Source organism: Oncorhynchus tshawytscha, linkage group LG19 (assembly GCF_018296145.1).
Source record: "Oncorhynchus tshawytscha isolate Ot180627B linkage group LG19, Otsh_v2.0, whole genome shotgun sequence".
Classification (NCBI taxonomy): Eukaryota; Metazoa; Chordata; class Actinopteri; order Salmoniformes; family Salmonidae; genus Oncorhynchus; species Oncorhynchus tshawytscha.
Genome location: NC_056447.1, coordinates 47492236 through 47553183, shown reverse-complemented (window position 1 = coordinate 47553183; position 60948 = coordinate 47492236). Strand labels below are relative to the sequence as shown.

General features: G+C 43.0%; 3 protein-coding genes and 1 long non-coding RNA gene across 7 annotated transcripts; 1 reads left to right on the top strand and 3 right to left on the bottom strand.

Annotated features, from left to right (window-relative positions):
* Positions 1-2505: 2505 nt before the first annotated feature.
* On the bottom strand, positions 2506-9898 carry LOC112218877 (BLOC-1-related complex subunit 5). The gene is made up of 5 exons (XM_024380104.2): positions 9694-9898; positions 9472-9572; positions 3944-4087; positions 3604-3761; positions 2506-3363 (listed from the first exon to the last, which is right to left on the bottom strand). Exons 2-5 carry the CDS (start codon positions 9527-9529, stop codon positions 3130-3132), a joined length of 594 nt encoding a protein of 197 aa, XP_024235872.1. The 5' UTR covers positions 9530-9572; positions 9694-9898; the 3' UTR covers positions 2506-3129.
* A 1034-nt stretch (positions 9899-10932) lies between these two features.
* On the bottom strand, positions 10933-20506 carry LOC112219027. 4 transcript variants are annotated; one of them, XR_006079385.1, is made up of 7 exons: positions 20128-20506; positions 15023-15182; positions 14243-14314; positions 14012-14144; positions 12515-12596; positions 12201-12287; positions 10933-12088 (listed from the first exon to the last, which is right to left on the bottom strand). It is a non-coding gene; the product is annotated as an uncharacterized LOC112219027 (long non-coding RNA). The 4 variants fall into 4 exon arrangements; XR_006079383.1 differs by having other exon boundaries at positions 12515-14144; XR_006079384.1 differs by having other exon boundaries at positions 10933-12596.
* Positions 20507-23157: 2651 nt separating this feature from the next.
* On the bottom strand, positions 23158-41365 carry smc1b (structural maintenance of chromosomes 1B). The gene is made up of 25 exons (XM_024380252.2): positions 41175-41365; positions 40776-40964; positions 38565-38677; positions 38214-38417; positions 37512-37750; positions 37173-37431; positions 36207-36347; positions 36047-36129; positions 33476-33683; positions 32979-33164; positions 32586-32771; positions 32239-32385; positions 31900-32037; positions 31511-31627; positions 30640-30746; positions 28421-28562; positions 28096-28241; positions 27724-27877; positions 27219-27323; positions 26895-27048; positions 26265-26419; positions 24392-24543; positions 23954-24023; positions 23756-23866; positions 23158-23563 (listed from the first exon to the last, which is right to left on the bottom strand). The coding sequence occupies exons 1-25, from the start codon at positions 41281-41283 to the stop codon at positions 23468-23470; spliced, it is 3711 nt and encodes a 1236-aa protein (XP_024236020.1). The 5' UTR covers positions 41284-41365; the 3' UTR covers positions 23158-23467.
* A 628-nt stretch (positions 41366-41993) lies between these two features.
* On the top strand, positions 41994-49442 carry LOC112218875 (carboxypeptidase A2-like). The gene is made up of 11 exons (XM_042301768.1): positions 41994-42146; positions 42503-42584; positions 42713-42847; positions 45384-45482; positions 45965-46066; positions 46357-46458; positions 46590-46700; positions 48257-48347; positions 48630-48829; positions 48940-49024; positions 49176-49442. The coding sequence occupies exons 1-11, from the start codon at positions 42007-42009 to the stop codon at positions 49361-49363; spliced, it is 1335 nt and encodes a 444-aa protein (XP_042157702.1). The 5' UTR covers positions 41994-42006; the 3' UTR covers positions 49364-49442.
* The last annotated feature ends 11506 nt before the right edge of the window (positions 49443-60948 follow it).

Genomic DNA, 60948 nt, shown 5'->3' with positions numbered 1-60948 from the left:
TTTTTTTTTACCCCTTTTTCTCCCCAATTTCAGGGTATCCAATTGTTTAGTAGCTACTATCTTGTCTCATCGCTACAACTCCCGTACGGGCTCGGGAGAGACGAAGGTTGAAAGTCATGCGTCCTCCGATACACAACCCAACCAAGCCGCACTGCTTCTTAACACAGCGCGCATCCAACCCGGCCCGCCACAGGAGTCGCTGGTGCGCTCTAACCCGGACAACGCTAGGCCAATTGTGCGTCGCCCCACGGACCTCCCGGTCGTGGCCGGTTACGACAGAGCCTGGTCGCGAACCCAGAGTCTCTGGTGGCCACTGCGCCACCCGGGAGGCCCTCCTTTTATTTCTTACTCCTATCTTTTAAACTGCATTGTTGGTTAAGTAAGCATTTCACTGTTGTATTCTGCGCATGTGACTAATACAATTTCATTTGAATATAATACTGCCTGAAGACTGAGGCTACTGAGGGCTAAATAAAGGGGAAGTAATCAAGATCAATTATGAACTCCAGGAGTGCATAATGATGGGGAGCAGGTGTGCAAAATGATGGTTGCCAGGTGTGTGTGTAATGTGGGTTGCCAGGACCGGTGGTTAGTAGGCCGGCGACGTTGAGCGCCGGAGAGAGAGAACGGGAGTAGGCGTGACAGTGATGATGTCATATTCCTGAGTCTCTTGGCTGCTTCCTAGTGGGTTGTGTCGCAGCTGTATCAAACACTCCAGGATGAAGTTTCCCCTCGGTACAGAGCTAGAATCAGCTTCCTCTCCCCCAATCCTAACTATAACCATTTGTCCCAAAATATACAAAACTTACGCAAGATCAGCATGTAGGGGCAACCTTACCCTATAACATATCAAACAATTGAGGTGACTATGTCAAATAGCAGAAAGTGCTGAATCATATTCCAACTGAAACCCTGACCGTCAATACATGCAATTCGGCTGATCTCCATTCCTCTTCTGGCAATATATTAAAAGTTACAACCCAATAAATAATTCAAACAAAGGTATAATAGCCTGTTCAGAGAAACATTGAATATTTATCCAATTTGAAATTATAATCATATAACTACAAGGTACTTGACGTAAAAGGGTTCTCTACAACAGCAGAGTTTTCAGGCAGCTAATAGCGCTGCTCATTAGTATGCACCCAGTCCAGCCTCAGACAAAGAGAGAACCATGGTTCTGCACACTTTTACAGCAGGCCATTTCAATCTTCTCTCACTCATATTCCTAGCTGTGGATCGATTCGGAATACAGAAACAAAAAAGTAGAAAAACTGTCCCTTTTATATTCAAATGAGAAGTAAGCCTATATGGGGAAATTGGATTTCTCAGAAATGCAGTTCCTGATGGCAAATTGTTTTGGATTATCTTGGTGTATTAATATTCAGGCTATGAAGATCAGTTGGCTAGGCCCATTCTTCACTTCACAGCACAAAGGCAGGTATAGTAGAACACTCAGTCCACAAAGGAACTGCACTAAAATGATGTTCTCTGTTCAGACTGACTCGCATTTCCATTCCAGTTTCAATGTTCAAACAATTCCGTTAAGGGATATCCTCCTTGTTAACTCCTTGTTAATTTACATATGAAAAGGCGCTGACGGATCACTAGAATTAGATGGTGATTTTGGACATTAGAAAAGGTCCCAAGAACATTGATATGCCTTCCTCTGCCAGACAGACAGACAGAGGCAATCATAATTCAGATGAGGATACACTGAACATTACAGAGAAGAGAGAACTTTGCTCGACAATTTTAAGTATTTCAGCTCCTACCAAAATTCAATGGCCACATCCTCACAGAACAAGGGGAACATAGAACAAGGGGAACATAGAACAAGGGGAACCTATACAAAGTGTACAAAACGTTAGGAACACCTTAATATTGATTTGCACCCACTTTGCCCCCAGAACAGCCACACTTTTTTGGGCATGGTTTCTATAAGGTGTCAAAAACGTTCCACAGGGATGCTGGCCCATGTTGACTCCAATGCTTCCCATAGTTGTGTCAAGTTGGTTGGATGTCCATTGGGTAGTGGAAACTATTGAGAGTGAAAAACCCAGCAGCGTTGCAGTTATCGACACACTTAAACCGGTGCGCCTGGCACCTATTACAATACCCCATCAAAGGCACTTTTTGTCTTGCCCATTCACCCTCTGAATGACACATACACAATCCATGTCTCAATTGTCTCAACGCTTAAAAATCCTTCTTTAACCCGTCTCCTCTCCTTCATCTATAATGATTGAAGTGGATTTAACAAGTGACATCAATAAGGGATCATAGCTTTAACCTCGATTCACCTGGTCAGTCTAGGTCACAGAAAAAGCAGGTGTTCATAATGTTTGGTACACTAAGTGTATATACTATGTTATAACACCAAATGGCAATAACCTATAACCAATCATCATATCCAAGTGAGAGGGTCAGTATCTGATTATTTAACTGATTCTTTAAACGGAACAGTATAAGAACCTTTATACACTTTGCAAGAAATTGAAATGATTCAAATTTCTCAAGTATTAATTTATTTCCCAAATAAACATTTGCATTTGTTGTTATGTAAGCCATTTAAAACACTCAGAGAATCCAACATATTCAGTCACCTAACACTCAAAATAATTTAGCGTAATAAAAATGTCCCCACCCCCAAAACAAAAATACTGCCAGTTGAAGCTCCAGGGGTTTTTCTTCAGAGTTCATCTTTGACTAATATTACTTCTGGAGATTCAGTCATTTTTGGAAGTCATTTTGCCAAGCAGGTTCCCTTCAGTGAATCATCATGTAAACTTCCTGTTTTACAGTCTTCCAATTCACTCAGCGACATGCAAACCCCTGATGTAGCTGTCCCAGAAACCCACTACATCTGGTGCATGGGGACGGGACTGCTTATGCTGAGTGGCTGAGCTAAATGTCCAGGGCCGGTAAGTTGTGGATGTGAAGGGTTTAGGATGGATTGGGGAGCAAGCTGGGCAGAGTCTTTCTTTCTTTCCCTCCCTCCCTCCCTCCCTCCCTCTTCTGTTCAACATGAATGGTTCAATAAAGAGCTTTTGAAATGGCAGAGGCAGTGAAGGCTAGACTAGAGGGCCATGACAGTGAGTGTATCAGCATACCCAGGCAGAGATATTTCTACTTGGCTGCAACGTCCCCGTCCGGCCTCATGCTGAAGGGCTCCAGGCGTTCGCACTCCGGCAGCAGGTTGTTGAGCCTCTCCATCAGGGGGACGGTCTGGTCAATGCCCATCTGGATACGTCTCAGGATCATGGACATCTCGTTCACCTTCTGGATCTGCTCAGCGTACTTAGCATAGCGCTTCTGACGCTGCTGCATGATGCTGAACAACGTCTCCACAGACAGGTCCATCTGGGAGGGAGGGAGAGAAAGTGTGAGATCATTCTAACAACTTCACATTGTCTTTATTTCAATAGACGTAGCGTGGCTTCTTCCCCTCCCTTATCTATGCGCATATGAAACCCAAAGACAAATGAAATAAGATAGAGGCCTATTGGGGAAGCTGTTTTCACCAGACTCCGGTCTGTCAGACTAGTGCAGATGAAGGAAAGGAGAGGTGCCTGCAAACAGGCAGGGGGAGGTGATTTTAACCTCTTTGATCCTCTTGACCAGGGCGTTCTGGTCGAAGGCCACGGCCTCGGCACACTGGTGCAGGTGGTCCTGGTAGCGGATGCAGAGCTGCAGCACCTGGGCAGAGTCTAGCCTCTCTAGACACAAACTGCTGGGGGACATCTGTCCGCTCAGCACACCTAGAGACATGGACAGACTGACCCTCAAAGCATAATCTATGATCACTCTTTCTGTCAACTTCATGGTCATTAAGGAATGTCTAGGTCTATCCATAATTGTACACATTCTCATATTGAACATTATTACAATACTGTAGAGACAGAGGACAGGTCTAGATCCTAATTAGAGGCCCTTAGCTTACCTTTCAACAAGGGCTGAAAAGTGGGGATTTCCTGAAGCTTGATGACATCAGGGTCATTTTGGATGTTGCGCAATGACTGTGTCCCCTGAGCCACCACCACAATGTCGTCCATTTTAGCCTTCTGCTTCGCTGGAGAGGGCACCACTGCGACAACAAAGCATTTCAATACATTTTTCCATCAATTAGTAATTGTTTTTGCGTTGAAAGATAGCTAACCGCTAGAGAGGCTCCTAAAAAAATGACATGAGACTATGGGCCCTGGTCAGCAATAGTGAACTAAATAGGGAATAGGGTATCATTTGAAACATCCTGCAAATATGAAACAATGCACTTTCAACCAATGTTCCCTCAAAAAATGTTCAGCACATTTCAGGTCTGCTGAGCTCAAATTGAACGTTGTGAAAACTCTGTACAACTTCCAACGCATGTTTACTGTGAACACTGAGGCTGTAAACTTTCTAAATTACAGCTATAAAAGGTGGCCAAGAAGGCTACTGTGCCTATTTGATCATAATGTAGGCTTACCAGAGAGGACTACCATCAAAAATAATTGCGAAAACATTTTAACATGGAAATAGTTGTTCTATCATTCAAATCAAATGTTATTAGTCACATGCACCGAATACAACAGGTGTAGACCTTACAGCGAAATGCTTACTTACGGGCCCCTAACCAACAATGCAGTTTAAAAAGTATGGATAAGAATTAGAAATAAAAGTAACAAGTAATTAAAGAACAGCAGTAAAATAACATTAGCGAGACTATATACAGGGGGGTACCGGTACAGAGTCAATGTTCGGGGGCACCTGTTAGTTGAGGTAATATGTACATGTAGGTGGAGTTATTAAAGTGACTATGCATAGATGATAACAACAGAGAGTAGCAGCGGTGTAAGAGAGAGGGGGCAATGCAAATAGTCTGGGTAGCAACTTAGGTGTTCAGAAGTCTTATGGCTTTGGGGTAGAAGCTGTTTAGCTGGACCTAGACTTGGCGCTCCGGTACCGCTTGCCGTGTGGTAGCAGAGAGAACAGTCTATGACTAGGGTGGCTGGAGTCATTGACAATTTTTTGGGCCTTCCTCTGACACTGCCTGGTATAGAGTTCCTGGATGGCAGGAAGCTTGGTCCCAGTGATGTATTGCCAAGCAGTTGCCATACCAGGCAGTGATGCAACCAGTCAGGATGCTCTCGATGGTACAGCTATAGAACCTTTTGAGGATCCGAGGACCCATTCAGCCTACAGTAGCAACCAATGTGTGGTGTTTAATGTAGCCCTACATTCTATAGCACTTTTGGAGAAGAACAAAACATGCAGGGCTTGACATTAACCTGTTTATCCACTTGTCCTTCAGACAAGGAGGTGACTGAAAATGTTGTGTTTGACGCAAGAAACCACTTTACAAAATAAAATGCATTATTATCCCGATACCATTATTACTGGTAATCTGACAAATTATGCTACCCTCTGTCTATCTGCTACTTAGCTTATTATAGCCGGGCTGAAAATACAACACTTTAAGACAAAGACATGTAGCTCTAGCTTTGATCTCAAACCAAGCGCATCTACTAACAACAAGGGCTGTTGTGGTGCCCGTATTACCGCCACACCGGCGAACGAGACATGAAGGCAGTCAAATTCCACATGACCGTTTAGTATGGTAACGGTAAGTAGGCTTCTCCAAGCGCTGATGCTGCTGATCATTAGTAGCCTACTAAACTTGCTAACTGCCTGGTACTCAGCACTAGCACTCAGTAGCCTAGGGGTTAAAGCATTGGGCTAGTAACTGAAAGGTTGCTGGACCAAGTCCCCAAGTTGACAAGGTAAAAATATGTTGCCTGCCCCTGAGCAAGGCAGTTAACCCACTGTTCCCCGGGAGCCGAAGACGTGGATGTTGATTAAGGCAGCCCTCCGCAACTCTCTGATTCAGAGGGGTTGGGTTAAATGCGGAAGACACATTTCAGTTGAATGCATTCAGTTGTACAACTGACCGGGTATCCACCTTTCCCTATACAACTGACCGGGTATCCACCTTTCCCTATACAACTGACCGGGTATCCACCTTTCCCTATACAACTGACCGGGTATCCACCTTTCCCTATACAACTGACCGGGTATCCACCTTTCTCTATACAACTGACCGGGTATCCACCTTTCCCTATACAACTGACCGGGTATCCACCCCCTATACAACTTCCCTATACAACTGACCGGGTATCCACCTTCCCTATACAACTGTATCCCCCTTCCCTATACAACTGACCGGGTAATACAACTGACCGGGTATCCCCCTTCCCTATACAACTGACCGGGTATACCCCCTTCCCTATACAACTGACCGGGTATTCCCCTTCCCTATACAACTGACCGGGTATCCCCCTTCCCTATACAACTGACCGGGTATCCCCCTTTCTCTATACAACTGACCGGGTATCCACCCCCTATACAACTGACCGGGTATCCAACTGACCGGGTATCCACGTTTCCCTATACAACTGACCGGGTATCCCCTTCCCTATACAACTGACCGGGTATCCCCCTTTCCCTATACAACTGACCGGGTATCCCCCTTTCCCTATACAACTGACCGGGTATCCCCCTTCCCTATACAACTGACCGGGTATCCCCCTTCCCTATACAACTGACCGGGTATCCCCCTTCCCTATACAACTGACCAGGTATCCCCCTTCCCTATACAACTGACCAGGTATCCACCTTTCCCTATACAACTGACCGGGTATCCACCTTTCCCTATACAACTGACCAGGTATCCACCTTTCCCTATACAACTGACCGGGTATCCACCTTTCCCTATACAACTGACCGGGTATCCACCTTTCCCTATACAACTGACTAGGTATTCCCTTTCCCTATACAACTGACTAGGTATCCCCCTTTCTCTATGCAACTGACTAGGTATCCCCATTTCCCACTCTTATTGTCCCTTTAAATCACTCTGACATAAAATGATAAAAAGACTATTTATTATCACTTGTGAATGATGCCCAGCATAAGAAACAATGCCTTTTTGTTTGCAACTTTTTAGAATCATAGTCGCACACCTCATGTGGCCTAGACCATAGGCCTTTATTTGTTAATCAAGTTTGTATCACAACTAAAAGTGGCCAAATAACTTCTTAAAATTAAGCACATTAATCCGCTTTACAAGGGGTGTAGAGCCTAACTGGCATATAAGGAGCACGTGAGTTTCACTTTTGGAGAAGATCATTTTCACCCTAAAAATGCACCTTTTATAATAAAAGCATTACATGCACAATTGCATTTGCGGTCACTTTTGATAATGGTGTTTTCCATTAATGGAACATTCGGGCTTATAGCCTACTACCATGAGTGCATTGCTGCGCTTATAATGTGAATAAATAGCCTAATAGTTTATCAACATATTTCAAGCTAAACGTTCTGATCTGTTGCATCAGCCACATTGCATAAAACATGTTTTTTTGATGCTAGTGGTTGTATTAATTTGGGATCTATCGCATCCCACAACTGCCCCAGACTATGTTTGGAATATTTATTTCTCGCACAGAATAGGTAGACTTTTGTACTATGGGGGATAGTAGATTGACATAGGCTAGTGCTTTTGCTGTTCGTTAGGCCTACTCATCTTGTAGGCTGACGAAAAGTAAATGTGGACAGTTCTTCCAATATCTTCAAGATGCGCCTCGGAATTGGATAAGGACGAGCGCAGTTGCGTCCCTGATGTGCCCGTCTTCACTTGTAGCCTTGTGAGAAAGACCTAATCAGGTGACGGAGAGTCATGTGAGTGAGAGAAGCTTTGGATTGCGCAGTACACTCTGGGAGAAGGGCACAACGCAGCACTCAGGGCCGCAAAAAGCATGTATTTTTTAGGGTGCATTAAGGCCCCAAAGGGGATGCTGCTGTGAAATTCGAGCCATTATCAAGTACTTGTCAAATTGTGAATGAGAGACTATTGAAGTGTGTACAGCCTGCGCAAAAAAACTAAGCAGAGCTCATGCCTTTCAAGCAACTTTTTTCAAATCATCATTAGTCGCATCATGCAGCCTTACAATGTATTAAATCAAAGCATATAGCCCAACATTTGTAGAACAACTAAAGTTAAATGAATAACTCTAAAATGAATAACTCTTTTCTGCTAAATGAACTAGTGTAGCCCATATCTACTTGGGCATCAGGACCTAACATAAGGACAACTCAGAATATGCTATTGTAACGGATGTGAAACGGCTAGCTTAGTTAGCGGTGGTTTGCGCTAAATAGCGTTTCAATCGGAGACGTCACTTGCTCTGAGACCTTGAAGTAGTGGTTCCCCTTGCTCTGCAAGGGCCGCGGCTTTTGTGGAGCGATGGGTAACGATGCTTCGTGGGTGACTGTTGTTGATGTGTGCAGAGGGTCCCTGGTTCGCGCCCGAGTATGGGCGAGGGGACGGTCTAAAGTTATACTGTTACACTATTCTTTTCTTCCGAAATAGACTACATTTTCTTCATACCGTGCTTCTTTAGACCTGTCTAAAATAAATAATGGATTTATTGTGACGGTATAGACTATATTACATGGATTTATTCAACTTTTTAAAATGGCTTGTAGGCTGTGTGTGGAAGCCTGGAGATGCTAAATGTATTTATGTTAATTAACGGTCAATTACCGTGAGAATGACAGTTATTTTTTTGACAATCACCAGCTGACGAAATTGTGACCACCACAGCCCTACTCACAACCACAGCTGTAAACACAATCTAGTTCAAAGTGAATGGCACAGATCCATATATTGTAATTGTCTATTTGCATATAGGCCTACTGCAGCTCTGATTGATTATGCCACACCGGTCTGTGTAGAGTACAGGCTGAGTTGTGGGCACAATAGAATCCTTCTCTGATGTGTTCTGCCTACAACAAAATATCTTTCATAGTTTGTTTTGATTCAGGATGTTGCATTGAAAGTGGCTAATAGTGGGTTGATTCGATCACAATTCCCACAATAAAAGGAAACATTGACAGTGTTAACAGGGAAAACTCTAGAAAAATGAGTGAAGTTCAATCTTGTGCTTCTCTCAGTGGGCTGATAGAAAAAAATAATGTCAAGTACACATTTGAGTATCCTATGTGCAAGAGTTGAGGGAATAATATGGCATTAGAACTGTGTGTGTCAACGGCTACGTCTCCTTCCTCCCAAAGTATGCACTTGTTCACCTCCTTTCACTGACTTGAAAGGAAATGGCTGGTATAAGGAATATGGTTTCGAGTTGTGGAAAGTAGGGAACGTGTACACTTCAGGAGAAATAACATTACTGGGACGCACACACAGACAACCAGTGATGTAAAGTACTCAAGTAAAAATACTTAAAAGTAACGTTACTACTTAAGTCGTTTTTTAGCAATTACATTTACTTTTGATTCTTAAGTATATTTCAAGTCAAATACTTTAACATTTTTACTCAGGTAGTATTTTACTGGGTGACTTCCACTCGAGTCATTTTCTATTAAGGTATCTTTCCCAACACTGCAGACAACCTGCCAGTCCTCCCTTCTTACCCGAAGAACTGTAGTCGGTGTGTTTGTGCTCAGAATCACCGCTCTGCTCGGCCCCCATGGTGTCAGTTATGTTATGGCTTCAATTCACCACCTCAGGAGACCTACATCCAAACATAGATAAGTTAGTTTTCAAGCGAACGTTAGCTGTACCACGCAGACATTGGACTGATAAACAAGCCACGTTAGCTAAGTTGCTGTTAGCTAGCTTAGCACATCTCTTACCTTCGTTGTGTTTATCTTGTTCTGTTAGACCACGCCTGTTTTGATTTCTATTATATTTTTACCATCATTATAGTTTCATGATGTAGCAAACTATAATTAATTTAAGTAAATATGTTAACAAGCTGAAAGATATCGAACTAGCTAGCTACTTCCGTAAACACACAACCACCCCTCTTCTTCTTCTTCTTCTTCTTCTTCTTCTTCTATGCTATCATTGCGGTCAGCAAACAATCGTTCAAGTGCATGCTGCCATCTACTGTGCTGGAATGTACGATCAATCATGATCAATTCTGTACTACCATGAAAATAAAATTAATATAAATCCCCACTACTACTAATGTAGTGATCACAATATAGTAGCCATATCTAGGAAAACCAAAGTTCCAAAGGCTGGGCCTAATATAGTGTATTCTGACTGAAATTATTGCAACAATTAACAAAGAGCTGCAGTTAGTTTCATCAATCTACACACAATACCCCATAACGATAAAGTGAAAACAGGTTTTTCGAGATTTTGGCGATATATATATATATATATAATATATATATAAAACAGAAATACCTTATTTACATAAGTTCAGACCCTTTGCTATGAGACTCGAAATTGAGCTCAGGTGCATCCGGTTTCCATTGATCATCCTTGAGATGTTTCTTCAACTTGATTGGATTCCACCTGTGGTAAATTCAATTGATTAGACATGATTTGGAAAGGCACACACCTATCTATATAAAGGTCCCACAGTTGACAGTGCATGTCAGAATAAAAACCAAGCCATGAAGTTGATGGAATTGTCTATAGAGCCACGAGACAGGATTGTGTTGAGGCACAGATCTGGGGAAGGGTACCAACAAATGTCTAAAGTATTGAAGGTCCCCAAGAACACAGTGGCCTCCATAATTCTTAAATGGAAGAAGCTTGGAACCATCAAGACGCTTCCTAGAGCTGGATGCCCAGCCAAACTGAGCAACAGGGGGAGGGAGGAGGGCCTTGGTCAGGGAGGCGATGCTCCCCATCCAACCTGACAAAGCTTGAGAGGATCTGCAGAGAAGAATCGGAGGGAGAAACTTCCCAAATACAGGTGTGCCAAGCTTTTAGTGTCATACCCAAGAAGACTCAAGACTGTAATTGCTACCAAAGGTGCTTCAACAAAGTACTGAGTAAAGGGTCTGACTACTTATGTTAATGTGATATTTCAGTTTTCAATTTTTAATACATTTGAAAAAAATTGAAGATGGAAAAAAAATGATTTAATAAAGTTAGAATAAGGCTGTAATGTAACAAAATGTGGAAAAAAATCAAGGGGTCTAAATACTTGCCGAATGCACTGTATGTAGTGTATGTAAATGTATGTGGGGTTTTAGTGGGAGTGTCAATGTAGTGTGTGTGAATGTACGTGGGTTTTTAGTGGGAGTGTCAATGTAGTGTGAGTGTGTATATCACAGGAGGCTGCTGAGGGGTGGACAGCTAATAATAATGTCTGGAATGGAGTGCCACCAGCTGCCGTCTAGTGAGTGTGCGTAGGGTCAGTGCAAGATAGTTTGGGTACCATTAATTTACTATTTAGCAGTGTAATGGCTTGGGGGTGGAAGCTGACTCAGATCCTGGTGGTCCGAGAGCCAATGGTCCGGTACCGTTTGCCGGACAGTAGCAGAGTGGACAGTCTATGGCTTGGGTGGCTGGAGTCAGGCAATTTTTCGGCCCTTCCTCTGACACCACCTGACATAGAGGTCCTGGATGGCAGGGAGATTGGCCCCAGTGATGTACTGTGCTGTCTGCAAGGGCGATGCATTTTCTATACCAAGCTGTGATGCAGCCAGTCAAGATACTCGATGGTGCAGCTGTAGAACGTTTGGAAGATCCGAGGGCCCATGCCAAATCTTTTCAGCCTCCTGAAGGGGGAAGAGGCGCTATATTGGTGCATTGGAACGTGTTCAACGTGATTATTTTGCGGTCCATCTTATGGCTCAGCAACGGTTTCAGATGGAAGACCGACCACAATAAGCAACTCCGTAGATTTACTGAGTGAGAATGTTTGTTTTATTCTCACAAATACTAATCTGTGTTCATTAAATATTTAGTGTTAAATTAGCTATGAGACAATGAAATGAGAACAACAGTGACAATAACAATCTTTGAGAATCTTAAATTATAGGCCAGGCTATATAAATGTTTTCTGCAACATGTTATGCATACAATTTATGTACTATATTGTTCTTGTGATTATAATGAATATAAATAATTCAATATGATTGACAGCACAGGGGAGGGCCCTCCATCCATATTAAGATTAGGTAGAATGTGATCTGTAATGGAGTGAAGCTGGAGACTTCAATGGCGGGTATACGTGCCTCTTCAAATTCATCACTGAAGGGGTAGTCTTTGTGCTTCAGCCCCCTATGGGAAACAAACAGCGGAGGACAGTCACCCAGAGATACCGAAGATCAGTTGAGGCTTTAAAAACGGATGTATGATCACGTTTGACAAAGGTGATTGGCACTATAATTACGTATGAGGGCAGAGGAAAGACTCTGTAGTTCCTGTTCAGTAATAACATGGTCCTTATGTCCTCTTTGCTCAGTTCAAAGTCAAACACCTGGAATGAAAACCAACATCTACAGTCTTTGAAAACAGAGGGAAAACTGCATCAACAACAAAAAGTTCCAGAACATTACTGTAAACATCATCTTTCATGTCTTTGCATCCTCTCACAATGGGCGAGTTCCTTTTGCATCATCCTGTGCCGTGGGTAGGTGGAGACCCTTTACCCATTTTCTCTATGTAGCTAACAGTTAGACTAAGTTACTGTGGCTCTCACTTTACCTGAGATATAGTCCTCTGGTGCTTCTCAGTTATGTCCTTGATGTTTGGGTCTTGAAATAAACAGGGGTTGTCTGGTTTGACCCTAATACAAGAACATCAGATCAGACAGTTACCGTAGAAACTTACGAATAATGTGTGTGTGTGCAACATTTCCCTCCATGTGTCTGTACTGTGTCTATCCGTGTGTCGTTTACCATGGCCTGGTAGGTAACCCCAGGGGGCTGTATGCTGTGACAGTAATGCCTTGGGAGTGACAATAGTTGATCAGCTTTTGCTGGGACAGATATGGGTGGCCCTCAATCTGGTCAGAGCAGACAGGATGTAACGATGTGCACTGAGAGTCGGGAAGCAAGTTCAGGGAGTGATGTAATCAAAAAACTAAACAACAATGACGCCTCAGGAAGGAACCAAAGTGGGTGACATATATAGGGCAGGTAATCAAGGAGGTGATGGAGTCCATGTGAGTGTCATGATGCGCGTAACGATGGTGACAGGTGTAACTCCCATATTGACCTGGGAGAGGCGAAGGTCGAGAGCCATGCGTCCTTACGAAACACGACCCTGCCAAACTGTACTGCTTCTTGAAACACTGCTCGCTTAAGCCGGAAGCCAGCTGCACCAATGTGTCGGAGGAAACACTGTACAACTGGCCACCTAAGTCAGCGTGCATGCGTCCGCCACAAGGAGTCGCTAGAGCGCGATGGCCAAACCCTCCCCTAACCTGGACGACGTTGGGCCAATTGTGCGCCTCCTCATGGGTTTCTCGAATTCCAGGCGACAGAGCCAGAGATCGAACCCGGGTCTGTAGTGACGCTGCGCCATTCGGGAGGCAGCCTACTACATAAGTTATAGTATGGTTACATGCACACACTAATGCGATTATTGTGGATAATCAGATTAATATAATAGATGGATTGAAAAGTTTACATTCTTTGCAAGGAGACATATTTCCCTAATAATCCTGAAACATCTGAAAATTAGGCTACTCTGATAAATGCAGAAAATCGCCAATCAAAATATAATTGTTCTACCACAACAACCCTGTTATTTTTGGGAAGAATATTGGATTCTAAGTTTGTATGTGAAAACTAATTCTAAGGTGCATACATTCAGTTGTTCCGAACCCTCACTTCACTCCTGCTAAAGAGTGAGGCTTGCTTGGGTTGTTGCTAGCACATGCGTAGATCAAATACACAGCTGAAACGCTGATGAAGGTGTTTACATGTCCTAGTAATTTGAAAGATTGCTCAGAAAACCAGGTGTTTTAATCGCCGTATGCTTACTTTTGATTTTGACCTTTCTGACAATTAAGATAAGCAGCAGTGTTTACATGACTTTTGCATAATCTGCATACTGCCATAATCAGTTTAATATTGAATTATTGCTGCGCATGTAAACGTACTCAATGACACTGTGATTAACTCTGAATACCTGTTATGCTCTAAAGATCACAAATGCAAAGTGCTATTTTGGGCTGGGAGAGAGGGCAAAGAGCACCTGGTTGTTGGCAGGTTTGTTCTTGAGGCCTGGTGTGTTCAGAATGGATTCAGTTGGATGGCTGTTGAAATTGGAGATTCCAATGGCTTTTACCAACCCTGCATCCACAAGCTCTGCCATGCCCCGAGAGGCGCTGAACAGACAGAACACCCAAATGGAAAAGGGTGTGAGTGATGATGTAAAAAAAAATTACCCAGAAATTGTCTTAATTTAACTTCCTGTCATTCTCACCTCCCAGGTATCCAGGAATCTGGTTTCCACGGCAACAGTGAATCCCTCGCTGTCCACGAGCTCATCCCTAATCTACAACAAAACAAGTAATGATTGAGTGATGATCCGTGCATATCACGCCCCCAACATTTCATCAAAGTGTGAAAATGTTTTTCTAAATTATGCATGACAAAAAGGGCCGAAGAAATTAAATAAGTGTGAGCAAAATGCATTTGTAAAGGCAAGCCATGCACTATAAGCTTTAAATACAAGCATTTCATCAGAACAAAAATAATAATAATTTATGCAGTTCAAGTGTTTATTACAATATTTTACAAGAGACAAGTGGTGAGGATATTTCAAATACATATTGAAACAGTATGCATGTCAAGAAAATTCATTCCCATTGGTTTTCGTGGGTGAGGTCGAGGTCTAGATAGTCCAGTTTAAGGTTACTCAAGGTATTCTGACAAGCTGCTCTAGCCAGAGACTTCCTATGGAAGGTACACCACAGCTGGTGGAGAGAGAAGCACAGGAATGGCAATCTGGATTGATTGGGGCTGCATCCACAACGGCCCAGGCCCCCCATGTAAGCCACTACTTGTGGCCAGATCAGACAGTAGTGCACTATGGGTTATAGGGAATAGAGTGCCATTCGGTGACATAGCCTGGGAAACACTCAAGTAGGCTACATCACCTGAAAGATTCTATGGAATAACAGTATTCACAATTTGACAATCACTTCTATCAATTCTCACACACACAGTATGCTATGAATGAGTGTGACATTTGAGGCAGCACCTTGCTGATGACGAACAGCTCCTCTCTCTTTACAGTACCCTCCTGGATCATAGCCTGGATGCCCTTTCCCACCTCATTCTGGTAGAGGAAAGCCCCGTCAATGAGTCTGTAGCCAGCAGATGGAAGCCTTTACTGCCTCTCCTACTTTAGCTGGAGGAGACTAAGACACGGAAGGACTGGTAAAAAGCTTAGTTTGGGTGAAGTACATTTTTGATTCAATGCATAATTAAGGAGATTATCATCCATTATTTCCTATGATGACTGAGTTTACTGATGGAATTTGACCCCTATTTAACCTGCCAGTAAGCATGTAAGTCCAAGGGGGTTCACACTGAAAAAGGAATGTATTCAAGCACAATGATTCATGATATTTAATTACATGGTATACATACATCATTTTCATTGTATTAAAGTACATTAATAATATCTCAATGTTGTTGAGAGATTCTGCATGTCATTGCATTTCCCATGTGGAAAGGTGAGTGGGCAAGGAAGCGCACAAGGCTTTTTCGAGCGTTTAAAACATTGTATCAAGTATTTACATACTTGCAAACCTGTACATATCAAGGCACATTGTCATTGACATTACCGAGGTAAAAACAGATTCAGGTTGGATATTCGAATGATATTCACCTGTAGTTTTCCTTACATCCACCAACAGCAGTTAGGGACTGTCAACATAGTGACAATCAAATGTTTCACATTTCAATAGCTCTTTAACCATTACTCCTAACACTTTCAAAACTGCTTCTAGCTAACCCGATGGCATAGACACACTTTGCACACACTTTTCTTTTGTCGGTTTACATCTCACACTATTTTAAATGACTTATTTAAATTTCTGAAATTCAAAAGCACCTTGGTCATGTGACCCACACACCTCAAAAACGTTTAATAATGTACACTCAGTGGGCCTACCCATTGCACACCCTTTTGTTTGCCCATTTGCATCTTATGAGATTTTATGATCATTTTTAAAATATAAAAATTTCAAAAGCTCCTTAAGTTTTACGACCTACAACCCTCAAACTGCTGTCAGAATATCCACTGAGTAGCCTTATATGCCATTTTAATCTCACACGATTTTACATTCATTTTCAATGTTTTTAATTTCAATAGCACCTTGGACATGTGACCTACTGGACTCAAACAAGGTTCAGAATTGCACACCCTTTAGTTTGTCAATTTTCATCTCACACATTTTTACATACATTTTTCTAACTTTCTAATTTCATTAGTTCCTTGGCCATGTGACCTAATGACCTTTGAAAAGGTTCAGAATGTCCACCGAGTACCCTTCTATATTGCACATCCTTAAGTTTGTCCATTTTCATCTCACACGGTTTTCATTTCAATAGTTCCCTGGTCATGTGACCTACAACCCTCAAACTACTTTCAGAATATCCATTGACTAGCCTTATACATGGCACACCCTTTTGTTTGTCCATTTTCATCTCACACAATTTTACATTAATTGCCTGCTCTGCTCCCCTGAAGGACAGTGTCACTCACACACCTATTCACTTGGGCCTTCTCCCTGGGGCCTTCCTGACCACCAGACAGCCCCCCATTGACCTGCAGACCTCTGACTCCAGGCCTCCATGCCCACACTCCCTGCCCACCTGCTTGCCCTCTCCCTGGGCTTGAGTGTATAGCTTACTCCCTGGAACTACAGACCCCCAGGCCTCCACACCTACTCTCCCTACCTGGTCAACACCCCTCTCACTGGGCATCATTGCGTCTCGGCAGGGGCTCAGCCATCTCCATAACTTTGCCCACCAGGCGAACCTGGGGTACCCACACTTAAGCAATCCTCCCCGGACACAAAGACATCTATATTCAAGCTGTCAGGAACCATGTGCATCTGGTAACCCAAAACAGGCTCTGTGCACCTGGTGACCCGCCTGCTTTTTTTCCACTCAGAGACTAAGTCCCCACATCCCCTGCTTGGACTCTGAGTTTCCCCCGCCTTGATAGAGGCCTCCTCGTGCACCTGGTGACCCTTTGACTTCCACAGCGAATCCCAACCTTACTCACAGTCCCACCAGAGGATGAGCCCCGGCAGATGGGCGACCACCACCTAGCCCCCTACCTGGTGGAGGAAGAGGAAGACGCCTTCCGTCCCCAACAAAAGCTTGGATCGAGGGCTGACTTTCAATAGATTGCAGCGAGTGAGCTGCTCTGCTACGTACGAAACCCTGACCCAGAATCTAGTCGTCTACAAGTGATTTAGCACCAGGTTCCCCACAAAACGCAGTGTGCATCAGGAGAGGGGCTGCAACTCATCCAGGTGCACCCCAACCCCGTCACAAACGGCTCTACTCATCTGCCAAAAGAGGCAGGTTATCTCGGGCCAACCGAAGATCCGTGGTGCTACGGTATCGTTACGTTTAGGGGGGATTCTGACTGAGAGGCATTCAGTCATAATATAATCCCACAGATGGTAGCTTCGCACCATTGGCTCCTCAGCCATGCACATACACCAAATGTGCTTGGGTGATTTGAGTGCGACCACAACAGGTGGGTACGCTCCTTTGAATTTCATCAAGTTGATATTCAGTGATCCGTGCCCAGAACCTAGGCCTCTTCCGTCCGTTTTATGGGTCCGCAGCAAATCAATGGGCATGGATAGTACTACCCACATCAGATGTAGGCCTCCCTCCCCAGACAAGCTGGAGATACCTCTCCCCCCTTCGTAGGGCATGATCCAGATCCATGCAATGCCCTATCAAAATGGGTTTAGTCTCCGCCTCGAGTCTAGTGAGCGTAGAGAAGACCTCCCCACCTACAATGTGTGATGTTCCGAACTCAGGCAAGCCTGAGGCCTGGTAGTGTCAGCTAATGGTAAGGCACATGCCATCTCCACTACATGTTCCAAGGAGCGTGGAGGAGAGCTCCCACATAGAATGGGTAGAGTCCTGCAACCAGGCGGACCTGAGACCTGGCAGTGTTCATAACCGCTAAGCATATTCCATCTCCATTTAGTGCTCCACTGTTAGCAGGTCCAGTCGAAGCCAGCGTTCGATTCAAACCTTTGCGGTTTAGAGTTAGCTAAATATACGGGAGACGAGTCTTTAAAAATGTCACCACAGTTGCTCTGTAGTACACTTTCATCAGCCATCTCCCAGGACTAAACTCCCCACTTCCAGCCAAAGCTGGGATGCGTTCGAGCCATCTTAAAAGTCAGGTAACAGCGTTTAATTCAAGAGAGTACTGCCTTCATACACATTTTACCACAGGTTATAAACTGAAAATGACATCAGCGTTTTCTAAATGTTCTCTCTCTTCTTGACACTGGTAGAGAGGCCCTATAGTTCTCGAGCCTTCCCTCCTTGCCTAAAGCCAAGGTCAGTCAGTGTAGATAAGTCTGGAGATAGTTCATTCATTTGTACCAAGGCATTGTTCTAAACTCCTGACTATATTATATACAATTGGGAATGGGAGCAAGAGAGAAATTTCATACATGTACAGTACATAATAGCATTTGGACTAGTCAGTCCTGATTGAAATGTATACATAATTAGTCATTATGGATAAAAATTCCCTTAACAGTCCTCCGATACACAACCCAACCAAGCTGCACTGCTTCTTAACACAGCGCGCATCCAACCCGGAAGTCAGCCGCACCAATGTGTCGGAGGAAACACCGTGCACCTGGCAACCTTGGTTGGATATCCCTCCCGGCCAACCCCTCCCTAACCCGGACGACGCTAGGCCAATTGTGCGTCGCCCCACGGACCTCCCGGTCGCGGCCGGTTACGACAGAGCCTGTGCGCGAACCCATAGTCTTTGGTGGCACAGCTGGCGCTGCAGTACAGCGCCCTTAACCACTGCGCCACCCGGGAGGCTATCCCAGGATTTTCAAGGGCCAGCGAGAACTCACAGGAAGCCGCTGGAATTAAGACGCTTTCCAGGGCTTGAGCCCCTCTCTTGGGGCGAACCCATTCCAGTGCGCCCTGCCCTTCACAAAGAAAAGAGAACTCTCCCCGGAAGCTTCCCTCAAGTCCTTAGGAAACTGTGCAGTATTTAGTTTTTTATGTATTATTTCTTACATTGTTAATAATTCAGAAAACCTTAAGTGTTATTACATACAGCCGAGAAGAACTATTGGATATCAGAGAGACATCAACTTACCAGGATAACCAGCACTACGACCAAGAATACGACTTTCCCAAAGTCAATCCTTCGGAGAGAGTGCCGGAGCGGTCTTCTAGTGGGGCTAGTCCCTAGTTAACAGAGTCGACAAAATTAGGGCAAGAGTTTCCAAAGAGATATTCGGGATCGTAACATACTCTGTTTCACAGAGACATGGCTAGCTGGGGACATGCTGTCGGAATCCGTACAGCCAACGGGATTTTCAGTGCATCGCGCCAACAGTAACAAACATCTCTCTAGTAAGAAGAACATACAAGAACTCAAGTCCTTTTGTTCACCTGACCTAGAATTCCACACAATCAAATGCCCACCGTATTATCTCCCAAGAGAACTCTCCTCGGTTATTGTCACAGCCATGTATATTCCCCCGCAAGCGGATACCAAGACAGCCATCGAGGAACTTCACTGCAATCTGGAAACCATATATCCTGAGGCTGAATTTATTGTAGCTGGGGATTTTAACAAAGCTAATCTGAGGACAAGGCTACCTTCTATCAGTATATTGATTGCAGGGTCGTCAAAGACGGTACAGTATGAAACTCTCTGGGATGACTTCACTAGTTACCACCACCACAAAGTGATAAACACGCCTATTTATACAATTCATCTTCTCAGTGATATGACGTAGATGCATAAAGTAAACAGCATAGTGGGTACAATTTTCACAACTAAGAGCGTTGAAGTGTGAGGCTCAACTTATCTGCTGTTTTGGTGCTCTGGCTACCACGTTGTGAACAGTTTGAAGCGAACCCATGCACATGCGCAGATATTGTGTGTGATTGTGTGAGAGCAAAAGTCTTGCATCTTGCTCATCTCAATATCTCCAGTGCTGCTTGGGGCAACCTGATTTTGCTAAGTCTATGGCAGCAGCCCAAACGCAAAGTAGACAGCCCTCGGCCCTAAACCCTCAGCACTCGAATTATGTTAGACATCATCTCATCCAAGTGTACCTTAAATGTCCTTTGCCCAAGCGAGGGAGAGTGATGATCGGATGCAACGTCCTTGATGGAAATCTTGAAGTTGAGCTTAAAAAACACCAACCTAAAGCTATTAATGTAGCAAGCTAACGTAGTTAGCTAGCATTTTGTCAGGTAGATAGCTAGAGTTACAATACTTAGCTGGCTAGCTAATTTTATAACTTGGTCATTTATTCCAATACATTTCAGAATTCCCCAAAATATGTTTATGAAGCTAGCTACGTTGTATAGTCTCGTAGTGAGGAGCCTAAGCCAATTTGAGCGGCACTCCCATTTGCCAACGCTAAAATAAATGTCATCTATATATTTGTTTTGCAAGTCAGTATCATAATTGTGTCTCACATGCCGAATATGCTGCCATGTTGATCAAATTTGACACTTCGCGGCAACCGGAGTTTGACACGTGACTACAGTTTGCATTGAATTGGGGGTCATATCAGCCCCACAAGTAATCAAAGTTCTTCACTCGCTCCCTCGAGCTAAATTGAGGGCCGAGGGGGTAATAATGTTTGTGAATTGCCATTTTAAGTGTAGGTCCAATCAAACTGCATCCTGTTTCGAGAGAGAGGTATTGAGCTCATGGGTTCCGGAGTTCTTCTGCAAAAAGATAGAATTAGAGTTGGATAAATGTAGATCAACTTGAATATTTTTTGCAAGGACTTATAGAGGATACTAACCTCAACATCAAAACCTTCAATCCAAATCAAAATTCCATAGCTAAAAGCGTGATTTTGGACAAAACTACCTAAATGTACTAATATTAGTAAGGACTATCAAGAAAACACTTCTAACAAACCTGCAGAAGAAACACAGTGGAACCTGTAAATACTATCCAACACAAAACGGAGTGAGTAATGTTAAGTCTGAACCTACACTACTTCTGAAGCCAATAAGTAAAATACAATAATCTCTAGGTAATTTTGTTATATAAAGCTTAATAAATAAGGCTACTAAGCTACCAAGCTGCTAGGACAGAACTGACCTGGCTGCAACGTCAATTAGCACTGAAGTGTGAAGTGAGAAGTGTGAACTCTTGAGCCTAACAATGGCAGGAGAGAATGGCTTATCCCTGTGCAGAGGTCATTACAATACAGTACCACATGGATATTGAAAATAACACTGCACGGAATAAGTACAAAAGGAAGCTCTTCAAGGACAATCCGGAGACACTATTTGCTGATGGCAACAAAGAGGGGAACATAAGCAACTACACTTTCCACACAGACCATCCCCTGGCATAGCACAGTGCTATGAGAGCACACTACACCTATGTCAAGAGAGAGGATTTTGGCCCAGGGCGGAAACTCAGAATACTAGACATTGAGGAAATTGAAACATCCTCTATAAACGTGTACAAATCTGGGACAGTAATGGTGCAGGGTCTCCTCATGCAGTTCCAGCGGAACTTTTACTGGATCAAAGAGAGAGCAGAGCAGGAAGAGCTCTCCCTCTGTGATGACTCCCCATCCTGAGTGAGTCTGATCACACCTCTTCAAACTGTTCTGCAGTTTGCAGGGCAAGGGAAGAATAAATTCATTTTAAATGGACCACTTTTGCCCCGGAAATGTATCACTCATTCATCCTACGGTTGTGTTTTCAGTCATCGTGGAACCACAGGTAGCTGTTGTGTGTGTTTATATGCGCTAGTCAATTATGATTGCATTTCATATCTTGGCTAGAAGACGACGCCTCTGCAGACATCGAATGTTAGCCAATCCGAATATATCAGGTAAATAGAAAATTGCAATGCATAAGTGTGATGTCAGGGTATATGTGCAAGACAATGTTTCCAAATGCTAACCAAACAAAAACATAATTACTTTTACAATTTCTAACTTATTTACATTTGTTTTTACTTACACTTGTATGTTGACTTCTCCATATTAATGTTGGTTTTGAGTTTTGTCTGACTTTTCTTAGCGGATGTACAATCATTGCAAATTGAATTATGGGGCATTTCAGGACCCGGATTTAACATAATTGTACACTCACTGCTTGTTAGCAAGATGGCTGCGCGGTGACTTAATTACAGTTAGTCATCCTGGGTTTATACACATCACTGGTTTAAAATCACATTTTAAACCAGTGAAAATAAACTCCTAAAAGACACACCCTCCATTTACCCTCACCTTATGCCCTTGGGGAATCCCTGCGGCCATCTTTGTCGTCGGTCCAAATTATGAGCCAAGGGAAGTTAGCAACCGTACTCGTCCATTGTAAAAAATATGTTGGAAGGTATAGAAATGCATACATTCATGTCTAGATTATATTTTGACATGTTTGATTTATTACAGACACCTTAATGCATACTTTTAAATTATTATGTGAGCTAAACATACAAATGAAAAAATATATAAATATATTCGCCTTCGAGTATTTAAAAAAAAAAGAGTACTAATGTTACTTTCCCCACTACAAAAAAAAAACAACCTTTTAAATACAAGTAATTTTGTCCTTTGAACATTCCTATGGAGGACTGCTTCTACTGGGGATTGCCAGTATGGGTGAACGTTGGCTTCAGATTCTCAGTGGCCTATACATTGCATCAGCAATCCAGGGTTAGTATACATAATTGTTTTAAACCTAACCTTAGCCACACTGCTAACCTTATGCCTAACCCTAAATTAATACCAAAAAGCACATTTTTGTTTTCATGAATTATTACCATCTAGCCAATTTTGACTGTGGATGTGGTATATAGTGGAAACCCAAATGCAGCTGAAAACAGCAGTCAGGGCATAGGAAGGTTCAGCCAAACCACTTCTGCATATTTAAAGTAGGCTGGTTTTTACATTAAAAAAAGGGTGTAATCAGAAGTCCTCATTGACCTGTAATAACATGGTATATTTGAAAAGCCTTTGTTACAGCTCATAAACTGGCACACTGCTGCCACCTGTTATCCACTATTCACATTGCACAATGCCATTTGATCTGTGTGATTACAGGGATTTTGGGTTGTAATGATGAATAGATAATTCAGTCCAAAAGAACACAAAGACAATATAAAGAGGAAACGATTTATATTAAATATAAAGTAAAACAGTGAAATCGAACCCTGGTATATTAAAATGCTTCAAGCTAAACAATGATAGAAAAGTATTGAGAGGGAGTACAACATCCTCAAACCTCCGGAATAAAAATCAACATAACAAGCAATATATTAACATTAATAAACAAACATTTTAGGTGAATGCTTTTGGCAATCAATTGAAGATTGGTTTAGTACTATCCCAAGAGAAACAGGAAATCAGCTGTCAGGGTCTATCACATCAGGCCAATAAAGTATATCTTTGATTGTTCGTTCTTTCTTTCTTTACATCTCCTTCTCTCTCTCTGTTCCGTTCTCTTCGTTCAGGGGATAGGGACTTAGGTCCAGCGTCAGCATGCGGCTGAACATGCACTCGTTAAACTGAGAGAAAAAGAAAGACAGTTAAGTCACAGGGATTGATATCCTCGCCTCCTTCTCAAGACACATTGGAGGAAAGCAACCTAGGTTCTTCTTTGGTGTTTTGGGAAGAAGGCAAGGAGAGACGAGAAAGAGGCAGCAGAACCAGGCCGCGAGAGAAAGATGGTCTGGAATAAAGGTGTTTTGGTACTGTACCTCAGGGTAGACCCCCAGCAGAGCGTCAGCTCTAGAGTAGAACTCCTCCTTCAGAGAGATGACGATGATCTGGAGGCTCTCTCTCGACTGCTCCCTGATAAAGCTGGTCACCTGCATCCACAGAGACAGACAGGTCAGCTATATTGCCATATTCGTAGCTACAGCCCATATTTAATCACAATTAAAATGTCAACTTGCTTTGCCAATATTGGTGTTGTCCAGGGCTGCATCAACCTCATCCAGGACAAAGAACGGAGCTGGACGGAAGCTGATTGAGAAAACACAAACATCAGACAGTGGTTCAGCGCTGTAGGGTACCCTAGTGGTTAGAGCGTTGGACTGGTAACCGAAAGGTTGCAAGTTCATATCCACGAGCTGACAAAGTACAAATTTGTCATTCTGCCCCTGAACAGGCAGTTAACCCACTGTTCCTAGGCTGTCAAATTAAGAATTTGTTCTTAACTGACTTGCCTAGTTAAATAAAGTTAAAATAAAGTTAAAATAAAAATACTGATGGGCATATCTCATGTCTGCTGTGTGTGTTAGCTGTGTAAAGCCAACACGAGAGCAGCGAAGGCCTTCTCTCCTCCAGACAGGTTGTCCACAGCCATGAACTTCTCTCTCTCTCTCTCTCACCTGTGTATTGCGAACACCAGAGCCAGGGCAGCGATGGCCTTCTCTCCTCCAGACAGGTTGTCCATGGCCATGAAGCGTTTCCCAGGAGCAATACAGTTGTAATTGATGCCATCCAGGTAGGGCTCATCTGGGTTCTCAGCACTCAGAATGGCCTGGAGGGAGCAGCACACATTCAGGCATATACACACCCGTACATTACACCAGGGTTCGTACAGACAGTGGTAAGTAAAATTCAAGGACTTTTTCAAGCACTAATATTTATTTTCAAGGACCATCAATTTGTAATACTTCCTATTATGCAATTGTTTCTAGTCACCAGCAGATGGCTGTAATATCGCCACAACCTCATGAAAACAACGAACTAACTTTCTAGTCATCACTACCTTACAAGTTCCTCTCAATAATACGTGTTTCGCTACTTATTTATTACATACAGGAGTCAGTAATGATGGTGTTGTAATTTGAGTAGTGATGAGCAGACACACCTACTGGTGAACACATGTCCTATTCACATTACTACACAATTCCAACTTAATGACTGTATTTATTGGCCATTTGGGAATCTACTACTTAATATCTACAAAAAAGCATCTTGCTTCCAACTGGCAGCTTTATTGTCGCCAGTCGGGGGAAGGGCGAGTGGGCAGTGAGGAAAACGGCATGTGATCAGCCACCAGAATGGCAGGAGCATGGCTGCCGCTTGAATATCGCAGGCACCCTGTGAATGAGGCAATTGCCAAAAAACCTCCATAATGTAGAAGTGGCGCCAGCGCAGGAAGCAGTGTTGTCTTTCCCCCTTCATGTGGTGCTTCAGGGCCGATTCACCCATGCTCGCAACGTCAAACTTGGACGCATTTTTTGCACATTACACGGTGCGGATTGCTTGGTTTCAGTGATGTAGTGGTAAACAAAGGTGGGAAAACTACAGGACCTGTCAACATTTTGGACACACTTACTCAGGTTTTTCTATATTTGTATTATTTTATACATTGTAGAATAATAGGGACGACGTCAAAACTATGAAATAACACATATGGAATCATGTAGTAACCAAAAAAGTGTTAAAAAAATACAAATATATTTAAAATTCTTCAAAGTAGCCACCCTTTGGCATGATGACAGCTTTGCACACGATTGGTATTCTCTCAACCGGCTTCACCTGGAATGTTTTTTCAACAGTCTTTAAGGAGTTCCCACATATGCTGAGCACTTGTTGGCTGCTTTTCCTTCATTCTGCGGTCCAACTCATCCCAAACCATCTCAGTTGGGTTGAGGTCTGGTGATTGTGGAGGCCAGGCCATCTGATGCAGCACTCCATCACTCTCCTTCTTGGTTAAATAGCCCTTACACAGCCTGGAGGTGTGTTGGGTCATTGTCCTCTTGAAAAACAAATGATAGCTAAAATGCCGGGCAATTGTAGACTATCAATGTGACGTTTGGCTGTGCCTAATCAGTCAGTTCTGTCACTGCCTCGCTCAGTGGCAGTGTGGGTGGAATGAGTGAGCTCACCTGGCAACCACAGCGCGAAACACGTGAAGAAATAAAACTTCGTAGTCTACCTGGAAATTAATTTGCAAGACCAATACATTTTTCTGATATTTTTCAGAAATGTATTTGCTCATGTTCTCCTCTCATTTGAATTGAAGTACTTTTGTACCTACTTGAGAAAATGTCCGATTTTCAAGGTACTCCAAATGGAAGTACTTTAAGCACCTCAAGCACCTTTTGCAGACCCTGTTACACACACACATTACAAACACGACACATACTACACACCACAAACCTGATAAGTGTGTCTATTACACAGTAGTATGAAGATTGCTTTCAGGTGTGTGTGTGTACAAGTGTTTCTGTATGAGTAAAGCCTTCACACCTGAGCGCTGGTGTTCCTGCACAGTTGTTTGTAGATCTGGTCGATGACGACAGAGACGTGTTCAAAGCACTGACTGAAGAGTCTGAAGCGTTTGGCTTTAACCTGCTCAAACTCCTGGTTACTCCTTCTGGCTGCCTTGGTGCTGGCATCAAACGCTGGAGCACACAGAGGGAGACAAAGGCAATCAGATGAACATCATTGAGCCATACACACACAGATATGTATTGCACCATGAACTTTAATTAAGGGACCACAACAGAAAAAAGTTATTAACTTTATTGTGTTATCCCTGTCAAGTTTTTTTAAATGTATGGAACCTCACTGAATATGGCTTTTTTTTAACTGGCTATTTAACATGTATAAGTCGATCAAAGATCTGTAGGCACTAAAAAGTTAGTTCCCACCGTGGTATTGGGAGAACAAATGCTGCAATGCATTTGAAATATGCCACTCTAGCATCTTAAAAGTTTGTCACTAAAACCTGTTTCCTCTGGGTTTTAACTTTTTAGGGCCCTCAATGGGTTCCCACAATACACTCGCCAAGACAAGTTAAGCGATAGCGTTTGTGTATTGAGGTGTGTGTCGCCACTATACAGTTGGTGTATTGAGGTGTGTTTCTGCACTTTGTACCGTCCACCACCCCCTGGAATTTGTCCTTGACCACCCTCATTTTCTCCAGGGCTTTAAGGTTGGGGGCTGTGGAGCGCTGTAGGACCCCCTCTAGAGAGGACACTGTCTCCTTAAGACGCTCTACCTGGGGGTCCACCTCCTCCCCTGCAAGATCCTGTTGGACATAAAGACACACACACACACGTTTGGACAGCATAACGTTAGATACATAACTGTCCTCTGGGGTGAATACAGTACATTAACTGTATGATATTGATCAGTTCTTAAAGCTAAGAGACTGAGAAGGGATACTGTATTGATTGATGATTGATTAATGAGGTCTACCTTCAGCTCAGCTCCCAGGCCAGAGTAGTCGATGACCATCAGCGCCTCTCTCTCGTAGATGTCCATAGTGGTGCAGGTGCTCTCTGTGAGTGACTCTGAGTCCAGCTGACAAGGCCAGATCAGTCAATCAGACATAAGAGAGAGAGAGAACTTCATTCTCCCCCGATAGTGAATTTGAATTACACATATGAGAGGTAAACAACTGTACATCCAAGTACACAATACACATTCAGTACAAGGAGAACGTGAACACAGCCCGTCATCTGGGCAGGTCCTGCATTTTACAGCCCTACTGCACACTACCCTGGTCTATGCCCCCCCCTCACTCTGTCTCTGATAGTGGAGGCTACTGAGGGGAGGAAGGCTCATAATAATGGCTGGAACGGAGCAAATGGAACTGCATCAAACATATAAAAAACATTTATTTCGCTCCAGCCATTACGACGAGCCCGTAATTCCCCAATTAACATGCTACCAACCTCCTGTGGTCTCTAGTCTGTCCTACCTGCACCTCACTGATCTCGTCCAAGCTGCCAGACAGCAGCGTGATGGGCAGGCCCTGGATCTTACAACCTAGCAGCAGGTTGTGTTTCCAGATCCTCAACTGCTCCAGGGCTGTCTCAGCTGAGATAACCTCCCTTTGCAGCTTCACCTGCTCTCTGGTGGGGAGAAGGGTTAGACACGGAGAGGGGACAGAGAAAGGAAGAAGAGAAGGGGGAGGGAGATAAAGAGAAAACAGAAAAGGAAGAGGGATCGGGCGGAGAGAGGAGAAGATCAGCTTTTAGAGAGGGTGATGAGACCAGTGAAGTGACCTGCAATCGATTTGATACACTGGACAAAAATAACTTGACAGCAGAACAGCCACAGTCAGTAGTACCTGGAGCTCTCCTGAAGGCTCTTCATCGTTTGGTCCACCTGGGCCTTAGACTCAGAAGCCTGGGTCTTCTTCCCCAGCAGATGATTCTTCAGATCCAACACTTTAGATTGACTCTCTTCCATCACCACCAGCAGCTTCTCTTCCTCCTAGCGGAAACACAAGAGAACAACACAACACTGGGATTACATTCTGTGTGATTTTAGAGGAGGATTTGAGAAGCTGATGGGAAAAGGGAAGGAAGGGAGGTATGAAGGGACAAGAAAGGAGATAACATGAAAGGGAAGTTGAGAAAAGGAGAGAACGGAGGAGAGGAGGTATGTTTTGCCTGCTTCTGTTCTTCCACTCTGCACTGCTCCTTGGCGATGGTCTCCTCTAGTTTCTTCATCTTCTTCCTCTGCTGCTCCAGTTGACCCTGTTCATACTCCAACTGGGCCTTCAGACAGGTCCGCTGAGACTCAAACTCCAACCTGGGAGAGGGGTGGGAAAAGAGAGGGGGGTTGATTACACTCAGGCAGTGACAGAAAAGAGATGTGGGAGAGGAGATGGCCAGAAAAAAATATAATAATATTTGCGAACAATACACAGTGCATTCGGAAAGTATTCAGACCCCTTGACTTTTGCCACATTTAGTTACGAGGCACAGAACTGGAGAAGGGTACCAAAACATTTAAGAACGAAGTCTCCTCCGTTCTTAAATGGAAGAAGTTTGGAACCACCAAGACTCTTCCTAGAGCTGGCCGCCTGGCCAAACTGAGCAATTGGGGCAGAAGTGCGTTGGTCAAGGAGGTGACCAAGAACCCGATGGTCACTCTGACAGAGCTCCAGAGTTCCTCTGTGGAGATAGAAGAACCTTCCAGAAGAACAACCATCTCTGCAGCACTCCATCAATCAGGCCGTTATGGTAAAATGGCTAGACAGAAGTCACTCCTCAGTAAAAGGCACATGACAGCCCAGAGTTTGCCAAAAGGCATCTGAAGGATTCTCAGACTATGAGAAACAAGATTCTCTGATTTGATAAAACCAAGATTGAACTCTTTGGCCTGAATGCCAAGTGTCATGTATGGAACCTGGCTACATCCATACGGTGAAGCATGGTGGTGGTACTATCATGCTCTGGGGCTGTTTTTCAGCGACAGGGACTGGGCGACTAGTCAAGACTGAGGGGAAGATGAATGGGGTACAGTACAGAGATATCCTTGATGACAACCTGCTCCAGAGTGCCAGGGACCTCAAACTGGGTTGAAGGTTCACCTTCCAACAGGACAATGCCAACAGGACAATGACCCTAAGCACACAGCTAACACGGAACCCAAACCGGCTGCGCGCATGCTCCATCGTACATTTATTTTGTCCCCCTACACCAAACGCGATCACGGCACGCAGGTTAAAATATCAAAACAAACTCTGAACCAATGACATTAATTTGGGGACAGGTCGAAAAGCATTAAACATGTTTGGCAATTTAGCTAGTTAGCTTACACTTGCTCGCTAATTTGTCCTTGGATATTAACATTGAGTTATTTTACCTGAAATGCACAAGGTCCTCTACTCCGACAATTAATCCACACATAAAACGGCCAACTGAATCGTTTCTAGTCATCTCTCCTCCTTCCAGGCCTTTTCATCTTTGAATTTACATGGTGATTGGCATCTACACTTTCATAGTATTACCACAACGATAGGCAAAACATTTTGTCTTTCAATCACCCACGTGGGTATAACCAATGAGGAGATGGCAGGTGGGTACCTGCTTCTATAAACTAATGAGGAGAGGCAGGACTTGCAGCGCGATCTACGTCAGAAATAGGAATTACTTCTATTTTAGCCATTGGCATCGCAGACGCTCATTGGCGCGCTCGAGCAGTGTGGGTGCAATAATTGAATAACATGGATTTGCGACGCTCGCGCACGCGACGTGTCTGTTCAGCATGTAAGACAACACAGGAGTGGCTTCGGGACATTTCTCTGAATGCCCTTGAGTGGCCCAGCCACAGCCCGGACTTCAATTCGATCAAACATCTCTGGAGAGACCTGAAAATAGCTGTGCAGCGACGCTCCCCGTGCAACCTGACAGAGCTTGAGAGGATCTGCAGAGAATAATGGGAGAAACTCTCCAAATACAGGTGTGCCAAGCTTGTAGCATCATACCCAAGAAGACTCAAGGCTGTAATTGCTGCTAAAGGTGCTTTAACAAAGTACTGAGTAAAGGGTCTGAATACTTATGTAAATGTAATTTTTTCCCATTTTTTATCTTTAATACATTTGCTAAAAATTTTAAAAACCTGTTTTTGTTTTGTCATTATGAGGTATTGTGTGTAGATTGATGTGGGGATTTTTTTACATTTATTTTTTAAAATACATTTTAGAATAAGGTTGTAATGTAACAAAATGTGGAAAAAGTCAAGGGGTCTGAACACTTTCCGAATGCACTGTACACCGTATAAGAACAAGCATACTGTACAATCAGTCCATATAAACTTGTTAGCATCATCGTTCCATAGACCATATGTACTGTATGTAATGTGGGGAGGTCCAGTCCAATACCGTTTCCTGTCTACATCCTGCTGCTGTTTGAGATGCTCCTGTTCATACTCCCTGATGTTGGCCACTCCTATCTCAGCACAGAAGTCTGAGAACACCACGTCCTCCATCTGAACACAGAACAATAACAACAACATGACCACGAACCTGGTCCCCCTAGACATAGTAGGCAGAACGTTCCTACTCTATGGCAGTGACATACTACAAATATTTGGTAGTGCGGCAGGTAGCCTAGTGGTTAGAGTGTTTGGCCGGGAATCAAAAGGTCACTGGTTTGAATCCCCAAGCCGACAACGTTTAAAATCTGTTAATGTGATCTTGATCCAGGGCACGTTGTTCCTGTAAATCTCTCTGGATAAGAGTGTCTACTAAATTATGTGAAAGTATAGTCCCATGTGGCTCAGTTGGTAGAGCATGGCACTTCCCACTTTGAAGTGTTGGGTTCAATTCCCACTTGAATTCAACATGTGTCTACTTTCTTCTTTTCCAACAAGAGCATAGTAGGCCATCAACAGTTTTTCAGTCTTGGGCGATGTTTTTGAGTTTTGAAAATATATGCACTCACGACTGTAAGTCTCTCTGGATAAGAGCGTCTGCTAATTGATGTAAAACCTTGGTGTTGTTTGTGTTAGCTATGACACGCCACTAATAACAGGTGTCTGCTATTTAGCGGATGCTCTTATCCAAAGCGACTTACGATAGAAATTAGAGTTAAGTGCCTTGCTCAAGGGCATATCGACAGTTTTTTCTCCCTTAGCTGTCTCAGGGATTCAAACCAACAACCTTTTGGTTACCAGCCCAATGCTTTTAACCGCTAGGCTACCTGCCAATTTAGACATTATTCTAAATAGTCTTGGTAGCAGTGCGTCCTGACCTGGTTGATCCTGTCTTGGAGCTTCTTCATCTCCAGCTCCTTGATCTCCATGTTCTCTTTCTGCATCTCCAGCTGAGACTCCACGTTGGCCAGCTCAGCCTCCAGGCGAGACATCTCCTGAAGGGAGAGACATGCAAGTTATCAAGACATGAGATGTGCGCGACATGGGCCACAGATTGAGAAAACTCTTACAGTATTGAGACCTACTGTAGAGCGCATGCATACATTTTCAAAACTCAAAAACATCACCCAAGACTGAAAAACGGTCGATGGCTTACTATGCTCTTTTTGGAGTAAAAATAAGTAGACATGTTGAATTCAAGTAGAAGTGGTGGTTTGCAGATGGTGTAGTCAGAGTAAGTTACAGTAACAGTGTTAGTGTAGTTTACCGCGTGGCAGTTGGGAATGCTCTTCTTGCGGAGGGTGTCCAGTTCAGTGTGGGAGTACTTCAGACGGGTCTGAACCCCCTGAGCCTGAGACTGGATCTGTTTCAGCTCAGGCTCCTTACGCTTCAGCTTCACCAGACCCTGTCACATGACACAGGAAGTGGAAATAAAGGACTGTCTCAGATAATTGGTCAGAAAAACTACACTCCTTGAGCCAGAGAGAATAAGTTTGCGGTTTTGCAATGCATACCATAGAATCAAGACTTACAATAATAAAAAAATTATTAGATTCCCAGACTTTCAAAATCTAGATTCTGAACGTGTGCAAAGACCCAGACTCACACGTAGCTCTGCAGTCAGCTGTTCTTTGAGCTCCTTCAGCTTGGTCATGTCCTTCTCGTCCCAGCGCCTGGCCTTGCTCCGCAGGTGGCTGGAGCCCCCAGAGATCACCCCTGACTTGGAGAACATGGTACCGTCCAGAGCCACCGTCTGGGGGAAAATATCGAGGTGGGTGCTACCACAGTAAAGTGGATGGGGGGGAACTCTGACTGGCTGGCTGGTTGACTGACTAATTGTGCATGTTTGAGATTGTCTACTGTACATTGCAGTCGGACTGCGCAGAATTACTGATCTATATATCTCCATGAAACCCATAGCCCTCAAACAAGCTGAATGACTGACTAACTCACCTTGAGTCGCTCAGGTCCGTCGAAGGCGATGGCTCTGGCCTCTTTGAGTGTCTCACAGACCAGAGCGTTGCCACACACAAACTGGATGACTTTCTTCAGCTGAGGAGCGGTAGGGGAACACTGCACCACGTCCACCATCATCTTAGCTCCACGCACCCCGCGCAGCCGCTCATTCAGAGGGCTCACCTGGGAAGGGACAGGGAGGTGGGACAGCCTCAGTGAGGTTTGTGCGTTGGGTGTGTTAATCAAAGCCTCTGTTGTTAGTTCTGGTCGTGTTTCTCCATCCCCCATCCCTCAGCTTTATAGCAAATGTAGCGGAGCTGCCGTTTTGTTGTTTTTTAAATTAAGGAGTAGGCCTACAAACAATCTCAACTTCTTTGTCCACTGACTCACGTCCAGGTAATCTATGGGTAAGAAGGTTTCTGGTTCGGCCCTCTCCTCTTTGATAAAGCGGATGCAGTCCCGAGCCACCTTCTCTGACGACACTACTATGGCGTTCATGTAGCGTCCAAACACCTTGGTGACGGCCAGCTGGTACTTCTTATGGATGGGGCTGCACAGGTCCACCAGACGACCAAACTGGGAAATAGAGGAACAAATACACCCTGGCAGAAATCTTCCTCTGGATGCTGACAAAGATTTTGGAAGATCCTACGAGACCTTTAGATAGATCTTACTGGATACTAGTAACAGGATCTTAAAATATCTCAAGATTCTACTAGATCCTAAACAAGGTTGCTACCAAGGCAATCCCTACAAGCTCACATTCAAATGACTGCAATAAGGGATGAGGGGGGAGGAGGGGGTGCACTATGGAAGATTATATTTTCCCAGTTTGATCTAATGAGGTGTTGGTGGCAGTGAGACAGGGATGTCTAGGGATGTCTCACCAGTGTGTCAGGGTAGAGTCTGCGGAGGTTTTCCAGGACCTCGTTGCGTTGCTGCTGCCTCTTACTCTCCTGGCTGTCCAGCCTGGCGTTCTGCAGCTCTCCCAGTACCTCCCCTAACTCCTGGTTCACCTCCTCCCCCCTCACCCTCCCTCTCTGCAGTTCCGCAGACAGCACCTCCTCCTGCTGACGAGACTCCTCCAGAGAGCTCCTGAACAGAAGAAAAACAAATACAGTTTGTCACTCTTTTCCCTTCTTTCTCCCTCTTTCCTTTTCTCTCTCTCCTTTTCTCTCTCTCCTTCTCTCTCTAATTTTCTATCTCTCTCTCTCCTTCTCTATCTCTCTCTCCTTCTCGCTCTCTCATTCTCTCTCTTTCTCTCCTTCTCTCTCTCAGTAGTTTAGTATGTCAGCACAGCCAAGAGAAGCTTTATAAAGAATGGGGTGCTTAACACTGACAAATGTATTTAAGTAGTGTTCTCCTTCAAAAAATAACAGCAACACATACATACAATAGGGGTGGGAATTGCCAGGGGCCTCCCAATACGACATTATCACGATACTTAGATGCCGATACGATATGTATCGTGGTTCTCATGATTCTATGTATTGCGATTCGTTACTGAGTTTTTATTGCAATTTGATGTTCCAAACATATTGCTCATGATATGTCTGCTGCAGATAGACTTATAAAATGAGTTTGATCAGTCATGGAAATAAGTCCTGAAAACATGTTGATTCAATATTTTAAAAGAAGATGGAGAACACACTATAGGATAAAAAATAGCTGAGTTTTGGCACAGGCACAGCCGACTAGCGTCCAAAATAATATTGTGATATGTAACTACAGCTGAAGTCGGAAGTTTACATACAATTAGGTTGGAATCATTAAAACTAGTTTTTAAACCACTACACAAATTTCTTGTTAACCAACTATAGTTTTGGCAAGTCGGTTAGGACATTTACTTTGTGCATGACACAAGTAATTTTTCCAACAATTGTTTACAGACAGAATATTTCACTTATAATTCACTGTATCACAATTCCAGTGTGTCAGAAGTTCACATACACTAAGTTGACTGGGCCTTTAAACAGCTTGGACAATTCCAGAAAATTATGTCATGACTTTAGAAGCTTCTGATAGGCTAATTGACATAATTTGAGTCAATCGGAGGTGTACCTGTGGATGTATTTCAAGGCCTACCTTCAAACTCAGTGCCTCTTTGCTTGCCATCATGGGAAAATCAAAAGAAATCAGCCAAGACCTCAGAAAATAAATTGCAGACCTCCACAAGTCTGGTTCATCCTTAAGAGCAATTTCCAAACGCCTGAAGGTGCCACGTTCATCTATACAAACAATAGTAGGCAAGTATAAACACCATGGGACCACGCAGCCGTCATACGGCTCAGGAAGGAGACGCGTTCTGTCTCCTAGAGATAAACGTACTTTGGTGAGAAAAGTGCAAATCAATCCCAGAACAACCGCACTATGGTGAGAAAAGTGCAAATCAATCCCAGAACAACCGCAAAGGACATTGTGAAGATGCTGGAGGAGACAGGTACAAAAGTATATATATCCACAGTAAAACGAGTCCTATATCGACATAACCTGAAAGGCCGCTCAGCAAGGAAGAAGCCACTGCTCCAAAACCGCCATAAAAAAACAGACTACGGTTTTCAACTGCACATGGGGACAAAGATCGTACTTTTGGGAGAAATGTTCTCTGGTCTGATGAAACAAAAATATAACTGTTTGGCCATAATGACTATTGTTATGTTTGGAGGAAAAAGGGGGAGGCTTGCAAGCAGAAGAACACCATGCCAACTGTGAAACACGGGGGTGGTAGCATCATGTTGTGGGGTTGCTTTGCTGCAGGAGGGACTGGTGCACTTCACAAAATAGATGGCATTATGAGGAAGAACAATTATGTGGATATATTGAAGCAACATCTCAAGACATCAGTCAGGAAGTTAAAACTTGGTCGCAAATGGGTCTTCCAAATGGACAATGAACCCAAGCATACTTCCAAAGTTGTGGCAAAATGCCTTAAGGACAACAAAGTCAACAAGGTATTGGAGTGGCCATCACAAAACCCTGACCTCAATCCTATAGAAAATTTGTGGGCAGAACTGAAAAAGCATGTGCAAGCAAGACCTATAAACCTGACTCAGTTACACAAGCTCTGTCAGGAGGAAAGGGCCAAAAGTCACCCAACTTATTGTGGGAAGCTTGTGGAAGGCTACCCAAAATGTTTGACCCAAGTTAAACAATTTAAGGCAATCCTACCAAATACTAATTGAGTGCATGTAAACTTCTGACCCACTGGGAATGTGATGAATGTGAATCTGAAATAAATCATTCTCTCTACTATTATTCTGACATTTCACATTCTTAAAATAAAGTGGTGACCCTAACTGACCTAAGACGGAGAATTTTTACGAGGATTAATTGTCAGGAATTGTGAAAAACTGAGTTTAAATGTATTTGGCTAAGGTGTATGTAAACTTCCGACTTCAACTGTATCTATTTTTTCACTCATCAGTAACCAATAACATACACCACAACACATGACTTACTTGCAGGTGTTGGTGTACTCCTCCAGTTTATCTGCTCTCCTGGTGAAGTCCCCCAGCTGAGTATGGCTGTGCTTAATGCTTACCTATATACACAGAGAAAGTCAACACCAATTTCTGTTTTCACACAAACACGCACACACACACACTCTCTAGTACCTACCTCCACTTCTTTCTTCCTCCGCTGGTCAAACTCGATTTTCTGGTGGTCAGCCTTGACCTCCCAGTGCATCTTCTTAGTCTGCTGGGACAGGAGGGCCCCCTGCTTCCTGGCCAGCTCCTTCAGCTCCTTATAGCGCTCCAACTAGACACACAGAATATACACACACACCAACTTTAAACATCTGCTATCTGAGCAGCTAACCGATTGCTGCAGCTGTACATAGTCCATCAGTATATAATTTATTTACTTTTCTGCTCTTTTGCACACCAGTATCTCTACCTGCACATGACCATCTGATCATTTATCACTCCAGTGTTAATCTGCTAAAATTGTAATTATTCACCTACCTCCTCATGCCTTTTGCACACAATGTATATAGACACCTTTTTAATTTTTTTCTACTGTGTTATTGACTTCTTTATTGTTTACTCCATGTGTAACTTTGTGTTGCTGTCTGTTCACACTGCTATGCTTTATCTTGGCCAGGTCGCAGTTGTAAATGAGAACTTGTTCTCAACTAGCCTAACTGGTTAAATAAAGGTGAAAAAAAAACACACACACACACAGCACATGGACCTAAACTACACTGAACAAAAATATAAACGTAACATGTAAAGTGTTGGTCCCATATTTCATAAGCTGAAATCCCTCCTCTTTTCAGTTCGCTGCAGCTAGCGACTGGAATGAGCTGCAAAAAACACTCAAACTGGACAGTTTCTTAATTCAAAGACTCAATCATTAACACTCTTACTGACAGTTGTGGCTACTTCGTGTGATGTATTGTTGTCTCTACCTTCTTGCCTTTGCGCAGTTGTCTGTGCCCAATAATGTTTGTACCATGTTTTGTTGCTACCATGTTTGTGTCATGTTGTGTTGCTACCATGCTGTGTTGTCATGTGTTGCGGCCATGCTATGTTGTTGTCTTAGGTCTCTCTTTATGTTGTGTTGTGGTGTCTCTCTTATTACCTGTTCCTCCTCCAGCTGTATGTCAGCCTTCCGGTCGGTCAACTCCTCCTGGGCATGTCTCTCATAGTCCCTCCAGGCCCTCTCCAGCTCCTGGAGCTCCTGATGGAACTCAGCCAGCTCCTCCTCTTTCTTGGCACCCATCCTCTGGCTCTTCTCCAGGGCCCCACGGGTATCATCTACCTTCTTTAGGTGGTGGGATGTATTCACCTTGGCCTTGATGTACTGGGACCGACGCAGGGACAGGGTCTGCTCCTGCCCACTAGGGGAGAGGTTAGTTTAGTTAGTAATAAACACATACACCTCTTCTACACACACTTCTCCCTCCTGACTCCTACCCACCGGATCTCCTTCTCAATCTGCTGCAGCTCTCTGGTAAAGCGTCCATGTTCTTTCTTCTGGGCCTTGATGCTCTGCTCCCACCCATTCAGTCCTGTCTTCTGACCGGCCACAGCCTCCTGTCTCTTCCTCAGGGTCTTTGACAGGGCACTCAGGCCCTGCTCGTTGTGGTACAGCTGGAACAGGTTTAGCTGCAGCCTCCCCTGGTTCAGGTCGTCCACCAACTCCTGGTACTTCTGGGCCTGAGGATGAAGAGAGGGACAGGGTTCATTTAAAAAAATGTATTTAACCTTTATTTAACTAGGCAAGTCAGTTAATAAGAACAAATTCTTATTTACAATGGCGGCCTACACCGACCACACCCGGACGACGCTGGACCAATTGTGCGCCACCTTACGGGACTCCCAATCACAGCCGGTTTTGAACTAGGGTGTTTGTAGTGACACCTCTAGCAATGTGATGCAGTGCCTTAGACCGCTGCGCCACTCGGGAGCCTAAGAGCATATATATGAATTGAGCAATAAACATTGTGAATTGAAATTCCAAAACTTTTCCATGACTTTTAACCACATTTCCAGATTGTCGTAATGATTTAATGTGACTGGGTAAAAAGCAAGTTGTCATTTACTAACTGTTACGACAGTGTTATGTTAAGTCTTATGACAGATAAATGGAGAATATCCCCTCTCTGTGTTCTTATCCTACCTCCACTTTCTCTGATGAGACCTGCTTCTTCTCTGCGGTGGCTGTCCTCTTCTTGTTGAAGTGGAACTGCGTGTCTTCTTTAGCCTTCTGCAGAGCCTCCTTCTTCCTGTCATAGTCATCAGACAGCTCCAGAGACTGGCTGATGCGCTCAAACATCTTGGTCCGCTCCTTGGGGTTCTTCATGGCGATGGACTCCACCGCCCCCTGTATGGAGTCACAGGAAATATAAAACAGAGGTCACTATTAAACTGTCTCAGAATTTCTTATGTACTTTAATGAATGGCACTGTAATTAGCTACATTATGAATTATGATAAAATACTAGCAGTTGTGTGTGTGTGTGTTTGCTTACCTGGAATACCAGACAGTTTCTAGCTTTAGTCACAATGCCTATCTTCTCCAGTTCCTCTGTGTACTTGGCAAGGGTGATTTGTCTGCCATTGATGCGATACTCAGAGGAGTCCCCTGGAAGATACACAACATTAGTGCATACAGTACAGTAAAGTAGCACAATCATTAGTTGAGCTACTATTTACATACACTACTGGATAAAAATTTTGCTAAATATTTGCTGAATAAGACAGACCATGATAGAATATTTGCTGAATAAGACAGACCAGGTCAGAATATTTGCTGAATAAGACAGACCAGGACAGAATATTTGCTGAATAAGACAGACCAGGTCAGAATATTTGCTGAATAAGACAGACCAGGTCAGAATATTTGCTGAATAAGACAGACCAGGACAGAATATTTGCTGAATAAGACAGACCAGGTCAGAATATTTGCTGAATAAGACAGACCAGGACAGAATATTTGCTGAATAAGACAGACCAGGACAGAATATTTGCTGAATAAGACAGACCAGGACAGAATATTTGCTGAATAAGACAGACCAGGTCAGAATATTTGCTGAATAAGACAGACCAGGTCAGAATATTTGCTGAATAAGACAGACCAGGACAGAATATTTGCTGAATAAGACAGACCAGGTCAGAATATTTTGCTGAATAAGACAGACCAGGACAGAATATTTGCTGAATAAGACAGACCAGGACAGAATATTTGCTGAATAAGACAGACCAGGTCAGAATATTTGCTGAATAAGACAGACCAGGACAGAATATTTGCTGAATAAGACAGACCAGGACAGAATATTTGCTGAATAAGACAGACCAGGACAGAATATTTGCTGAATAAGACAGACCAGGTCAGAATATTTGCTGAATAAGACAGACCAGGTCAGAATATTTGCTGAATAAGACAGACCAGGTCAGAAGGTAAAACAACGTTGAAAAGACATTCCAGACGTTGAAGTTAGGTTCTATTTAGGTTCTAAATTAAAGGTGAAAATGTGTATTTTCGGGATGTTTAAAATACATATTTTATAGGAAGTTGCAAAGGCGTCTTTTCCGGACATTGAAATCAGGCTCATTTTTGGTTCTGAATGAAAGTTGAAAAGATGTAATTTATAGATGTCTATGTTTGGGCCAAATCAAGGCGGGTCAAAATCAATGTCCGTGAACGTTGAAGTCAAGGCCAGTCTGGACCGCCCCAAAATCTGAACCAAACATATATTTATATGATTGGTTCAGATTTGGTTTGGACCAGACCAAAGACCAATGTCCGTGGATGTTGAAATCAAGGCGGGTCCGGACTACACCAAAAAAGTCCGGTCCGGACCAAAAACAGACGCCTGAAACTGGGGTGTAGCCTACCATGTCAGCCTGCAATGGAATTTTATGAATGCCTATCCATGTAGTAAGCCCACAGTTTATAAAACAGGCTGTTTACATTGGCTTTGTTAGTCCTTATTGCTGTGACTAATCAATTTGGCTATTTAAGCTCCGAATATCAGCTACCCAACTTTATCAGAGGTTATTGTGAGCTTATTTGCAATGTGTTTACTCAACAGGAAATGCAGAATTATTTTATTTTAGGCTATGATCACCTTGTCAAAAATGGACGGATAGAAACTTCAAACCACCGATCATGACAATGGGGTGAAACTCCTGGACAACATTTGATTGTCCATTTTACTTTGACCTGTCCTGTTTATAGGATATGTTATTTGTTAACATGACAGAGCATGGTTGAATTTGATTGGGTGCCATTTAGGTTAAGCTATTTGATCGGGGAGAAACCGGTATGATGTAGAAAGTGTCCATCTCATTACATTGTCATACATTTGATCTCCAGCCTGTAGGCTACAGAAAAGTCCAAATACTATTTATGTTATATCCTATTTATGCTATATGATTTATGTTATTAAGATACATTTTTTGACGGAATGTTGGTGGAGTGCTGCAGTAAAGGGCGGCATCAGCGATCACATCAAAACCCATATGCTACTGGTTGAGAGAAATGTTCATTGTTTTTGGGCAAAATTAGGTGAGGTGTTATGTGTTGTTTTTGGGAGATGCGTCATCAACCCTGCCTAATGAATCCCTCATAAATCCTGCCTAATGAGCGGGCCGGCAGTGGCATGAGTCCACTAGATAACATTGTTTTCTCATATGAAATAAGTCTATAGTTACTAGCCCTTCGATTTAATCCACCTCACCCGATATGCTCCTACAGAAGTTGAGCTCCTCTCCGTTGTCGTCGCAGTAGCGCATGGTGACGCTGGCGGTGGTGGACACCGGCTTGCCAATGTGGGCTCCGTGGATGAGGTCCCTGGTGTGCTTCACGCGGAGAGTCGCTGCCCGTTCCCCCATCACGAAGCTCAGGGCATCCATCACGTTCGACTTACCTATGGAAAGATGTTGCAAAGTGAAATGCCAGCAAGGTATGTATGAAACGTATTATCAGAACTATCCACTACCTGTCTGGTATTGCCAGTGAGTACACACCATGCTAAAACGCAGACAAGTTTAGCAAGCCCATATTGGGTTCATTGCAAAGCTAACGTTAGCTAGCAAGCAAGTTGATCAAGATAAAACAAAAGTTCAAGATAACTTACCGGATCCATTTGTGCCAATAATACAGTTAAACCTTTTAAAAGGTCCAATTACTTGCTTCCCTCGCCAAGACTTAAAATTATCCACATCCAACTGCTTTAGAAAACCCATTTTGGGCAGCTAGGTCTTCAAAAACAGTTTTTGTCAAGTTTTTCCTCAGAAGAGCGCCGCGGAGTGGAAGCTTTCTCATTTGGCGGGAAACACTCAAATAAGACCATTGGTAAAAAGGTTGCTAAATCTACATTAGAATATATCTAGGTTATAATATATAAAACATTTTTTATTACATTATATTAATTTAAATGTTCTATATTTAATTTACTTTCATTTCTTGGCTATGCTGTAACTTTTGCCTCTTTGCCTTGGGGCAACACTGTTGCAAGCAGTGACTAAGGCAAATCAGAAAATCTTGGTTGCAAGACAGTGGCCATTGGCCACTTGGTAATTTGAAATGGCCAGGTTGAGTTTCAGATTTCCCTTCCCTGCTTTGAACATTTGTATATTTTATTCTATTCCATTCTATTCTGTTGTATTACTTTCCTCTTGACCATAAGGCCTATATATTCTGGAGGCCTTTCAATTGAGCTGAGTAGACTCACTTATCCTGCACTGGCATGTCTGGGAGAAGGACTGTTACTATCTACAGCTGATACTGAGGGAGGCGGGCAATGGCACCACCAACCATGCAATGGAAAAACAAATAGAGCTAAAACATCATGTCCATTCCCCAAAATAACTATTGGGCCTAGACCTATTGAATTGCACCACATTCATTGGAAAAAGGCAGTACCCCATAGATTGTGAAGCAAAAGTAGATTGTGAAGCAATACTGTCATGGGAACAATGCACCTGTTGTTGAGTATAAAGGCAGGTGCTTTGAGAGCTGGCAGTAGTGGACAGGACACAGGAAGGATGAAGGTGCTGGTACTCTTTGCGCTGCTTGCAGCCGCCAATTGTGAGAAGGTCTTCATTGGGTAAATTCACCATCTGTTTTAAACTTTGTAAATAAATATACCTACATAAATTATGTTTCCCTTTGCAGATTAGTACATTAAATCTGAGAGATTCTACAGTTAGTTGTACACTACAGAACACAATGCATCAATGGGCCATCACATTTTTGTATCAGGATTTTTTTTTTTAAAGATGACTTGCAATGACATGGAATTATTTAGTCACTATTTAGTCACATACTAGCCTCTAACCTCTGAGAAACTTGAGTGTTTACTAGCAATTCACCATAACCACCATGTGACTTCAAATATAATGTTTCCCTGATGAACTGAAAGATTGATATCGTTTTGTCATGCCTTCCTTCCTTCCTACACAGAGACCAGGTCATCAGGGTCAATGTGGAGTCTGAGGAGCAGATTCTGCTTCTGCGTGCTCTGGAGCAGGACACATACTGGGATGTAAGTATATTAAAAACAAGAGTATGATATACTTGGTTTAGACCCATTCACAGTCATGTTTCCTGCTGCTAACCATGGTGTCCCTCCCTATTCACTATGTCATTTAACTCTCCCTTCTCCTCTTCCAGCTGGACTTTTGGCTCCACCCTGTGAACACTGAGGTCCCTGTGGACATCCGCGTGCCCTCCTCCAGCCTGTACGCTGTCAAGGACTACCTCCGTGCCCATAACATCCAGTTCTCTGTCATGATTAGCAACCTGCAGGTCAGTCACTGCAAAGCACAGGAGACTGCTGAGGGGAGAACGGCTCATAATAATGACCGGAACGGAGCAAATGGAATGGCATCAAACACCTGGAAACCATGCGTTTGATGTATTTGATACCATTCCACTAATTCCGATCCAATCATTACCACAAGCCCGTTCAACCCAATTAAGGTGCCACCATCCTCCTGTGCTGCAAAGTCTCTTTCCACAGCCATTGGTGGCCATGAGTCTGGCAAGTGAGACTCCTCACTGCTCAGCTCACTTCCGCCATCTACTGGGAGTTCTGAGAAATTACATTTTTTTGAATAAGGTAATATTGTAATATTCAAGTTCTTCGGTGTCCACCTCACTAAGGCCCTATCATGGCCCACAAACACCAACATAATCATGAAGAGGACACAACAACGCCTCTTTTCCCTCGGGTGGCTGAAAAGATGTGTTATGGACCCTCAGATCCTCAATAAGTTCTACAACTGAGCCATTGAGAGCATCTTGACTGGCTGCATCACCACTTGGTATGGCAACTGCTTGGCATCCGACCACAAGGACAGTACAGAGGGTAGTGCGTACAGCCCAGTACATCACTGGGGCAAAGCTTCCTACCATCCAGGACCTCTATATCAGGCAGGGTCAGAGGAAGGTCCTAAAACTGTCAAAGACTCCAGCCACCCAAGTCATAGACTGTTCTCTCTGTTACCACACAGCAAGTGGTACCGATGCACCAAGTCTGAAACCAATAGGACCCTGAACAGCTCTACCCCCAAGCCATAAGACTGCTAAATAGTTAGTTAAATAGTTAACCAAATAGTTAACCAAATAGCTACCCGGACTATCTGCATTGACCCTTTAATGACCCTTTATGCACAAACTGTTTTTGACTCATCACATCAAATCAAATCAAATCAAATTTTATTTGTCACATACACATGGTTAGCAGATGTTAATGCGAGTGTAGCGAAAGGCTTGTGCTTCTAGTTCCGACAATGCAGTAATAACGAACAAGTAATCTAACTAACAATTCCAAAAAAACTACTGTCTTATACACAGTGTAAGGGGATAAAGAATATGTACATAAGGATATATGAATGAGTGATGGTACAGAGCAGCATAGGCAAGATACAGTAGATGATATCGAGTACAGTATATACATATGAGATGAGTATGTAAACCAAGTGGCATAGTTAAAGTGGCTAGTGATACATGTATTACATAAGGATGCAGTCGATGATATAGAGTACAGTATCTACGTATGCATATGAGATGAATAATGTAGGGTAAGTAACATTATATAAGGTAGCATTGTTTAAAGTGGCTAGTGATATATTTACATCATTTCCCATCAATTCCCATTATTAAAGTGGCTGGAGTAGAGTCAGTGTCATTGACAGTGTGTTGGCAGTAGCCACTCAATGTTAGTGGTGGCTGTTTAACAGTCTGATGGCCTTGAGATAGAAGCTGTTTTTCAGTCTCTCGGTCCCAGCTTTGATGCACCTGTACTGACCTCGCCTTCTGGATGACAGCGGGGTGAACAGGCAGTGGCTCGGGTGGTTGATGTCCTTGATGATCTTTATGGCCTTCCTGTAGCATCGGGTGGTGTAGGTGTCCTGGAGGGCAGGTAGTTTGCCCCCGGTGATGCGTTGTGCAGACCTCACTACCCTCTGGAGAGCCTTACGGTTGAGGACGGTGCAGTTGCCGTACCAGGCGGTGATACAGCCCGCCAGGATGCTCTCGATTGTGCATCTGTAGAAGTTTGTGAGTGCTTTTGGTGACAAGCCGAATTTCTTCAGCCTCCTGAGGTTGAAGAGGCGCTGCTGCGCCTTCCTCACGATGCTGTCTGTGTGAGTGGACCAATTCAGTTTGTCTGTGATGTGTATGCCGAGGAACTTAAAACTTAAAACTTGCTACCCTCTCCACTACTGTTCCATCGATGTGGATGGGGGGGTGTTCCCTCTGCTGTTTCCTGAAGTCCACAATCATCTCCTTAGTTTTGTTGACGTTGAGTGTGAGGAACATTCGTTGCTGTTACTGTTTACTATCTGTCACTTTATTCCTAGTTATATGTACATATCTACCTCAATTACATCGTACCCTGCACATCGACATACTGGAACTACACACTACTTTTTGTAGCAAAAATAAAAATGTGTGAAGTGGACAAGAATTTCCTGTCTTTTTCAGCATCAGACCTGCCAAATTCTCTCTTGAAACATAGTTTTTGGTGTTTAATAAATTACATATTGTTAACATCTGACTCCAGAGGGATCTTTTCTTGCAATTTGTAGTCTATAATATTTCAGATTTAGATATGCTACTTTTTCACAAAGTAGTTTGGATGTAGTGAAGTACTTTTTCAAAGTAACTTTAGTTAAGTAAACTATATATTTCTTAAGGGTCGCTTAACTCCTTCCAGTGTGAAGTAATTGGTAGCTTGGTAAACTATACTTTCAGAATAGCTTCCCCAACACTGGTTGGTTACAATAACTGACAGTAATAACTGTTAGTAATAACTTGATTGGTATTGTCATTGTTTCAGGAACTCCTGGATGAAGAGAAGGCAGAGATGGAGGAGAACAATATGAGTGAGCGCAGCTCCAAGAGCTTCAACTTTGGAGCCTATCACCCTCTGGAGACGGTGTGTTACACACACAAACACGCACACACACACACACACACACACACAAACACACACGCATGCACACACGCACACACACGGACGCACACAAACACACACGCATGCACACAAGCATGCACACACACACACACAAACACACACGCACACACACACACACACACATGGACACGCACACACACAAACACACACATGCACACACACAGACGCACACACATATACACACACACACACACAAACACTCACTCTTGTGAACATGCAAACGTGAACACCCTCTCACTCACATATTGTAGCTTCAAACTTGCATGGATTTGAAATTGCACCCTCATCAATTTGGCATATGCATTATTCTCATTGCAGAGTTGATATTGTACTGAGGATATAAAATACAGTAATAATGTGTTGCGTAACATGTAATCTATACTTTAAACATCATATAACATACATTATGTTGACACTATCCTGATGTGCTTTTCTCTTTCCAGATCTACAGCTGGATGGATGGCCTGGTGGCTGCTCACCCTAACCTAGTTACCAAGGAACAGATCGGAACCTCCTATGAAGGCAGGCCCATGTATGTCCTGAAGGTATGTAGAGGGTTACTGCTGTTTGTGTACAGTTAATGGAAATACAGTCTTCTTTTTTTAGAGAGAGAGCTGTAACGTTATATATTGTGTGTGTATGTGTGCATGTGCGTGCTCATGTGTGTGTGTGCGTGTGTGTATGCTTGCATGTGTGTGTGCGAATGCGTGTATGTGTGCATGCATGTGTGTGCATATATGTGTGTGTGTGTGTGTGTGTGTGTGTACCATCATGTGTCAGTGCTCCCTAAGAGCTGAATGAAACAAGACCATAACATATCTGTCCTCTGTTGTAGTTCAGCACGGGTGGCGACAAGCGTCCTGCCATCTGGGTTGACTCTGGTATCCACTCCAGAGAGTGGGTGTCTCAGGCCACTGGAGTGTGGACCGCCAACAAGGTGAGAGAACACCTGCTCTCATTCCAAGAGAAAAACCAGACTGCTATTGTATTCAGACCAACACATTATACAGAAAAACAACATTCCAACACTGTGTGTGTGTCTCACAAATACATGTTATTGTTCTTCAGATTGCCAGTGACTATGGTACTGATGCTTCCCTGACCTCCCTCCTGAAAACCATGGACATCTACCTGCTGATTCTAGCCAACCCTGATGGATACGTCCACAGCCACACCAGTGTAGGTGTCATACCATATGCAGTGCTATAATGCATCTATACTGTGGGCTATGTCAAGTCCCACACTAGTGTAGGTACCTCCTATAGATGTAACATATAGGCCTATACATACCTAAATGCTGTACTACATTACAGCTATACAGCTAAGTGTAAAGTGTGACCTTTCATCTGTTCACCTCAGTTTGGCTCAATGTAGAGTAATATGAGGACAATCCTGGTTGTGCTTCATGGTATACCAGTATAATGTTTACTGAGTTAGTCTTCATGGTATACCAGTATAATGTTTACTGAGTTAGTCTTCATGGTATACCAGTGTAATGTTTACCGAGTTAGAGTCTTCATGGTATACCAGTATAGTGTTTACTGAGTTAGTCTTCATGGTATACCAGTATAATGTTTACTGAGTTAGAGTCTTCATGGTATACCAGTATAGTGTTTACTGAGTTAGAGTCTTCATGGTATACCAGTATAATGTTTACTGAGTTAGAGTCTTCATGGTATACCAGTATAGTGTTTACTGAGTTAGTCTTCATGGTATACCAGTATAATGTTTACTGAGTTAGTCTTCATGGTATACCAGTATAATGTTTACTGAGTTAGTCTTCATGGTATACCAGTATAATGTTTACTGAGTTAGTCTTCATGGTATACCAGTATAGTATTTACTGAGTTAGTCTTCATGGTATACCAGTATAGTGTTTACTGAGTTAGAGTCTTCATGGTATACCAGTATAGTGTTTACTGAGTTAGTCTTCATGGTATACCAGTATAATGTTTACTGAGTTAGAGTCTTCATGGTATACCAGTATAGTATTTACTGAGTTAGAGTATATTTTACTGAGTTAGAGTCTTCATGGTATACCAGTATAATGTTTACTGAGTTAGAGTCTTCAGGGTATACCAGTATAGTGTTTACCGAGTTAGAGTCTTCATGGTATACCAGCATAATGTTTACTGAGTTAGAGTCTTCATGGTATACTAGTATAGTGTTTACTGAGTTAGAGTCTTCATGGTATACCAGTATAATGTTTACTGAGTTAGAGTCTTCATGGTATACCAGTATAGTGTTTACTGAGTTAGAGTCTTCATGGTATACCAGTATAGTGTTTACTGAGTTAGTCTTCATGGTATACCAGTATAATGTTTACTGAGTTAGTCTTCATGGTATACCAGTATAATGTTTACTGAGTTAGAGTCTTCATGGTATACCAGTATAGTATTTACTGAGTTAGTCTTCATGGTATACCAGTATAGTATTTACTGAGTTAGTCTTCATGGTATACCAGTATAGTGTTTACTGAGTTAGTCTTCATGGTATACCAGTATAGTGTTTACTGAGTTAGTCTTCATGGTATACCAGTATAGTGTTTACTGAGTTAGTCTTCATGGTGTACCAGTATAATGTTTACTGAGTTAGAGTCTTCATGGTATACCAGTATAGTGTTTACTGAGTTAGTCTTCATGGTGTACCAGTATAATGTTTACTGAGTTAGAGTCTTCATGGTATACCAGTATAGTGTTTACCGAGTTAGAGTATTGTGTCCTCATGGTTCACAGGACCGTATGTGGCGCAAGACTCGCTCCAAGAACCCTGGCTCCATGTGCCGTGGTGTCGACCCCAACAGGAACTGGGATGCCGGTTTTGGAGGTTGGGTATCACGCCTCATTTAGAAAATCTGTAAATCATGTTATGTTACATTTCCATACCAGCTTTGGTGGTGGGTGTCACAGGTTGACTATGGCATAAATTTCCACAGCTGATAGTTTCCTTTCCCAGAGATTAAGTTAGTGAAAAGTATAATGTTATGAGAAACACTTTATGGTGTGAAGACAAAGCTTTCCTTCCCATACTTTTAGGTTGTATGCAGAATAACCTGTGTCCATCCAGGTGTCTTTATGTGTGTGTACGTGCTTGTGTGTTTTTCTCCAGGCCCCGGTGCTAGTACCAACCCCTGCTCTGACTCGTACCACGGCCCGTCTCCCCACTCTGAGATAGAGGTGAAGAACGTTGTGAACCTGGTGAAGAACCACGGCAACTTCAAGTCCTTCATCTCCATCCACGCCTACTCCCAGCTGCTCATGTACCCCTACGGATACACCTGCAAAGATGCGCTCCACGCGGCTGAACTGGTAACATAACACACCACACACTCACACGTACATACGCACACACACTCATGCAAACACATGTACACACACACTAATCCACTGACTCTCCTGTCTCTGCTGCTTTTTGGTAGGACTCTGTGGGCAGGTCTGCAGTCCAGAAGCTCAGCTCTCTCCATGGAACCACATATAAGGTTGGCAGCATCTGCAAGATCATCTGTAAGTATTCAATACTCATACTATAAGTGGCTCCAAGTGTTTCAATGAAGTTGGTTTGCCATTAGATGCGACCCACCAGCCAGAACTGGAAAGCACAGCATGGTAGTTCAATCCAATACTTTCATTAATATGTGATTTATCCCCCCTCCAGATCAGGCCAGCGGAGGCAGCATCGATTGGACCTATAACCTGGGCATCAAGTACTCCTTTGCCTTCGAGCTGAGGGACACCGGTCGCTATGGTTTCATCCTGCCAGCCAATCAGATCATCCCCACTGCCTCTGAGACCTGGCTGGCCCTGAAGGACATCATGGAGTATGTCCGTGACCACTCCTATTAAGTCTCAAACCCACCCAACATACAACCTTTCCTTCCAAAGCCTGAACTCAGTTAAATAAAGAATTCTAGGTTGGGAAAAAGTGTCTGTGTTCATTGAACTTTTTGTTAAATTGATAGAATAGACTATTGATAGACTATTGATAGAATATACTATTGATAGAATAGACTATTGATAGAATAGGCTATTGATAGAATAGTATATTGATAGAAAATAGACTATTGATATAGAATAGACTACTGATAGAATAGACTACTGATAGAATAGACTATTGATATAATATAGACTTAATAGAATAGACTACTGATATAATAGACTATTGATAGAATAGACTATTGATAGACTAGACTACTGATAGAATAGACTATTGATAGACTAGGCTATTGATAGAATAGACTATTGATAGAATATAGACTATTGATATAGAATAGACTACTGATAGAATAGACTATTGATAGAATATAGACCTGATATAGCATGGACTATTGATAGAATAGACTACTGATAGAATAGACTACTGATAGAATAGACTATTGATAGAATAGACTACTGATATAATAGACTATTGATAGAATAGACTACTGATATAATAGACTATTGATAGAATAGACTACTGATAGAATAGAATATTGGTAGAATAGACTATTGATAGAATAGACTATTGATAGAATATAGACTATTGTTAGAATAGACTATTGATAGAATAGACAAGTAGCTTAATCATCGTTCACAGGCGCTGGGCCCTGTCCATGGCGCTGGGTAGCGTCCATGGCGCTGGGCACCGTCCATGGCGCTGGGTGGCGTCCATGGCGCTGGGCCCCGTCCATGGCGCTGGGCACTGTCCATGGCGCTGGGTGGCGTCCATGGCGCTGGGCCCCGTCCATGTCGCTGGGTGGCGTCCATGGCGCTGGGCACTGTCCATGGCGCTGGGTGGCGTCCATGGTGCTGGGCACTGTCCATGGCGCTGGGCCCCGTCCATGTCGCTGGGTGGCGTCCATGGCGCTGGGCACTGTCCATGGCGCTGGGCCCCGTCCATGTCGCTGGGTGGCGTCCATGGCGCTGGGCACTGTCCATGGCGCTGGGCCCCGTCCATGCCGCGGGGGGGCGTCCATGGCGCTGGGCCCCGTCCATGGCGCTGGGTGGCGTGCATGGCGCTGGTCAGTACAGAGGAGCAGTAGGAGCTGTACAAGGCAGTGGATCAATAGGCAACACTAGATGGCACTGTAATACAATATGGCAAATACATTATTATTACAGTACCTCCATACTCTCCATATTAAGTCTTTACTCCTTGATTACTACATCCACTTTTGGACTTATAAATTAATGATATATACCCATTGATTCTTGAAGAATATAACTTATAAATGCCACATGATCTTAGTTCAACAGTTGTACCCAATCAAAACCCGTAATACAAGCTTTTTCTTTACGCCAATCTTTGTAAACAACGTAAATATAAACAAACACTGTATCGCCTCAAAACATGGTTAAGGCCAAGATTCAATCGGATCAAGCGTTAACGGACGATAGCCGACACCCGCATAGCTGATGTTTGATGGCGTCGGAGGTGGAACTGTGATCATTGTCATGAGGCCACACCCTTCCCATTCACGTTAGAAGTTCATAATGAGAAAGTGTAGGCTATATAGAAATAATTACACTCAAATTGTAAATCATTCATCAAAATATTGAAGCCTAATCGACGTGTAGATTGTCTCGCATTCCAGTGAGATTTCTCTTAATATGACTCGGTGTAGCCAATGGTAATGTCCGCTTTAGGTATAATGCCAGGAGCCACTTGTGGATTTTGCAGCTCTAAAGCAGTTTTATCTCCTTCACCATCAGAACAACCGCTATGAGGATGTCGGCTAAAGTGGATCTGAATGAACAGAGCCCTAGGTCTTGGGTAGAGACCCGAGAAAGGAAATGTGAGAAGTTACGACTAGTCTTGTAATGCTTTTTTGTGTGCTCAATAGAATATTAACATCCATAGAACAGGGAATTGGAACATATTCAAGCCGTAGGGCATAGTAGATTGCTGGATTATTTCTCAAAAACCTTCCAGGAAAAGAGGCAGATGGCGGATCTGTCATCTCCCTTCAGGTGTTCATCTGACCAACAGAGTGGACAGAGGTTAGGAGCACTGGAGCGAAACGCTCAAACACACACTCACTTGGGTGACCCACATGTGAGACTGTGTTAGCAACACACAGGATATATGTCCCAAATAGTACCCTATTCCCTATGTAGTGCATCACTTTTGACTAGGGCCCATTGGGATCTGATCAGAAGTAGTGCACTATATAGGGAAAAGGGTGACATTTGGAACCAAAGCACAGGCAAGCTCGTGTTTATTAGGGCACACATTTTTGCAAAGACAACATTTCACATTGGACAAGTCCTGTTTCAGTTAGTTTCCTTCCAGTTGGTGCCAATGAACATCTTTATCACATACCTCACTGAAGTCCAATCATTTGTATAAGGTTTTTCATAAAACGAAACCTGTCCCATCTGATCTACCGGTGCACAAGGTGAAGCATACAGTATGAATCATTTGTCAGACTTTAAAGATCAAAGAGAAAAACATTGAGTCCATATATGGAGTCCCAGTATAGAATGTGTATGCTCTGTATCCTTGTGCAAAATGAAATGAACAAGTCAAGTTTATAAATGATTAATAGTCAATTTACTAGTGGGTCCCTGAAATATTGAGAGAGAGCTCAGCCATGAAATGCAATGTAAATGGATCTATTTATAGGCTAGCAGGGCAGAGTTAAGCCATGTGGAACAAGCTACTCCAGGGCGCCTAGTTTGTATAGCTTTTAGAGGAAAATGACAGGGGAGAAGAAGAAGGAAAAGAAGAAGAAGAAGAAGCACCAAACCCACATTTGCATGTAAAGCCACTTTGGTGGGTGACATGAAACTTTTAGAGAATGCAGTAGGACTGCAATAAATCATTTCCGCATTGAAAAGTGAAAAGCCCCATGCTTGACATGAAAACTCCCACCACTATTTTAAAATAATGCTTTGTCTGACGGAATTGTCTTGGAGAGCAAGAAGAATAACTGACATCTGAAGCTTACAGTAAAACCCTTTATTATGAATTCTTAAAACCAGAAGGGGGGCTGTTGGGGTTGCAGTTGGTATGAGTGTCTCATGTGCTGTATATTCCTATGGGGTTACACTTCAGTCAGGTATTGGTATGATCAGCCAACTATTCTTAACAACTATTCTGGGCGTTAACAAAGTCTAGTTGTACCTCATATGTTCTTCTGATGAAAGGTTTTGCAAGACCTGCATGTAATATTATTATTATTTTTATTTTTATTTTATTTCACCTTTATTTAACCAGGTGGGCTAGTTGAGAACAAGTTCTCATTTACAACTGCCCCGCCATCGATAAGAAACATTACTGTGCAGCCGTATTCATTGATCTGGCCAAGGCTTTCGACTCTGTCAATCACCACATCCTCATCGGCAGACTCAACAGCCTTGGTTTCTCAAATAATTGCCTCGCCTGGTTCACCAACTACTTCTCTGATTCTCTGATAGTTCAGTGTGTCAAATCGGAGGGTCTGCTGTCCGGACCTCTGGCAGTCTCTATGGGGGTGCCACAGGGTTCAATTCTTGGACCGACTCTCTTCTCTGTATACATCAATGAGGTTGCTCTTGCTGCTGGTGAGTCTCTGATCCACCTCTACGCAGACGACACCATTCTGTATACTTCCGGCCCTTCTTTGGACACTGTGTTAACAACCCTCCAGGCAAGCTTCAATGCCATACAACTCTCCTTCCGTGGCCTCCAATTGCTCTTAAATACAAGTAAAACTAAATGCATGCTCTTCAACCAATCGCTACCTGCACCTACCCGCCTGTCCAACATCACTACTCTGGACGGCTCTGACTTAGAATACGTGGACAACTACAAATACTTAGGTGTCTGGTTAGACTGTAAACTCTCCTTCCAGACCCATATCAAACATCTCCAATCCAAAGTTAAATCTAGAATTGGCTTCCTATTTCGCAACAAAGCATCCTTCACTCATGCTGCCAAACATACCCTTGTAAAACTGACCATCCTACCAATCCTCGACTTTGGCGATGTCATTTACAAAATAGCCTCCAATACCCTACTCAACAAATTGGATGCAGTCTATCACAGTGCAATCCGTTTTGTCACCAAAGCCCCATATACTACCCACCATTGCGACCTGTACGCTCTCGTTGGCTGGCCCTCGCTTCATACTCGTCGCCAAACCCACTAGCTCCATGTCATCTACAAGACCCTGCTAGGTAAAGTCCCCCTTATCTCAGCTCGCTGGTCACCATAGCATCTCCGACCTGTAGCACACGCTCCAGAAGGTATATCTCTCTAGTCACCCCCAAAACCAATTCTTTCTTTGGCCGCCTCTCCTTCCAGTTCTCTGCTGCCAATGACTGGAACGAACTACAAAAATCTCTGAAACTGGAAACACTTCTCTCCCTCACTAGCTTTAAGCACCAACTGTCAGAGCAGCTCACAGATTACTGCACCTGTACATAGCCCACCTATAATTTAGCCCAAACAACTACCTCTTTCCCAACTGTATTTAATTTTAATTTATTTATTTATTTTGCTCCTTTGCACCCCATTATTTTTATTTCTACTTTGCACATTCTTCCATTGCAAAACTACCATTCCAGTGTTTTACTTGCTATATTGTATTTACTTTGCCACCATGGCCTTTTTTGCCTTTACCTCCCTTCTCACCTCATTTGCTCACATTGTATATAGACTTGTTTATACTGTATTATTGACTGTATGTTTGTTTTACTCCATGTGTAACTCTGTGTCGTTGTATCTGTCGAACTGCTTTGCTTTATCTTGGCCAGGTCGCAATTGTAAATGAGAACTTGTTCTCAACTTGCCTACCTGGTTAAATAAAGGTGGAATAAAAATAAATAAATAAATAAAGCATAGCAATTCGACACATACAACAACACAGAGTTACACATAAACAAAACATAGTCAATAATACAGTAGAACAAAATAAAACAAAAAGTCTATATACAGTGAGTGCAGATGAGGTAAGTTAAGGAAATAAATAGGCCATGGTGGTGAAGTAATTACAATATAGCAATTAAACACTGGAATGGTAGATGTGCAGAAGATGAATGTGCAAGTAGAGATACTGGGGTGCAAAGAAGCAAGATACATAAATAAATACTGTATGGGGATGAGGTAGATAGATGGGCTGTTTACAGATGGGCTATGTACAGGTGCAGTGATCTGTGAGCTGCTCTGACAGCTGGTGCTTAAAGCTACTGAGGGAGATATGAGTCTCCAGCTTCAGAGATTTTTGCAGTTCGTTCCAGTCATTGGCAGCAGAGAACTGGAAGGAAAGACGACCAGAGGAATTGGCTTTGGGGGTGACCAGTGAGATATACTTGCTGGAGCGCGTGCTACGAGTGGGTGCTGCTATGGTGACCAGTGAGATATACCTGCTGGAGCACGTGCTACGAGTGGGTGCTGCTATGGTGACCAGTGAGCTGAGATAAGGTGGGGCTTTACCTAGCAGAGACTTGTAGATAAAGTTATTATACAAATGATTATTAATACCTTCGGATATCTGCATACCATGAAACAGTAGCATACTATGAAACAGTAGCATACATTGAAACAATAACTTACCTTATAACAGTAGCATACCTTGAAACAATAACTTACCTTATAACAGTAGCATACCATGAAACAATAACTTACCTTATAACAGTAGCATACCATGAAACAATAGCACACCATGAAACAATAACTTACCTTGAAACAGTAGCATACCATGAAACAATACCATACCTTGAGTCAGTAACCTTGAAACAGTAGCATACCTTGAAACAATAGCATACCTTGAAACAATAGCACACCTTGAAACAATAGCCTACCTTGAAACAATAGCATACCTTAGAACCCTGCCTAAAAAGTTGAGGGATGGGCCTGGAGAAACGCAACCACTCTCAAATAATAGAGCTATGGATGCAAGGACTGACCATCCATGATATTAAATTAGTTTTAGGGCCCGATTCAATCAGATCCACTTGAACCAAAACCCACATTACATTACATTTTAGCAGACGTTCTTATCCAGAGCACCTTACATAGAGCAATTAGTGTTAAGTGCCTTGCTCAATGGCACATCAACAGATCTTTCACCTAGTCGGCTCAGGGTTTCAAACCAGCAACCTTTAGGTTACAGGCCCAACGCTCTTAACAGTTGAGCTAGTGCTCAATTCAATCTTTGATTCCGCGATAGAAACTTGAAGGTAATTTCCGAATGAGCCGACATAAGCAGCATTTATCATGAATGCAGTCTCCACTAAAAGCATTGCCTTTACATTTCAATCACGCGGGAAAAACCTGAATTTCTGCGATATGGATTGAATAGAGCCCCTAAACCTGAACATATGTTGTTGATAGTCCAGTGAATTAGGCTATACCATGCCAAGTCTAAGTTATTTCAGAATATTTAGGACAGCTGTCTAACTCATTGATCCTGCTTTCAGGAACAACCTCATGGACACTTCAACATACATACACATTTGTCAAATAGCTAGCCAAGCTTATCAAACAGTCAGCCATGCTTGAGAAATGTATAGCAGCTTGTTGATTTTATATACTATAGCTTTTTGTTCTTAGCTATGGATTGTAAGCAGATAGGCTATGCATTAACAGTACAGTGTAAAGAATACGGCCTCCACTGGCCCTCACTTGGAACATAAGTGAGTTGGGCCATCATAACCTACACATGTAGCTAGCACAGTTAAAGTGAGGACGACCTAACTCACAAAAACCAAACATCTTAGATCCATCCAAACATGTAATACATGTGTTTGCAGCATTTTCTCAGGGTTGCCATAAAGCATTCTTTCTTGACCAAAAAGGAGCTTTTTGTATTCAACAGTAAGAAAACCCACGCTCTATGATGCAACTCTGATAAGATGAATGTTTTATGTAACACAGTTTAAGAAAAGACATCTACATGCCAGAATTGTACAGCCGGGGTCTAAAAATAGGAAAAAGACAATGCGAGCACAAAAGCCCTGTTTATAGCTGGTGCTATCATGGTTCCTTTGTCCTGATCTTATTGTCACACCCTGATCTGTTTCACCTGTCCTTGTGCTTGTCTCCACCCCCCTCCAGATGTCACCCATCTTCCCCACTTATCCTCTGGGTATTTATACCTGTGTTTTCTGTCTGTTGCCAGTTCGTCTTGTTAGTCAAGCTTACCAGCGTTTGTGCCTGTCAGCGCCTGTCTTTTCCCAGCCTCTCTTTTTCTCGCCCTCCTGGATTGTGACCCTGTCCTAACCCTGTACCTGCCCACTTGACCACTCTGCCCATCCCTGAGCCTGTCTGCCGCCCTGTACCTTTGCTCCACCTCTGGATTATCGACCCCTTTCTGCGTTAACCTGTCGTTTGCCTGCCCCGGTGGTTACTATATACATTGTTACTTCACACAGTCTGCACTTGGGTCATACCTTGATTCCTGAAACGTATCTACATTCTGATTGTGCCCACATTTCCAGAAATGTGTCTACACATGGTATTAAGATTTTATTTAGATTTTACTAGGCAAGTCAGTTAAGAAAAACTCTTATTTACAAAGACAGCCTACGCCGGCCAAACCCGGATGACGCTGGGCAAATTGTGCTCCGGCCCTACGTGACTCCCAATCACTGCCGGATGTGATACAGCCTGGAATCGAACCAGGGACTGTAGTGATGCCTCATGCAGTGCCTTAGACCACTGTGCCACTCGGGAGCCCATGTGTCTATTATCCGTCCACTGTGTCTGCATTGTGACCAGATATCCTGGTCCCTTCCTTTATGCAAATTATTTCACAGCTATTCTTTCAAAATAATATTTATTGTAAGATGCTTATTTATGTAATCAGTTCAAGGTGCCACCTGTCAATGATTTTAGAGGGTGGAATAATAACAATTTAAATGGTTTCTCTGTCCAGATCTGTTTACACTTGCAAGATATCCAGACACAATGTGTGTTTATTTTTTACCTTTATTTAACTAGGCAAGTCAGTTAAGAACAAATTCTTATTTTCAATGACAGCCTAGGAACAGTGGGTTTAACTGCCTGTTCAGGAGCAGAACGGCAGATTTGTACTTTGTCAGCTTGGGGATTTGAACTTGCAACCTTCCGGTTACTAGTCCAACGGTCTAACCACTAGGCTACCCTGCCGCCGTGCGTCCGACGGAGTTGGGCCGGATGGAGTTGGGCCGGATGATCTGATCACGATCGGATCACAATGTGTCTTTTGATTGTCTACAACTGTCAAAAAATGTGGCCACAATCAGAATGTGGACAAGAACAAGACAAAAGACGCAAGTTAGAACCAGGTATAAATGGGGCTAGAGAGACCATGCTAAATTTAGCACCATCACATTGTTCCCTTTCTAATAGCAACAGGAATGTTTCATTCTCAATCATATATGGCCACTGTGCTTTGCTGAATGTGAATATGCTTCTTCCTGACTGTTCTGAGTAACGGGGACAGCGACGGGCATACAGGGACTTACCGTTGGTTTAGCCAGTGGGGATGGGCATAGAATTAAGCAATAAGGCCCGAGGGGGTGTGGTATATGGTCAATATACCACGGCTAAGGGCTGTTCTTATGCGCGACGCAACGGGGAGTGCCTGGATACAGCTCTTACCCGTAGTATATTGGCCATATATCACAAACCACCTCGGTGCCTTATTGCAATTAGAAACTGTTTACCAATGTAATTGGAGCAGTAAAAATAACTGTTTTGTCATACCCGTGGTATACGGTCTGATGTACCACGGCTGTCAGCCAATCAGCATTCAGGGCTCGAACCACCCAGTTTATAATTACATATATAACACACATATGGATGGGGTTACATCAAGTCCCTGTTCAAATACTTTACAAAATACATACATTGTTTCCTTGAGATATACACATATCTATAAGTAACTGGATAGGTGTAAGCAAGGTTACCACCCCTTTACTTTCACCATCACAACCAATTCAGAGCCTGGGTTTCTTCAAGGAAGGAACGAAGGAAGGACGCATTCTTAATGTGTTGGAACAGGACCACAGTCTGTGCCTTGTTTTATTCATCAGCACATATCTCAGCATGGGCTTCATCTTTAATTTGCTGGTTAATAACAGCGTTAACGTTCATGTGGGGAAATAACATGGACATACTGTAAAATAACAAAGCTTACAAGATGCTCAAGTTGGCTGTCACTGTTATATTGGGTTCAAGCTGAGGTTGTTTATACCGTTTTTATTGCTTTTGAATCTCTATTCTTCAGAGCATTCCCTACTTAACTAAGATATGACCTATTTTGAGACCTTCCTTATTGAATTTCTAACTTATTTGTTCCCCCTCCAAACAGACACTCAGCAGGTTGAGGTAAAATGAATAAGAACAGGGTGAGTCTGTGAATACAGTACATAATACTGTATATATTGTACATATGTGTGTGTGTGTGTGTGTGTGTGTGTGTGTGTGTGTTTGGTTTTGCTATCTTTGTGGGGACCAGAAGTCTTCACAAGGATAGTAAAACAAGGACAATTCGGACAAGTGGAGACATTTCACCGGTCTCCACGAGGAAAAAGGCTAATTTAGGTCTAGGTTTAGGGTTACAATTAGGGTTAATGGTTAGGTTTAGGGTTAGGAATTAAGGTTAGGGTTAGGGGTTTGTGGTTAAGGTTAGGGTTAAGTGTTAGGTTTAAGGTTTAGGGAAAATTAGATTTTGAATGAGGATCAATTGATTGGTCGCCACAAGGATAGTAAAACAAACGTGTGTGTGTGAAGGTAACAACACCTCCGCCACGCTGACTCTCAACATGGGGGGTCGTCAGGGGTGCGTACTTAGTCCCCTCTTGTACTCCCTGTTCACCCATGACTGTGTGGCTGCACACGACTCCAACACCATCATTAAGTGGGGTTTCTGTTAAGCAATGAAATGACGTCATGTTTTGTATATAAACTGTTGCTCGTGGTGAAGTGGCAGCGCGCTCCGAGAATACATTTTGTTACCTATTATTGAAATGGCTGGTCTCCGTCTATTTTATGCAAACAAGAATCTTACAAATTCTCATAAAATAGATTAAGGGTTTTCAATTAATGAAAACACATTGACATAATTATATTACAGCAACACCGACAACGATGAGACAGTCTACAGGGAGGAGGTCAGAGACCTGGCAGTGTGGTGCCAGGACAACAACCTCTCTCTAAATATCATAAAGACAAAGGAGCTGATCGTGGACTACAGGAAACGGAGGGCCGAGCACACTCTGATTCACATTGACGGGGCTGTAGTAGAGACGGTCAAGAGCTTCAAGTTCCTCAATGTCCACATCACTAAGGAGCTATCATGGTCCAAACACACCACCACAGTCATGAAGAGGGCATAACAACACCTCTTTCCCCTCAGGAGGCTGAAAAGATTTGGCAGGAGCCCTCAGATCCTCAAAAGTTTCTACAGCTGCACCATTGAGAGCATCTTGACTGGCTGCATCACCACTTGGTATGGCAACTGCTCGGCATCCAACCACAAGGCGCTACAGAGCGTAGTCCGTATGGCCCAGTACATCACTGGGGCCAAGCTTCCTGCCATTCAGGACATCAATACCAGGCGGTGTCAGAGGACTCCAGCCACCCAAGCAAAGTCTGTTTTCTCTTGTACTCAAAGTCATAACACTGCTGAAGAGTTCATTAAACGGCTACCCAGATGTTCTGCTTTTCACCCCCTACCTAGTAGTACTTAAATCAATCAATCATCTAACCAAACCTACATGTTCATGTTACCTCAATCAATCACCACCCCAACTACCTCATACCCCAGTACACTGACTCGGTACCAGCACTCCTTGTATATAGCCTATACAGTATATAGCCTCGTTATTGTTATTTTACTGTGTTACTATTTTATTTTTATCTTTTTGTAAATGTTCTTACTTTTTAATGGCTTGTTTTAACTGCTTAACTTTTTAAAGAGCTTGTAAGTAAAAGCATTTCACTATAAAGTCTACACTTGTATTCGGTGAATCTAACAAATACAATTTTATTTGATTTGTGTGTGTGTGTGTGTGTGTGCGTGTGTGATTGCTCATATGTCATCATTAAACTTGGGCCTCAAACGAGTGCAATTTCAGGATGTAGGCTGAATGTCTAAAAGACTCTGTGTCAGCTCTATACCTTGCATTGTAAGCATAAACAACAGTGATCTGAATCTGAAACCCCACTAAAAAGGCCAATGTTCAGAGCTGAATGATTGTTCAAGAAATGAAAACTCTTTGATATGAATATTTATTTAAATATTGAAAATTCATACAGAAATAGTCATTTGTATTATTTCCAGTGGTATTCTTCTCTACTCCGAACAGTCAAAGCTATAAGATGCCTGCTATCCTCAGGGCTTCATCCTGAACATAGATGATAATGCATTTTTCAGACCAACTGAAATGGTTTCAAATATGGATGACATTTCTACTATATCTTATGGACGCCTTGAAGCGAGTCATTATCAACACAAGCATTTATAAGATGGATTTTGAGA

What these genes read in the sequence shown, in the direction of transcription:
- LOC112218877 (XM_024380104.2), bottom strand. Translation starts at nt 9,529, where the DNA reads ATGGGGGCCGAGCAGAGCGGTGATTCTGAGCACAAACACACCGACTAC. An exon ending in TTTTCAGCCCTTGTTGAAAG is followed by an intron (nt 3,762 to 3,943) that starts GTAAGCTAAGGG and finishes CCATGTCTCTAG; the next exon opens with GTGTGCTGAGCGGACAGATG. An exon ending in TGGTCAAGAGGATCAAAGAG is followed by an intron (nt 3,364 to 3,603) that starts GTTAAAATCACC and finishes CCTCCCTCCCAG; the next exon opens with ATGGACCTGTCTGTGGAGAC.
- smc1b (XM_024380252.2), bottom strand. Translation starts at nt 41,283, where the DNA reads ATGGGTTTTCTAAAGCAGTTGGATGTGGATAATTTTAAGTCTTGGCGA. An exon ending in TACCCATAGATTACCTGGAC is followed by an intron (nt 32,772 to 32,978) that starts GTGAGTCAGTGG and finishes GTCCCTTCCCAG; the next exon opens with GTGAGCCCTCTGAATGAGCG. An exon ending in CAGGATGTAGACAGGAAACG is followed by an intron (nt 28,563 to 30,639) that starts GTATTGGACTGG and finishes CCCCTCTCCCAG; the next exon opens with GTTGGAGTTTGAGTCTCAGC.
- LOC112218875 (XM_042301768.1), top strand. Translation starts at nt 42,007, where the DNA reads ATGGGAACAATGCACCTGTTGTTGAGTATAAAGGCAGGTGCTTTGAGA. An exon ending in AGCAGGACACATACTGGGAT is followed by an intron (nt 42,585 to 42,712) that starts GTAAGTATATTA and finishes CTCCTCTTCCAG; the next exon opens with CTGGACTTTTGGCTCCACCC. An exon ending in TCATGATTAGCAACCTGCAG is followed by an intron (nt 42,848 to 45,383) that starts GTCAGTCACTGC and finishes TCATTGTTTCAG; the next exon opens with GAACTCCTGGATGAAGAGAA.